At 42.7% G+C, this 72,089-nt stretch overlaps 1 protein-coding gene and 1 pseudogene across 1 annotated transcript; both read left to right on the top strand.

Moving 5' to 3' along the window:
• The first annotated feature begins 39,183 nt into the window (after window positions 1-39,183).
• LOC149454594 (cornifelin homolog) lies at window positions 39,184-53,477 on the top strand. The gene is made up of 4 exons (XM_089687377.1): window positions 39,184-39,253; window positions 46,548-46,659; window positions 49,178-49,314; window positions 50,995-53,477. Exons 2-4 carry the CDS (start codon window positions 46,554-46,556, stop codon window positions 51,082-51,084), a joined length of 333 nt encoding a protein of 110 aa, XP_089543503.1. The 5' UTR covers window positions 39,184-39,253; window positions 46,548-46,553; the 3' UTR covers window positions 51,085-53,477.
• A 13,922-nt stretch (window positions 53,478-67,399) lies between these two features.
• On the top strand, window positions 67,400-67,515 carry LOC149454593 (U2 spliceosomal RNA; annotated as a pseudogene).
• Window positions 67,516-72,089: the final 4,574 nt, after the last annotated feature.

Raw genomic sequence — 72,089 nt, 5'->3', positions numbered from 1 at the left:
TACTAAAACTAGAAGAGAAAGAGAGAAAACCTAAATAGAAAAAGTGAGAAATGGAAAGAGGAAAGGGTATCATCAAGTACTGTAAGTTACATCAGGGCATATTCCCCAACATCCACTCAGATCTGACCTTCATTAGTGAGGTAGGAGAACATTGTCCAATAAAACCAAGTCTTTCACTGCTGCTCCTCCCTTCGCTTCAAGGCCAAAGTAAGTTCCTCCATCAATTGGGTCTCCCCAATTACAGCAAACCATTGACCTAGCGAAGGGGGATCAGTACACTTCCTTTTAACCATAACCGCATTAATCAGGTGGACCAACAATGACCTTTTGTAAGAATGTTTAGACATTAAGGTCAGATGTAATAAGAATGCCTGTAAGCTTAAAAATCACGTTCTGGGCTTTCTCTCAAAAAGGGAAATATTTTATTCAGCACAGAAGGTACTCTGTACCATCTGGTCAACAATTTGTACCCAGCCTCCTGGAACTTGTTTGAGATTGTCAATTTGTGGGCAAAGAACAGGGCATGGTCCCTCTGTTCCTCCGTAAGTGTGAGTCCCAAATCTGACTCCCAATTACTCACAAAGGGCAGGATGTATCCTTCCTCAGCCTAGTTAGGATAGTATAAAAGAAGATAAGGTGTGTTACAGAGGTGCAGTATCAGAGCAATGATGCTCAAAAGAAGAAGGTTGTCTGGAACTGACCATGTTAGGTTTATGGAAGAAAGTTGCAATGCCTGCAAATAGCGCAGGGGGGGTTAACCATCCATTGAATCTCTAAGATCGATTTCGATCCACTCCCAGAGAGATGAAAAAGTCAATATTTCTTTGTAGACAAGAAAGACAAGAAGTGGCAATCTGTGATATTTGCTAGGAAAGAAGTAGTTCCGATAACAGGAGATATCATTGAGGGTCCAGCTGATGGGGACGGAACACACCCCAATTTTGACAACACTTGCAAGGTGGTGCCTATCAAGGGGTGAGAAGGAATCGCAGGAGGAAGAGTAGAATATTACTACAGAAATGTCAACAATGGAATTAAGGCCGTTCCAGGCACACCCATCATTTCACATCCCCATGCTTAATCCAGTCCAATACTCTGCTTATATGTACTGCCAGATGGTATTTAAAGGGACCAGGAAACCCCATGAGTCACCGAAGTTTAGACAGGGACAGTAACTAATAAGCATTTACTGTATCTGTGTGGAAATCCAATTCTGTTAAGTAGTTGCGGGCCATGTTCCTTTACATCATTCACAATCCTGTTATGTAGTTGTAGATCAGGTTCTTTTACTTCATTCCTAAACCTGTTAAGTAATTGTAGACCAGGTTCTTTATAACATTCCTCTTCAACATCAACCTCATCCAAGAGTATCATTAAATGCACTTTTGTTATATATTTATATGGATCAGATCACCTCCGTAGAATATGACTTCATCACAAACTTGTTCCTGGCAGCATCATTATCAAATACCATCCAAGCATTATGCATAATAGTCAAATATCCAAGACCAGACGTTCATTTGTTCTAAGACGGAAACTGATGAATGTGTGGTTAGCATTGGCAATTGCATGTACATAATACCTCCTCCTAATGCTCCAAAATATCTCCAGTGTCCTTCAAATAGTATAAATCAGTGGTCTCCAAACTATGACCTGAAGGCCGGATGTGGCCCTTTGCTTGCCTTTATCTGGCTCTTGGTGCGTTATTCCTCCAACTGACACCAATGATGGGGTACCATTCCTCCCACTGACACCCATGATGGGGCACCATTCCTCCCACTGACACCATCAATGGGGCTGTATTCCTCCAGCTAACAGCAATGATGAGGCACCATTCTTCCTACTGACATTATCAATGAGGCACTAATTCTCCAACTAATGGGGCACCATTCCTCACACTGACACCAATTATGGGGCACCATTCCTCCCACTGACACCATCAATGGGGCTGTATTTCTCCAACTGACACCAATGATGGGGCACCATTCTTTTCACTGACACAATCAATGGAGCTCTATTCCTCCAGCTAACAACAGTGATGGGACACCATTCTTCCTACTGACATTATAAATGAGACACTATTTCTCCAACTAATGGGGCACCATTCCTCACACTGACACCAATTATGGGGCACCATTACCCCCACTGACACCATAAATGGTTCTCTATTCCTCCAACTGACACCAATGATGAGGCGTTATTTCTCCAACTGACACCCTATGATGGGGTACTCTTCCTTGAACTCACACCATCAATGGGGCACAATATCTCCAATGAACACCAATCATAGGGTACCATTCCTCCCTCTAAAATCAGTGATGGGATATAATTTACTGATACTAACAGCAGGGATGTTTGTACTCCCACTGGCCACAGTCCAGCCCCCTAAAGCCTGAAGGACAGTAAACTGATCCTTTGTTTAGAAACCTCTGGTATAAAATCATTGTCTTCGCACATGGCAGTGGATCCACCCACATGAATCTGCCCACATTGTGTTCTCTGACCATACCCATAGTATGTTCTGGTGGACATCCTATAGATCAGTGGTTCTCAACCTTCCTAATGTCGCGATCCTTTAATACAGTTCCTCATGTTGTGGTGACCCCCCCAATCATAAAATTATTTACCCAGTAATTATAATTCCTGAAGTGTCGTTTTACCTCCAATACTGCTGCTTTCTACACAGTAGCTGCTTTCTACACAGTAGCTGCCTTCTACACAGTAGCTGTTTTTAACACAGCAGCTGCCTTCAACACAGTAGCTGCTTTCTTCACAGTAGCTCCTTTCTGCACAGTAGCTGCTTTCTTCACAGTAGCTGCTTTCTACACAGTAGCTGCTTTCAACACAGCAGCTGCTTTCTACACAGTAGCTGCTCTTTACACATCGGAAATATGTGTTTTCCCCCCCCCCCCATGGTCTTAGGCGACCCCTCTGAAAGGGTCGTTCGACCCCCAAAGGAGTCGTGACCCACAGGTTGAGAACCACTGCTATAGATAAAGTTTAGTGGATCTGTCTCCTAATCTATCCACCTTTAGACAATCCTTGAAAAACTCCCGCTTTAAAGAAGCCTATCCTGCTTCTACCTAGTAAGCAGCCATTTATTTCCTCCATCAGCTCATCACCCCACAGCTATTACCTTTTGTATCACTCAACCCTTCCTCCTAGATTGTAAGCTCTAACAAGCAGGGCCCTCTGTTTCCTCTTGTACCAAATTGTATTGTAACTGTAATGTCTACCTTCATTTTGTAAAGCGCTATACAGGGGTGGACTGACAACTCATGGGGCCCCCGGGCAATAGGGAATCATGGGGCCTCTGTGCCCTTGCCCAAACTCAAAAAAGCCTATGAAAAAGGTACCAGGGGCATCTCATGGGGCCCCCTACTGACCACGGGCCCTCGGGCAGTGCCAAGTTTCCAAATGGTCAGTCCGCCCCTGGCGCTATATAAATCCTGTATAATAATAATAATAATAATAATTTGACTGGAAACCACTGGTAACATCCCAAAAGGTCTGTTGACTGGATAGAAGCTACTATAAGGGATCACTGGTCATGGTTTTGTTGGCCATGTTGGCTGCCTCGAGGGGAGGAATCTATGTTCCTGTACTGACCGCCTATAAAGGAACCCATGTGTAGGTTTGTGGCAGATAAATGCTTGAGGTAATTGTAGCCGTATTAGTGCACTTGCGACAGGAACAATTCAGTACTGTCCATGATACTTTTTTATTTGCACTAACAATTTTCAGGACAATTTTTCAGGGTATGTCCCCTTCTTCAAGGTCCAAGCAGTACTACTTTACAAAGTTTTAGTAGAATGTTAAAAGAAACAATCTTTGAGGGGGAAAAAAACAGAAAAAAGCACACACAAACAAACGTACACAGCAATCCTAGTTTTATACTTTTGTTGTGTACATTTGTTTGTGTGTGCTTTTTTGTTTTTATTTCCCCCTCAAAGATTGTTTCTTTTAACATTCTGCTAAAACTTTGCGAAGTAGTACTGCTTGGACCTTGAAGAAGGGAACATATCCTGAAAACTGTATGTTAGTACAAAAAAGTAAAAAAGTATTACGGACAGTACTCAATTGTTTCTGTGGCAGATAAATAAAATCTCCATCAGGGTGAGAACTAATGTAAATAGTTGTGTCTATTCTGCAGAGCTTGGTATAATATGCACAGTCTATGATAAAGATATACTTTTAGGTTGTGTACAGTAATGTGATGCAGAACATTTTATATCGCCTACTATCACCTCTTCCATTCACTTTCTATTCTTGGATGGGTGTAGGATGATGAACTACAGGGCGCTCTTAAGAGGAACAAAAAGCTATAAAAAGATAATCGACTATTTCGTTTGAGATAATTCGACAACACTCCCGGTATGTGTGGAAATTATCCACTCATATCAGTCAGTAATAAAAGAAAATAGAGGGAAGTAGAGGGAACCGAAGCAGACTACTAGAAGATAAAGAACAAAGTGTATTTAGAGGAGAATGACATTGTCAATGCACTGTGCAAAGGTTGGCTATAGACTTTAGAGCTTGGTACGCTTTCTTGATATACAGCAGGAGGCCTCAAGTGTGATCCCTGACATCACCCAAAGCCTACATCCATGCAACAGGAAATGGTCAGAAACTAAAAGTGTGCTGCAAAAAAGGATCATAGACTGTGAACATGACAGACGATAGAGTGAACTAGGAACATGCTACAGTAGATGGTCAGAGACTGTGAACAAGCTACAGGAGATTGTCAGAGACTATGGGCGTGCTACAGGAGATGGTCTGTGACTATGGCCATGCTACAGGAGATGGCCAGAGATTATGGGCATGCTACAGGAGATGGTCAGAGACTGTGAGCATGCTACAGGTAATGATCAGAGACTACAAGCATGCTACAAAAGACGGTCAGAGACAATGAGCTTGCAAAATAAGTTGGTTAGAGACCACACGCATGATAAAAAAATGGCCAAAAACTGTGAACATGCCACAGGAGATGGTGAGACTTGGAACATGCTACAAGAGATGGTCAGAGACAGTGAGCTTGCTGAATAAGTTGGTTAGAGACCACACGCATGATAAAAAAATGGCCAAAAACTGTGAACATGCCACAGGAGATGGTGAGACTTGGAACATGCTACAAGAGATGGTCAGAGACAGTGAACACTCTACAGGAGATGGTCAGGGACTGTGGGCATGCTATAGGAGTTGTTGAAGACTGGGGACATGGTTCAAGAGGCATTAATAGACTAGAGACAAATGAGACAATGGCTCATGCATACAATAAGAAAATCAAACCTAAATTTCTGTACTACGAATGATTGGTTGATTATCTGATCGTTAGTATAGTGCTTTCAACAGCCGATTCTGTCTGTTCAGACAAAAAATTAAGAAGGTACATGCTATAAAATTTTTATCAAATGTGAACACAACATCCAATTTTTTTCAATGTGTACAGTAATTGTACAGAAATAATCGAATAGAAAAAAATATACATGATCAGAAGCAAAGAGCAACCCTACATTTTCTCTTCTACTATGCTAGTACATAACTACATTTGCCTTTGTCAGTCGGGAAATTTTGTACAAGTAAATAATATTTAGGGGCAGACTGACAACTTGAACACTCGGGCACTGCCCAAGGGCCCAGGGTCAGTAGGGGGCCCCATGAGATGCCCCTGGTAACTTTCATAGGCTTTTTTGGGAGTGGTGTGAGTGTGGGCGAGGACACAGGGGCCCCATGATCCCCTATTGTCCGGGGGCCCCATGAGTTGTCACTCCGCCCCGATACTATTCTTGTTTACATCATGTTAGTCCTATTTTTACTTTATGTGACGCCTTCCATGTTCACTGTTTAAAAAGCCAGTTATAGACCTGGGTAGGTGACCTGTTTTTTCTTTGTATGTTAATTTTGGAGGTTCAGTGGGTGCATTGGACACCCTAGCTGCCATTGTGCTACATGCTCGGTGTCAGGTGCGCTCCCATGACCTTAATGAGGGGTGGGCTCCCTCAGGTTCACCTGCGCTTGTTTTTATACATTCAAATGCATGTGCCTCCATTGTGAGGACTCTCAAGATTTATAGAGTTAGGAACCACAGATACTCAGGGTGCCGTGATGTGGCTCTGTGGCTTACGTATGTATTTGCAAATGTGTGCTAACTAAACCCCTGTTTTTAAACGCATACTGTTAGACAGGTTAATTTGGGTTTTGATAGTTGTCTAACTGGCTGGCAGTTTGAACTGCCTTTCTTATCCCCCTCTTTGATAAGTTATACTTATCCATGTTCCTTGCCGACAATAGCCATTATTAGACTGGGGTAGGCTGGCAAGTTGAACTGGATAGTCCTATTTTTACTTCATGGGTTTACTATTATCTCTTTGGATAGAGTTATAGAGGGTTTATTATTATCTCCTTGGATAGAGTTATGGAGGGTTTACTATTATCTCCTTTGATAGAGTTATAGAGGGTTTATTATTATCTCCTTGGATAGAGTTATGGAGGGTTTACTATTATCTCCTTTGATAAGAGTTATGGAGGGTTTATTATTATCTCCTTGGATAGAGTTATGGAGGGTGTACTATTATCTCCTTGGATAGAGTAATTTGTTTGTCATATATCCTATTGGGGAGGTTTCCCTTCACTACCTGTCTGATAGTCACAACAGGAAGTGAGAGGAATTCCCTCCAAAGTGAAGGTAATCCTTGAAAGTTACCAGCTCTAGTGTCCCCATTGGAAGATTTCCCTTTTATTCCTGTCCTTACGACCACTCAAAATTGAGGATTTTCTTTCACTTTCTGTGATAATGGTCACCAGGACAAAAAGAGAAGGTGAATCTCCCTGACGAGGACACAGACAGCAATAAAAACCTGGAAATTCAAATGAAATGTTTGCGTTTACCCAAGTATTTGAAGCAGCAGTATTCAGATGATCAGAAAGATACTATGATGCCGCACTCATAATGTGATAATCACTGTGACTGATCTAAATAAATAAGTGAAACGCCAAATGTGGGCTATACACTGTTCGATCCAATAAAGCAATAAAACTCAATATGTGTTCTAACCCTTCTCCGTCTATCTAAAACTAAAAAAATAACAATAAAAAAAGTTTTGCCTTGAGTTATACTTTGCATTTTCCATAGGGTGCTACTTGACACACCCAACCCACCGTCATTCATTTCGTTGAGGCTCATGGACATCTATGAGTTCCCAGGTATAACAATAAATTCCTTCCTAGCCCTTCACACAAGGAAGTATCCATGTTATTTTACTCTTACAAAGGAAGGTATATCATTAAAAGACATGTTGTAGTTTATTGCAGGTCACCTCTACACACCCACACCTATACTCCTACATAAACATGACATCCTGTCATCCTGAGGAAGGTCCACTTTGTTTTTTCTACCTCCTTCCTGGATGAATGATTGAATTTCTCCCAGTTTTATTGTCATGTCATAAAGTGGTTACAGCTTAGAGGATGCCGTAGTTGGCGGAGCTTTTGTCCTGTGTTAAGTTGAAAAGGTGGCTCCAAATTATTTGGTTCAAGTAGTCTGTGATGGACATAAACCAGGTCAGCCTCCTAAGCAAAACAGGACTTGGAGCCCATCTGTCATGCCATTGATATCTGACATAGGTGTCTTCTAGCTATTATCTGTCTCAGTTAAGAAGTCAAAGGGAATATGTTGAAACTTGCTGTGCTTGGCTGTTGTTAGCCACATTCCATTAATCACTTCTCTATTCATGGAGTATACTCCAATGGCCATACCCTAAAAGTCATAACTTTTAGAAGTCAGTGATCCTTAGATCCAGTAAACTGGACGGTTTATTAGTCGCACACAAAGTGCGTATCTATTTCCATGGGAATGTGTGCTGAGAGCGTATCTAACCCCAAATGCAAACATTTAATATATTTCAGATTACCAATTCTTAAGACTAGTAAACACTATGAGAAAATTGGACGATTGATCATCTGATTTTCCAAGTGCGTATCATGATGTAATCAGAATGGTACTGACAAGTAAGAAAATTGTCAGGCGGACAAAGGCAAACATAGCTACATACTAGCGTAGTAGAAGAGGATTATTTACATATCAGTAATGTACACATTAAACAATAATTGGAAGTTGTGTTCACATATAATAAACATTTTCTAGCTTGCACCTTTGGTTGTTTGGCTGTTGAAAGCACTATGACCCAATGGCATAACTAGAACCTTCAGGGCCCCATGAAGGGCCCCCCTGACTCTTGGCTGGGGCCCTTCTATCCGAGCCCATTGGCAGAACACCAGGGCCCGGTTGCAAATGCGTCCCTTGTGACCCTGGTAGTTCTGCCACTGTTGTCAGTAGTTTTTTTTTTTATTTTTGTTATTTTATTTTTTTACTTTTGCCTTTTTTTTTTTTTTTTTTTTTAATAATTTCTTACAATTTTTTTGAAGCCCCGTAATGGGCTGTGGTGAGATATCAGGAGTCTAAACAGAGCTCTAATGTTCCACCTTTGAGACAGAGAAAGGAGATTGAGGACACAGCCCTCAATCTCCATCTCTGCAGCCTCAGCTGCACTGAATGAATGGATAGGAATCGCTCTGTACAGAGCTTCCCCTCCATTCACAAACGGAAACATAGTAGAAACTTAGTAGACAAGTTAAAAGAGAAGTTTGAGGGTTTTTTTCCCCAAATTATACTTGCCTAGGTGGATGCAGGATCGGTCCAGGATAAGAAAAAGCATGGGGGCTGAAGAGCACATGGGGGATAGCAGAAAAAAAAGATGAATAGGAGGAACGGCAGGGGCAGCGGAGGAACAGATCTTCCCACGTTCCTCTTGCAGCCACTGAATACCAGCTTCCCCTCCTCCTCTCCCTCCTGTATACATTCAGTGGCTGCAGGAGGAACATGGAGAGATTGGTTCCTCTGAATGCAGCCATCTCCACCGCTCCTCCTATCCAAAGTACAGGGGGTCGCACGGGCCCCCTGCAGCATGGGGCCGGATCAGGGGCGGACTGACAACTCATGGGGCCCCCGGGCAATAGGGGATCATGGGGCCCCTGTGTCCTTGCCCAAACTCAAAAAAGCCTATGAAAAAGGTACCAGGGGCATCTCATGGGGCCCCCTACTGACCCCGGGCCCTCGGGCAGTGCCCGAGTTTCGAAATGGTCAGTCCGCTCCTGGGCCGGATGGCAGTTGTGACCCTTGTAGTTACGCCCCATAAAGATCAAATATTCATCTTATCGTTGCTCCTTTTGAAAATTTTCATACAATTTTCCTATTGTGTGTATGGGACATTAGCTGTGGTGGCTGCAATAGTTTCTTTTTTGTTTGTTTTTTTGCTTTTCTTTCTATATTTTTACCTGGTGACCCGGCCAGCAAGTTATTTTTCAACTTCCTTTAACAGACCAAGCTGTCCAGGAAAAGTTACATTTAGAGGGTTGCGACAAACTACCAACGAGAGGGGTGCTTACAATGGTCAGATTTTATTTTTTATTTAAAATCTTTATCCCAAAGGAAAAAAAAACTGTTGCTGAAACTGGATTTTGGCTTTTCTTTGCTATGCAAGCCCATCTGACACCAACATTCCCTCCAAACTGCCAGTGCTGCTGTCCAAAGGTGTCTCTATTGCTTCTCCAGTGGAGTAGAGACACCCACAAACAGGAAGTGTGTAACTGGCTGGTTCACAAGGTGAAATAAAGAAAAAAAATTCCTAAAAAGAAAACTAATGCAGCCATCACATCTAAGGATTGGTAGGCTACAATATATTACATTTTTGTTTTTGGGTTTGGATATGCTTGAAGTGAGCGCTGTATGCTGTATGTGTACTGTGACTCGTAGTCACGGTCAAACTAAAAGTGCTAGGAGTCATACCTGTTGAGTCCCATATGGTGATTACTGTCATTTGCAGGGGTCTTATCTAAGCAGTGTTACAAAAAACACTGATCTATCATGAAAATTAATTCCTGTATGTCAAGGAGCAAATCCAGGGCTTTATTTCAGCAGGAACGTGGGGGAACGCAATTCTGCCACCTCCAGCGCTGAATATATGTATTGGCAAGTGGTTCTGGGGTGTACTGGAGGATCTGTTGTTGCTGGCCTCTGGAAGATCTATTGCCACTGAAGGAGATCTATTTTTGTGTTAACTATTGTTGCTGGGGAGGTCTATTGTTGCTGGTGGGGGATCTACTGTTGATGGGGGTCAATTGTTGCTGGAAGGGATCTACTGATCAGGTAGGGGTCTTTGTCTATTGTTGCCGAAGCATCTATTGATGCTGGCTGCTGGGAGATCTGTTGTAGCTGCTGAGGGTCTATTGTTGCTGGTGGGGGATACACTGTTGATGGGGGTAAATTGTTGCGGGAAGGGATCTACTGTTCACGTTTGGGTCTATTGTCTGTTGTTGCCGGAGCATCTATTGATGCTGGCTGCTGGGAAATCTGGAAATGTAGCTGCTGAGGGTCTATTGTTGCTGGAATGGTATTTTGTTTTGGGGGTCCATTGTTGCTGGAGAAATCTATTGATGCTGGGGAGGGATCCATTGCTGCTGGCTGCGGGGGATCTTTTGTTCTGCTTTTCTTCTTATCGCTAACAAATTCCAAACAAATTATTTAGCACCATAAATTTATACTTAACTCTGTATTCTCTAAAAGGGGAGGTACTGGGAGGTGGGTAGGGGGTGGAGCCAAGTGACGGTGCTCGGAGGTGGGTAGGGGGCGGAAACAAGAAGTGACTGAAATGAAAAAGGTACCAGGGGCATCTCATGGGGCCCCCTACTGACCCCGGGCCCTCGGGCAGTGCCCGAGTTTCTAAATGGTCAGTCCGCCCCTGTACAGTTGTGTTCAATGAATAATCAGGTCACTTGTGGCCAATACAGTGCTTCCACATCCTCCAAAGTCAGCAAGGCCCTTACCAGAAATCTAAGACCTCATATTATAGAGGTCAAAAGAGTGTGGACATAGTTACATAGTTAGTCTGGCTGAAAAAAGAAGAATGTCCATCCAGTTCAACCATTAAAAAAAAAAAGTTATAATCCTCTACCCACAGTTGATCCAGAGGAAGGCAAAAAAAACCCAGCAAAGCATGATCCAATTTGCTCCTGCAGGGGACAAAATTCCTTCCTGATCCCCTGAGAGGCAATCGGATATTCCCTGGATCAACTTTACCTATAAATGTTAGTATCCAGTTATATTCTGTGTATCCAAGAAAGAATCCAGGACTTTCTTAAAGCAATCCACTGAGCTGGCCAGAACCAACTCTTGAGGGCGTCTATTCCACATTTTCACAGCTCTCACTGTGAAGAAACCTTTCCGTGTTTGGAGATTACATTCTTTTCCTCCAGACATAAAGAGTGCCCCCTTGTCCTCTGTGATGACCTCAGGGTGAATAGCTCTATATGAACCACTGATGTATTTATACATGTTGACATCCTGAGAATCCTATCTCAGCCACATAAAAGATGAAAACTAATTCAAGTCTACAGTTACAGTTTTATTCAGCATCCCCATAAGCCCTGGGCGGCCAGTCATTCTGCCCTTATAGATTACCGCGGATGTTTCGTCCTTTTCAGTTTATTTTCAGCCAACTCTGAATGAGTGTGCATTGACTTCAAATGCTTGTGGTTGGGAATTAATCCTTGAATAATACTAGCAAGACCTGAATGTATTTATCTATGAAAAGCAATGCAAACACACCTGCAGTGTTTTGAGCAAACCTTGGCATACAGTAAATGCAGAAACCTCATCTAACACAAAACTCTGGAAGTCACATTCTCCATGTCATGAACCAGGAGCCCACTATTGACAGAGAGCATTCGTATTGCTCTCTATAGACAGGAATTCACCATATTGCCTGCTGTAGACAGGGAGCCTCCAAATTGCCTGCTGTAGACAGGGAGCCTCCGTATTGCCTGCTGTAGACAGGGAGCCTCCATATTGCCTGCTGTAGACAGGGAGCCTCCATATTGCCTGCTGTAGACAGGGAGCCTCCATATTGCCTGCTGTAGACAGGGAGCCTCTGTATAGCCTGCTGTAGAAAGGGAGCCTCCATATTGCCTGCTGTAGACAGGGAGCCTCCATATTGCCTGCTGTAGACAGGGAGCCTCTATATTGCCTGCTGTAGACAGGGAGCCTCCATATTGCCTGCTGTAGACAGGGAGCCTCCATATTGCCTGCTGTAGACAGGGAGCCTCCATATTGCCTGCTGTAGACAGGGAGCCTCCATATAGCCTGCTGTAGACAGGGAGCCTCCATATAGCCTGCTGTAGAAAGGGAGCTTCCATATTGCCTGCTGTAGACAGGAAGCCTCCATATTGCCTGCTGTAGACGGGGAGCCTCCATATTGCCTGCTGTAGACAGGGAGCCTCCGTATAAACTGCTGTAGACAGGGAGCCTCCATATTTCCTGCTGTAGACAGGGAGCCTCTGTATAGCCTGCTGTAGACAGGGAGCCTCCATATTGCCTGCTGTAGACAGGGAGCCTCCATATAGCCTGCTGTAGACAGGGAGCCTCCATATTGCCTGCTGTAGACAGGGAGCCTCCATATACCCTGCTGTAGACAGGGAGCCTCCATATAGCCTGCTGTAGAAAGGGAGCTTCCATATTGCCTGCTGTAGACAGGGAGCCTCCATATTGCCTGCTGTAGACAGGGAGCCTCCATATTGCCTGCTGTAGACAGGGAGCCTCCATATTGCCTGCTGTAGACAAGGAGCCTCCATATTGCCTGCTGTAGACAGGGAGCCTCCATATAGCCTGCTGTAGAAAGGGAGCTTCCATATTGCCTGCTGTAGACAGGAAGCCTCCATATTGCCTGCTGTAGACGGGGAGCCTCTATATTGCCTACTGTAGACAGGGAGCCTCCGTATAGCCTGCTGTAGAAAGGGAGCCTCCGTATAAACTGCTGTAGACAGGGAGCCTTCATATTGCCTGCTGTAGACAGGGAGCCTCTGTATAGCCTGCTGTAGACAGGGAGCCTCCATATTGCCTGCTGTAGACAGGGAGCCTCCATATAGCCTGCTGTAGACAGGGAGCCTCCATATAGCCTGCTGTAGAAAGGGAGCTTCCATATTGCCTGCTGTAGACAGGAAGCCTCCATATTGCCTGCTGTAGACAGGGAGCCTCCGTATAGCCTGCTGTAGAAAGGGAGCCTCCATATAAACTGCTGTAGACAGGGAGCCTCCATATTGCCTGCTGTAGACAGGGAGCCTCTGTATAGCCTGCTGTAGACAGGGAGCCTCCATATTGCCTGCTGTAGACAGGGAGCCTCCATATAGCCTGCTGTAGGCAGGGAGCCTCCATATAGCCTGCTGTAGAAAGGGAGCTTCCATATTGCCTGCTGTAGACAGGAAGCCTCCATATTGCCTGCTGTAGACGGGGAGCCTCTATATTGCCTGCTGTAGACAGGGAGCCTCCGTATAGCCTGCTGTAGAAAGGGAGCTTCCATATTGCCTGCTGTAGACAGGAAGCCTCCATATTGCCTGCTGTAGACGGGGAGCCTCTATATTGCCTACTGTAGACAGGGAGCCTCCGTATAGCCTGCTGTAGAAAGGGAGCCTCCGTATAAACTGCTGTAGACAGGGAGCCTCCATATTGCCTGCTGTAGACAGGGAGCCTCTGTATAGCCTGCTGTAGACAGGGAGCCTCCATATTGCCTGCTGTAGACAGGGAGCCTCCATATAGCCTGCTGTAGACAGGGAGCCTCCATATAGCCTGCTGTAGAAAGGGAGCCTCCATATTGCCTGCTGTAGACAGGAAGCCTCCATATTGCCTGCTGTAGACGGGGAGCCTCTATATTGCCTGCTGTAGACAGGGAGCCTCCGTATAGCCTGCTGTAGAAAGGGAGCCTCCGTATAAACTGCTGTAGACAGGGAGCCTCCATATTGCCTGCTGTAGACAGGGAGCCTCTGTATAGCCTGCTGTAGACAGGGAGCCTCCATATTGCCTGCTGTAGACAGGGAGCTTCCATATTGCTAGCTGTAGACAGGGAGCCTCTGTATAGCCTGCTGTAGACAGGGAGCCTCCATATTGCCTGCTGTAGACAGGGAGCCTCCATATTGCCTGATGTAGACAGGGAGCCTCCATATTGCCTGCTGTAGACAGGGAGCCTCCATATTGCCTGCTGTAGACAAGGAGCCTCCATATTTCCTGCTGTAGACAGGGAGCCTCTATATTGCCTGCTGTAGACAGGGAGCCTCCATATTGCCTGCTGTAGACAGGGAGCCTCCATATTGCCTGCTGTAGACAGGGAGCCTCCATATTGCCTGCTGTAGACAGGGAGCCTCCATATAGCCTGCTGTAGAAAGGGAGCTTCCATATTGCCTGCTGTAGACAGGAAGCCTCCATATTGCCTGCTGTAGACGGGGAGCCTCTATATTGCCTGCTGTAGACAGGGAGCCTCCATATAGCCTGCTGTAGAAAGGGAGGCTCCGTATAAACTGCTGTAGACAGGGAGCCTCCATATTGCCTGCTGTAGACAGGGAGCCTCTGTATAGCCTGCTGTAGACAGGGAGCCTCCATATTGCCTGCTGTAGACAGGGAGCCTCCATATTGCCTGCTGTAGACAAGGAGCCTCCATATTTCCTGCTGTAGACTGGGAGCTTCCATATTGCCTGCTGTAGACAGGGAGCCTCCATATTGCCTGCTGTAGACAGGGAGCCTCTATATTGCCTGCTGTAGACAGGGAGCCTCCATATTGCCTGCTGTAGACAGGGAGCCTCCATATTGCCTGCTGTAGACAGGGAGCCTCTATATTGCCTGCTGTTGACAGGAAGCCTCCATATTGCTAGCTGTAGACAGGAAGCCTCTGTATAGCCTGCTGTAGACAGGGAGCCTCCATATAGCCTGCTGTAGAAAGGGAGCCTCCATATTGCTAGCTGCAGACAGGGAGCTTCCATTTTACCTGCTGTAGGCAGGAAGCCCCTATATTGGCTCCTATAAACAAGGAGATGCCATGTTGGCTGCCGTAAACATGGAGCCTCTATGTTGCCCGCTGTACAGATGGAGCCTCTATGTTGCCCCCTGTACAGATGGAGCCTCTATGTTGCCCGCTGTACAGATGGAGCCCCTATGTTGCCAGCTGTACAGATGGAGCCTCTATGTTGCCCCCTGTACAGATGGAGCCTCTATGTTGCCCGCTGTACAGATGGAGCCCCTATGTTGCCAGCTGTACAGATGGAGCCTCTATGTTGCCCCCTGTACAGATGGAGCCTCTATGTTGCCCCCTGTACAGATGGAGCCCCTATGTTGCCAGCTGTACAGATGGAGCCTCTATGTTGCCCCCTGTACAGATGGAGCCTCTATGTTGCCCGCTGTACAGATGGAGCCCCTATGTTGCCAGCTGTACAGATGGAGCCTCTGTGTTGCCCCCTGTACAGATGGAGCCTCTATGTTGCCCCCTGTACAGATGGAGCCTCTATGTTGCCCGCTGTACAGATGGAGCCCCTATGTTGCCCGCTGTACAGATGGAGCCCCTATGTTGCCCGCTGTACAGATGGAGCCTCTATGTTGCCCGCTGTACAGATGGAGCCCCTATGTTGCCCGCTGTACAGATGGAGCCCCTATGTTGCCCGCTGTACAGATGGAGCCCCTATGTTGCCCGCTGTACAGATGGAGCCCCTATGTTGCCCGCTGTACAGATGGAGCCCCTATGTTGCCCGCTGTACAGATGGAGCCCCTATGTTGCCCGCTGTACAGATGGAGCCCCTATGTTGCCCCCTGTACAGTAGAAGTCCCGTATTGCACACTGTATAGCTTATAGATGCGTTTGGAATTTATAAGAAATGTAATATACACATGGGGGTTATGTTGTTGCCTTTGGGATATTTTTTTTTTTTTTACTTATTGGTTGGCTGCCATGATTTTACAATCTATTGTTTGATCAGACATTAGTATGCAGTCAGGGATGCAAGACATCCCTACCGGAATGTTTGTTCTGGTTGGTGACTTGCAAAGCGATAAATCAGACAAGAATGAACCTTCAATAGATCATCAAAAGCATCTCCTGTATTGCTATGCAAATGGATCCCTTCGAGGGCAACCTATAGTAGATGGTATGGAGGCTATTGAGCCATCCTTCCAAAAATACTTGTTTCCTGGTTGACTTGCTGTCCCAGCGGCTTCAGTGATTGGATGAAGTATGCAGATCTGAAGCCTGACTCTTAATTCCACAGCATAGTCAAATCAAAGTGGTTCTAAAGGCTGAACTTTTTTTACTTTTGTATTCTATGCATTCTGTGCATGCATATAAAAAAACTTCAGCGTGCAGCTCCCTCCCCCAGTACCTACCTGAGCCCCATCTCGATTCACTCATGTGCGCAAGAGCACGAGAGATCCTGGGTCTCTTTCTTCTCATTGGCTGAGACACAGTAGCACTTTTTTCAATAACACCAGTGAGGAGGGGGTGGGGTCGAGTCACGCTATATGTGTCTCATAGACACACAGAGGCTGCTCGGGAGCAAGCATGCACAAGTTCCCCCGGAGCAATCAGCTTGCTCTAGGGTCACTCAGCAGGGGGGAGAGGCCAGGAGCACCAGCTGGGGACCCCAGAAGAGGAGGATCGAGGCTGCTCTGTGCAAAACCATTGCATGGAAAACGTAAGTACTGCATGACATGTTTTGTTTTTTTTTTTAAGTAAATCTTTAGTATCACTTTAATTCCTAAGTATGTGGTGTCAGCCCTGTCTACCTTATTGCTGATGTTTTACATCACACAAGGACACCTCCTTATCTCCCTAACCCCATTCCTTATCTCTATCCCCCTCCTCATCTCCATAACCCCACCTTGTGCACAAACAGGGAGCAGAGGGATTCATCAGCTCACAAGATGTCTAGTAAAATCAACAGGTATTTTTGCACCTATTGAGCAGATATAATAAAACACTTCAAAGCAGCGGCGGACTGACCATTTGGGAATTTCGGCACTGCCCGAGGGCCCGGGGTCAGTAGGGGGCCCCATGAGATGCTCCTTGTACCTTTCATAGGCTTTTTTGATTGTGGTTTGAGTGTAGGCAAGGACACAGTGGCCCCATGATTTCTTACTGCCCGGGGGCCCCATGAGTTGTCAGTCTGCCCCTGCTTCAAAGGTATATTTAGTATACCAAAAGGGATCCAGTAAGAGAAGTTTATTTTGGGTTCTACACGCATTTGTAAGGCTAACTCTATCTTTGCACCATGTTACATATGGATTTACGGTGTAAAATGGTGCAAGAAGGATCACTCCATCCCCTCCCCTGTGACAACATGCTAGGGTTCTTCTCCCCTGCAGCAGCTGTCACTTCTGAAATTGGAATGGCTGTGCAGAATCCATAGTCCATTGACACTTCCTCCAGCTTTCCAAATGAAAGTCTGTACCTTAGTACAAACATAGAGCTGGAGGAAGAGTTTGCAGAATCCTCGTGCTGCACCTGTGGTCCACGGATTGATCCAGCCTATACCCTATGATGTATAATACGAGGGTAACTTGTAATTAATTCTCTGTCATTGTTGAGCATTGTGCAGGCATCAGAGCTCATTCTTTTACAACTGCCTGTTTAGCAGCAATAATGTTCATTGCGCAGGTGTTGGTAGTATTGTATCCTCTAATATGCATTTGCATCCTCTAATCTCCACTGATCCTGAGCTGGATAGTTTTAAGATTCCACAAGTGCTTTTTTTTTTTTTTTTACACTGAATATGAGCTGCATGTAATGCACTACAATTATTATTCTAATAAATTGATATCAAGCATCTGGTTAAAAAAAAAAAAAGTTGAGCTCCCCTACTCTCTCCCCACCTTTTCCCCCTCCCTTATTTGCTGGGCGACCACTGGAAGCTTTTTTGGCCGAGTCAGGGCCCGGGAGAATCCCCCCCCCCCCCCCACCAGGGGCAGACTGACCATTTGGAAACTCGGGCACCTCCCGAGGGCCCGGGGTCAGTAGGGGGCCCCATGAGATGCCTCTTGAAGGTGTAGGCGGCTCGCCGATGCATGACGTCATCCCGCATGCCTGTCCGGCGTATCAGGGGGTGGAGTCCGATGCACGAAGGTAAAGGAGTGGTTACACTCTGGCGTTTGTGCCATCTTCAAATGAGGGGTGGTGACCCTATTTAGATGCACATTGGTGTTATAAATAGACCCCTTTCCCAGATTTCACTCTTTTTTCCCGATATCTGGATGATAAGTCTGATCAGGGGCGGATTGACAACTCATGGGGCCCCGGGCAATAGGGGATCATGGGGCCCCTGTGTCCTTGCCCAAACTCAAAAAGGCCTATGAAAAAGGTACCAGGGGCATCTCATGGGGCCCCCTACTGACCCCCGGTCCTCGGGCTGTGCCCGAGTTTCCAAATGGTCAGTCTGCCCCTGAGCCTGATTTGACTTGTTGCGGTCTTGCTGCTGGCTCTCCAGTTAGGTAAACTGATGCTGCTTCTTTGTTTGTTTTGCTTACGGCTCCACAGGGGGCTTAATGTGTAACTATATGGTTATATCAGGGGCGGAATGACCATTTGGAAACTCAAGCACTGCCCGAGGGCCCGGGGACAGTGGGGGGCCCCATGAGGTACCCCTGGTACCTTTTTCATAGGCTTTTTTGAGTTTGGGCAAGGTCACAGGGGCCCCATGATCCCCTATTGCCCGGGGGCCCCATGAGTTGTCAGTCCACCCCTGCCCCCCCCCCACCTTTTTTCTCTCTCTCTCTCTCCCCCCCACCCATACAACTTCTCACCTGAACTGGCTATGCTCAGTAAGAATAACCTCTTACTGGGAGGACCAAATTGGCCATGGATTATATTTACTCCCAGGAGGTGAATCTCCCACCCCCCCCCCCCCCCCAACCCTTTTTATGTAATTTCCCTCTTCCAGGAGTGAGAAGCCGGACGCCTTTATTCAAACCCCTTTTGTTTTATCACTCTTTCCCCCACCAGGTATTTTCGATTTGTCTGATGTTCTCTATGACTACAATAAATGCGGGGGGTGAAGACCTGTATTATATAAAATTTGATATTCGATCTTTGATGTCCTTTCGACTTCACTGTGATGTTAGCCTATAAATGTTTGTTTCCTTGTAAATGCTTGACCTTTGTAATACTTGATTTTATGCCTTTGATTTTGCACTATGACTTTATATTATCTTGTTGACATGTATCTGTACTATTATATAGTAGAAAACAACCTCACTAAATGGGACTTTAAAGGCATCACCAAAATAAGTAAAAGTTACATCGATCGATGAAGCCATGGGCAGCACAGTGGCTCAGCACTTCTTCCTGGCAGTACTAGGATTGTCGGTTCAAATCCCAGCCACGGCACCACCTGCCTGGAGTTTGCATGTTCTACTTGTGCCTGTGTGGGTTTCCTCCGGGTACTCCAGTTTCCTCCTACACTCCAAAGACATGCTGGTAGGTTAATTGGCTCCTGTCTAAATTGGCCCTAGTATGTGTATGTATGAATGTGAGTTAGGGACCTTAGATTGTACACCCCTTGAGGGTTAGGGACTGATGTGAATGTACAATGTATATGTAAAGTCCTGCATAAAATGATGGTGCTATATAAGTACCTGAAATAAATAGTAATAAATAAGCCTTTAAAGTGCCATTTGGGGGGGTTGTTTTCTCCTATATAATTCTGCACTTTGGGGATGTTGGCATCTATTAGATATACCTCAGGATCACTTTTCTTATATGTATCTGTACTATGTGCAATAACTACGTTTAATAAAAATACTTTTGGATTAACAAAAAAAAAATAAAGTGTATTTTGATTTTTTGGCTTTTTTGGCTATCTGTACTGTAAAAACAAATGAAAACCAATGACGTGTGTGCAATGTGCGGCCACTGCTGTGTAATGTAATGCTCACTTGTATTCCTTCAGCAAAATACAGTCAGCGTAGGACATCACAGATTACAGCATGTCACTGGCACTGCAGCTCATCCATTCCAAAATTCTTTTCAATGAATGCAAGACACTGAGTGATTCAGAAAGGGGGGGGGGGATTGTGACACTCATCTGCACCTTCTATTTATTTATTTCAGGTACTTATAAAGCGCCATCAATGTACACAGCACTTTACATATATATTGTACATCCACATCAGTCCCTAACCCTCAAGGGGTGTACAATCTAAAGTCCCTAACTCGCATTCATACATACACATACTAGGGCCAATTTAGACAGGGGCCAATTCACCTACCAGCATGTCTTTGGAGAGTGGGAGGAAACCCATGCAGGCACAGGGAGAACATGCAAATTCCAGGCAGGTGGTGCCGTGGTTGGGATTCAAACTGGCAACCCCAGTACTGCCAGGCAGAAGTGCTAACCATTTAGCCATCATGCTGCCCACCTTCTGCTACTTTTTATATATATCATCCCCAGCTCAGCAGCACAATGCTCCTGTCATGATATCCAACACTTTATACATATAATCACTGCTCAGTAACAGTGTCCCTGTAACCACTGACAATAATTCAGAAAAAAAAAATTCCCAGACACAGAGTTCTGTTAAGATGATCAATTCCTCCAGGGACGCTTTAGCTAGTCTATTTGAATTCATATCAAAGAAGGCAAACAGAAAAAATAGAATTTAGGTAGTCGGAGAACTAAAAACACTGTAAATGTAAATCAGTAGCTTTACTTTCTTTCATTCCTTTGCAGAAAGAGTCATTTCTACAAGCTTCATGCTCTAGCGTACAGTCGTTTTCCTTTTTTTTTTTTTACATATATCCCAATATTTGGAGCATTTCTTATCAGTATAGTGTGTTGTCATCAGGGGCGTTGCCCGAGGGCCCGGAGTCAGTAGGGGGCCCCATGAGATGCCCCTGGTACCTTTTTCATAGGCTTTTTTCAGTTTGGGCAAGGACACAGGGGCCCCATGATCCCCTATTGCCCGGGAGCCCCATGAGTTGCCAGTCCACCCCTGGTTGTCATAAACATGTATCTACACAATAGGCTAGCTCTGCTTAGTAGAAATTTAACCTACAATTACATCTTCAGATATTCAGTCTCAATTCAGTGCTGTGTTTTATTATTGTATTTTATTACTTGCGCATAACCTTTATACCAATAAACCAGACAAGGAAAAGTGACTTGACCATGCACACTTTTCTGACTCAGCGCAATCTGTTCTGGAAGTCCAGCGTCCATGGCATTGCCCTCAGTAGGTGTCCTTGCCAGCTTGCCTTTGTCTTCTATAGGCGTTGTAGCCATTGTTCCTTCAGTTTGAGGTTCTCTCCTAGCAGATACTTACCTTCACATTGTTGTCTGGGGCCTTGTTATCTACTATTTAATGAAAAAAATGTGGTGATCTATCCAGGGGCGGACTGACAACTCATGGGGCCCCACGGGCAATAGGGGATCATGGGGTCACTGTGTCCTTGCCCAAACTCAAAAAAGCCTATGAAAAAGGTACTAGGGGCATCTCATGGGGCCCCCTACTGACCTCGGGCCCTCAGGCAGTGCCCGAGTTTCCAAATGGTCAGTCCGCCCCTGGATCTATCTCATCATAAATAGAACCATAAGCTTTGAAAGCATAAAGTGACAGTTCAAAATAATGTAAGAGATAATAAACATCCAATCCAGGATATGTTGCATTAACATCCATCCATATTCAACACCATGCTTGACTTGTGGCCCCACTCCCTGCTCACCTTGTCCATTGACCTACACCATTTGCATTTTCTTATCTATTTAATGTGTCCCCTCTATGGGATTTCATGTTTGTACCACTATCTAATGGTTTGTTCAGGTTTTAAAAAGGACATGAGGAGAAACCTATTCAGTTCAACCTCCTAAATAGGCCAGCATATCCTTGCGAAAGTGTCTGGCTGTTGGCACGACATCAACCTAACAAGGCATCCTAAGATCTACTGTATTCCTGTTCCCTGGACAAAGATGGTTGCAGTGATTTCTTTGTACTGGAATTCTCAACTCAACCCACTTACAGCAGCCAAAAGAAGGGATCTTGTTCTCCCTGTTTTCTTTTATGAGCCAGAAGCCAAAGGTTAGTTTAGCCAACCAGTTTCCAGTGATAACCAAAACAGCTTTGGATGGGCTTGGCCTTTTACGCACGTTTGACCCTTTATTCTAGTGTCTGTACTAATTGGGATGTTTAATCCCAAAAGCCAAAGTTGTAATTTATTGCAGTCTACCAGTCTTTAGAAATGCTGGCTTTTCTTTTCTTTGTAGCTTTTTCCTTTTACCTGGTGATTCTGCCATTAAAACTTTTTGTTCTAAAATGGCTATACTCACTTGCTCATCCGCATGAGGACAACAGAAATAATCTAAATCTACAAAACCCAATGTTCTTTTATGTGCTGCACAGGGGCAGACTAACCATTCAGGCACTCGGCCACTGCCCGAGGGCCCAGGGTCAGTGGGGGGCCCCATGAGATGCCCCTGGTACCTTTCATAGGCTTTTTTGGGTGTGGTTTGAGTGTGGGCAAGGACACAGGGGCCCCATGATCCCCAATTGCCCGGGGACCCCATGAGTTGTCAGTCTGCCCCTGGTGCTGCATTACTATACAGCCTGTTGGTGATTATGTGTTCCCCCTGTGGATTTTAAGCAACCATGGGAATTTTGAAGAGCATTTTGATTAAACATTTTAGCTCCCATTCAAACATATACACCGAGTGGTGTGTGGTGGTGGTCTGCTCACTCCTTTAACTCCAAGTTATTGAAATGTTCTTGCTACTACAACCCTGGTATATAGGAGTTCAAACTTTTTTGAGTTTGGGCAAGGAAACAGGGGCCCCATGATCTCCTATTGCCCGAGGGCCCCATGAGTTGTCAGTCCGCCCCGGCCAGGAACAACAGACCTTCAGCTACAACAAATTTCCCAGCAGCCAGCATCAATAGACTCTCCTACAGCCAGCAACAATAGACAATAGACCTCTCCCTTAAGAATTGACCCCTTCCAGCCACAATTGACTTCCATTAATAATAGATCCACTTCAGTGACAATAGATTGCTCAGCACATCCCTAGAACCCCTTGCCATTATATACATTCAGTACTAGAGGTACCCCTGAGTCCCCTCTGTAAAAAAGCCCTGGGTTTTACATACACACTGTAGGAAGTCAGAGATGTCTAGGAATAATTCTTGGCATTTTCCTCGTGTGCTCCACCTTTCCTTCTTTGAAATTATGATTTCTGTGCTGGTTTTACCAGTTTGTGCTCTTCACAATGAATGCTGCCGTCATGTTGTCAAGTTTTACAGCTGACAGATCTTAAGGCGGAGTGCCAACCACAAGGGGAAGTTCTGCTTTAAGGACTGCTCCCCCCACTCCCCATTAAGGATTGGCACCTTTGGGGGAGGGGGGGAGCAGATACCCGAAATTTACAGGTACCCACTCCCACTTCCTCTACAATTGGAAGCGGAAACTGTCCTCCCCCCTCCCTCCCTGTAATCTTCTGGGACACATGACAGCTCCCAGAAGACTACGGGGCCATTCACAAAGTGCAGCGCTACTCACCCATACGCAGTGATCACCTGGCTGTGAAGCCGCAAGCTGTCACTGTTTTGTAGCTGCTGACTTCTATTTTTTTATTTTCACTGGAACTCCACTTTAATGAATGGAAAGCACAAAAAATTATACTACCAAACTAAAAGACAAAGTTATCACAAAGTAATGCTTTTCTACTGCAAGAAAGACTCAGAAGGCACAAAGGAACATTTCTGCCACCAGGGAACTTTTTGGTTCCTTTGGTTTCTCTCTCTTTGCTTCTAACTCTCCAGCTTTGCCCAGCTGTATATGGATACAGAGCACAAACAGACTCCATGAACTGGAGTCAAGCACTGGGTGACTTTATTCAAACAATGCAAAAAAAAGCAATTACTAAGCAAGATTTATTTGCTGCTGTAAGGTATTTATTTGGATAACGTCTACCAGTAATCTGCATGGAATCATGGGGTCTAATGAATGCTTGTAACAAAGTTCAAGGGGCTATAATCTTGATTTTGCTGATCTGAATTGATGTGTATCTGCAGCACAATACATTGAAATTTTTGAAAGAAAAAGGTTTTTGGGTGTGGTTTGAGTGTGGGCAAGGACACAGGGGCCCCATGATCCCCAATTGCCCGGGGACCCCATGAGTTGTCAGTCTGCCCCTGGTGCTGCATTACTATACAGCCTGTTGGTGATTATGTGTTCCCCCCGTGGATTTTAAGCAACCATGGGAATTTTGAAGAGCATTTTGATTAAACATTTTAGCTCCCATTCAAACATATACACCGAGTGGTGTGTGGTGGTGGTCTGCTCACTCCTTTAACTCCAAGTTATTGAAATGTTCTTGCTACTACAACCCTGGTATATAGGAGTTCAAAACTAGTGAGCATCTCCTGGTGCTGGAACTGAAAAGTACTACAATCATCTCCATTTCAGTACCCTGTGATGTTGCGGCTGTGAGGCTTTTCCAGTATACCTGTTAACATCAGATTTACTACCTTTGGGTTATTGGTTACCAGTGGTTGTGCCGTGAAGGAATTTGTTACTGAGTTTTTATACACCTTTTTTGGTGTCATACATAATCGCAACACCACCACAGGTTTATCAACTGGACATCCAGACATTGAAGGGGTTGTTGGTAGTTTTAATGTTTTTCAGGATAAAAGGGTGCTGTGTGTTGCGTTTTAAAATATTGCTTGGTATATCCGTAAACTATTAATAAAGAATTTGATATTTTTGGAAATAGATTGTCTTTAATTATGATCACCATTAAGCCCCAACAGCCACTATATGTAACCACTTTTAGAACATTGGAACTGTCCAGTGTTTATGTATGTTGTCGAGATAAGGTTACAGCCACCACTCAATCAAGGTAAGTTGGCATGAGCAGGGGCGGACTGACCATTTGGAAACTCGGGCACTGCCCGAGGGCCCGGGGTCATTAGGGGGCCCCATGAGATGCCCCTGGTACCTCTTTCATAGGCTTTTTTGAGTTTGGGCAAGGAAACAGGGGCCCCATGATCCCCAATTGCCCGGGGGCCCCATGAGTTGTCAGTCCGCCCCTGCCAGGAACAACAGACCTCCAGCAGCTACAACAAATTTCCCAGCAGCCAGCATCAATAGACTCTCCTACAGCCAGCAACAATAGACAATAGACCTCTCCCTTAAGAGTAGACCCCTTCCAGCCACAATTGACTTCCATTAATAATAGATCCCCTTCAGTGACAGGGGCCCCATGAGTTGTCAGTCCGCCCACAGGCATGAGAATAAAATACTGAAAGTCCAGTTTTCTAAACTAAATTAGCTATCCTATTGTCCACAAGAGGGTGGGGTTCTGTAGTCTTTAGGGAACAATGTCATTGATAACAGTCAATATAGGTAGAAAGCACAGGAAGTTGTCAGCTCACAAGATTTCCAGAAAGATCTTCCGTTTTTTTTTTTTCAATAAGCTATAACAATCTTATTACTTTATTAACATTATTGCATTGGTATTTTTAACGGACTAAAAAAGAGATGTCTATTGTTAAGTTTTACCATGGCTTTTTTTCTCAAAAATTAGGTGCAGGAACTCCCCCCTTCTGAGTCACTTCTTGTCTCTGCCTCTCCACCCACCTCCAAGCACCATCACTTGTTTCCACCCCCTTCCCACCTCCCAGTACTCCTCCTTATAGAGAATACAGAACCAAGTATAATTTTGTGGTGCTAAATAATTTGTATGAAATCTGTTAATGATAACAAGAAAAGCAGAAAAATAGATCACCGCAGCCAGCAGCAATGGGCCCCCCCCCAGCAACAATAGATCCATCCAGCAACAATGTACTCCAAAAACAAAATACCACCCCAGGAACCAGGGGCGGACTGACCATTTGAAAAGTCCGGCACTGCCCGAGGGCCCGGGGTCAGTAGGGGGCCCCATGAGATGCCCCTGGTACCTTTTTCATAGGCTTTTTTGAGTTTGGGCAAGGACACAGGGGCCCCATGATCTCCTATTGCCCGAGGGCCCCATGAGTTGTCAGTCCGCCCCTGCCAGGAACAACAGACCTCCAGCAGCTACAACAAATTTCCCAGCAGCCAGCATCAATAGACTCTCCTACAGTCTGCAACAATAGACAATAGACCCCTCCCTTAAGAGTAGACCCCTTCCAGCCACAATTGACTTCCATTAATAATAGATCTCCTTCAGTGACAATAGATTGCTCAGCACATCCCTAGAACCCCTTGCCATTACATACATTCAGTGCTAGAGGTACCCCTGAGTCCCCTCTGAAAAAAAGCCCTGGGTGTTACATACACACTGTAGGAAGTCAGAGATGTCTAGGAATAATTCTTGGCATTTTCCTCGTGTGCTCCACCTTTCCTTCTTTGAAATTATGATTTCTGTGCTGGTTTTACCAGTTTGTGCTCTTCACAATGAATGCTGCCGTCATGTTGTCAAGTTTTACAGCTGACAGATCTTAAGGCAGAGCGCCAACCACAAGGGGAAGTTCTGCTTTAAGGACCGCTCCCCATTAAGGATTGGCACCTTTGGGGGAGGGGGGAGCAGATACCCGAAATTTACAGGTACCCACTCCCACTTCCTCTATGATTGGAAGCTGAAGCTGTCCTCCCCCCTCCCTCCCCATAATCTTCTGAGACACGTGACAGCTCCCAGAAGACTACGAGGCCATTCACAAAGTGCAGCGCTTCTCACGCATACGCAGTGATCACCTGGCTGTGAAGCCGCAAGCTGTCACTGTTTTTTTTTTTTTGTTTTTTTTCACTGGAACTCCACTTTAATGAATGGAAAGCACAAAAAATTATACTACCAAACTAAAAGACAAAGTTATCACAAATTAATGCTTTTCTACTGCAAGAAAGACTCAGAAGGCACAAAGGAACATTTCTGCCACCAGGGAACTTTTTGGTTCCTTTGGTTTCTCTCTCTTTGCTTCTAACTCTCCAGCTTTGCCCAGCTGTATATGGATACAGAGCACAAACAGACTCCATGAACTGGAGTCAAGCACTGGGTGACTTTATTCAAACAATGCACAAAAAGCAATTACTAAGCAAGATTTATTTGCTGCTCTAAGGTATTTATTTGGATAATGTCTACCAGTAATCTACATGGAATCATGGGGTCTAATGAATGCTTGTAACAAAGTTCAAGGGCTATAATCTTGATTTTGCTGATCTGAATTGATGTGTATCTGCAGCAAAATACATTGAAATTTTTGAAAGAAAAAAGTCTTTGGGTGCAAGACAATAACCCAATAGCAGGGGCGGACTGACAACTCATGGGGCCTCCGGGCATTAGGGGATTATGGGGCCCTTGTGTCTTTGCCGTGTGGCAAATCACACCCAAAAAAGCCTATAAAAGGTACCAGGGGCATTTCATGGGGCCCCCTACTGACCCCGGGCCCTTGGGCAGTGCCCGAGTGCTCAAATGGTCAGTCTGCCCTTGCTCAATAGTGTAGGAAATGACATTAGAATCTAGAACAATTAAGCCTTCTGGTTTGTGTGGCTGGATGCTTTCAATGTTAATTACAACAGTATGGCCCTTACTTTGTCCTGGTAAGAAGCTGTAATTAAGGGGGACCAGGAAATGTCTCTCCCCTATAGTGAAAAAAGCCCCTTATATGGAATATTATAACTCCCTGCATGTCCGCCCTTCTATCTCCCCCCATATGGCTCCCCCCATGGAGCCAGCTTTGGCATGCATCTCATTGGACTGCCAACACACCTTGCTTTGATAGGACAGCATCCCAGAGGATCCAGACCATCCTTCCAACTGCAAAATCTGGTGCCTCTTCATGGTAGCCAATCAGCTTCTAACTTCAGCTTGTTAATGAACCTTTGACAAAAAAAACCCTTGGAAGCTGATTTCTATGCAGAGCTGCACCAAATTTTGCACTCTCCAGGTTTAGTAAATCAACACCTCTGTCTGTCTGTCCCCAACAATAAAAATCAGAAATGCACTATAGATTGCATTGCTTTTTGGTATGAAGGCATGCAAACATCCTGGCAAAGATAAAACCCTGGCAAACCTCTTAAATAGAGTTATGATATTAACTTTAAAGCAGAACTAAAGTCTAAAGTCAAAAAGAACTGGGAGCAAGCAGGCTCTTTATTGCAGAAGAGACATAAACCTATCAGAAATAACATAAACCTATAACAAATACCCAATATTGTGGCGCCTACTTATACCAAATATAGTGACCGTGATGACTAAGATCTCCAAAAAACCAAATGATTCCAATTTCGATCACGGCAGCTGCCCCTAATAAGTGTGTACACACTAAATAAATCCAGAAAGTGGTATGTAGAAAGGCGCTTGCTCAACATATGATTATAAACAAAGTATCAAAAGAAGTCCTATAAAGAGAGGCCTGTAATTGGCATCATAGGTAGACCTCAACTATGAGAGACAAAATGAGAAAAAAAATCCAGACAATCACATTGGCTGATTTGGAAAGAATTTATTTGCAAATTATGGTGGAAAATAAGTATTTGGTCACCTACAAACAAGCAAGATTTCTGGCTCTCACAGACCTGTACCTTCTTCTTTAAAAGGCTCCTCTGTCCTGCACTCATTACCTGTATCAATGGCACCTGTTTGAACTTGTTATCAGTATAAAAGACACCTGTCCACAACCTCAAACAGTCACACTTCAAACTCCACTATGGTGAAGACTAAAGAGCTGTCGAAGGACACCAGAAACAAAATTGTAGACCTGCACCAGGCTGGGAAGACTGAATCTGCAATAGGCAAGCAGCTTGGTGTGAACAAATCAACTGTGGGAGCAATAATTAGAAAATGGAAGACATACAAGACCACTGATAATCTCCCTTGATCTTGGGCTCCACGCAAGATCTCACCCCGTGGGGTCAAAATGATCACAAGAACGGTGAGCAAAAATCCCAGGACCACATGGGGGGACCTAGTGAATGACCTGCAGAGAGCTGGGACCAACGTAACAAAGGCTACAATCAGTAACACACTACGCTGCCAGGGACTCAGATCCTGCAGTGCCAGACGTGTCCCCCTGCTTAAGCCAGTACATGTCCGGGCCCGTCTGAGGTTTGCTAGAGAGCATTTGGATGATCCAGAAGAGGATTGCGAGAATGTCATATGGTCAGATGAAACCAAAATAGAACTGTTTGGTAGAAACACAACTCACCATGTTTGGAGGAGAGAGAATGCTCAGTTGCATCCAAAGAACACCATACCTACTGTGAAGCATGGGGGTGGCAACATCATGCTTTGGGGCTGTTTCTCTGCAAAGGGAGAAAGACGACTGATCCATGTACAGGACAGAATGAATGGGGCCATGTATCGTGAGATTTTTAGTGCAAACCTCCTTCCATCAGCAAGGGCATTGAAGATGAAACGTGGCTGGGTCTTCCAACATGACAATGATCCCAAACATACCTCCCGGGCAATGAAGGAGTGGCTTCGTAAGAAGCATTTCAAGGTCCTGGAGTGGCCTAGCCAGTCTCCAGATCTGAACCCCAAAGAAAACCTTTGGAGGGAGTTGAAAGTCAGTGTTGCCCAGCGACAGCCCCAAAACATCACTGCTCTAGAGGAGATCTGCATGGAGGATGGGCCAACATACCAGCAACAGTGTGTGCCAACCTTGTGAAGACTTACAGGAAATGTTTGACCTCTGTCATTGCCAACAAAGGATATATAACAAAGTATTGAGATGAACTTTTGATATTGACCACATACTTATTTTCCACCATAATTTGCAAATAAATTCTTTCCAAATCAGCCAATGTGATTGTCTGGATTTTTTTTCTCATTTTGTCTCTCATAGTTGAGGTCTACCTATTATGCCAATTACAGGCCTCTCTCATCTTTTTAAGTGGGAGAACTTGCACAATTTGTGGCTGACTAAATACTTTTATGCCCCACTGTATGTAGGGTTACCCTACATATGCTCCCAGCTGAAGTCGACGCCGGACACTGCCTTCGCTTGCCATGGTGATACCACCCGGGATGCCGGGACGCTGACACCACGTGATTTGAAGTCAACAGGAGCATTCTCTGATCTCAGCTCCCCTCAGAGCAGACAGGCTGTCTATTGGAGTCACTTTGTCCACTTCAGGCTGGTCAATTTTATTATATTTGCTACTTTGTCTCACCCAATAAAGACGCACCTTCACTAAGGTGCTGTTTGAGAGCATTTTCCACAGCGCCTATTTTTTCCAGTTCTCTTCATCATGCAAATGATTAACAAGGCAGCAGTGGTGAGCTCATGATTAACTGTTCACGTTTCCACCTGGAGTGGCCTCTCTGCGCTCATTTGTATGATTTTCCCATATTTCATATTTATATCTCATCAAGGTTAATTTTCTTCAGTATTAGTGGGTGGCCGGGTGCTATGGTTAACTGTATGGATGAAGGTGCCTTCATTCTGTTACAAGGCTGACAGGAGCAGCAGTGATTTTGACATGTTAGTGACCGCTGGGCACAGGATCCCCTAAGCTTGCATAGGGGGCACAGTTTGGCATCTTTGCCCTGGGCAGTGGATGACCTTGCTCCGCCACTAGTGGGTGGTGATGAAGGTGGTGCCACCATTTAAAGCAGAGCTTCGGGCTCCCCCCAAAAAATGAAGAGTAAGCCTTTGAAAAAGCCTTGATGGCCCAACGCATGAAGCTAGAGGTGAGGTCATCATGGTGAGTGGAGTCTGGACCCATATATTAGAATATAGATGTGACATACCTTGTTTTATCTGCTGAAATGTGTTTTTTTTACTATTTTCAATAAAAATTATTAGAAAGATTTTCACTATCAGTGTCTTTTGTTATTTTGCCATTGGGAGACAGTCTGTGAGGAAGACTGGAGAGGAGTTACGTTTGTAGACATGTAAATAAAGTACAGTTGGCCTCCTTTTATCAGTGTGGTTCAACAATTTATGTGAGCTGAAATCCGTAAGGTTGAGTGAGGGGCACTCTGGTGTGCATAGTGTGGAAACTGGAGCTTCCTTGCACTGTCCGAAGATCAACTTAAAGTGAATCTAAAGGCACAGAGTAGCCCAGGTGCTCTTCTTCTCGATTCCCCCGACGGCACTCCTGCCCCCTCCCTCCTGTTGGGTGTCCCCACAGCAAGCAGTTTAAAAATAATTATAAAAAAAAATAATAAAAAAATAAATAAAAATACCTAGATCAAGGTTTGATCTAGGTCAGTGCCAGGGTTAGTGTTTGGGTCAAGGTCAGGATCAAGGGTCAGGGTCAGTATTTTTTTTAGAACAAACAGTACAAACAACAACTAACATAGACATATGTGGTATCACTGTGATAGTCAGGAGCAGGATAAATTATTTTGGGTTGTTCTTTAGGGGGTTGGTTATGGTAATAGCAAGAAATATACAACTAAATTTAAAAAAAATGTTTTCTTTTACTATTGTGGGTCAGTTTTCCCTTGATAAAAAATAAAAAAACAGGAAATATCCATTACCATTTACCACCAAATGAAAGCCCAATTTGTCATGAAAAAAACAAGGTATAATCAACCTGGCTGCACAAAATAGTTGTGATGATATGTACAGTTTTGCTAGCACAGGTCAAAGTTGCAAAATTGTGCTTAGGCATTAAGATTTATTTTACTCTTAGGCGTGAAGAGGTTAATAAGGAAAACAATAATTTAAACAACTGTAGTATCAGGCTGCAATATAACAAAATTGAAAAAAGTAAAGGGGGTCTGAATACTTTATGAATGCACTTTATCTCCAACAGTCCTCTGCAGTATGTCCACTAGTGATGGGCCAAACACCCCGTTTGGTACACGGTCAGGGGCGGACTGACCATTTGCAAACTCAGGCATTGCCCAAGGGCCCGGGGTCAGTAGGGGGCCCCATGAGATGCCCCTGGTACCTTTTTCATAGGCTTTTTTGAGTTTGGGCAAGGACACAGGGGCCCCATGATCAGTCCGCCCATGTTCATGGTTGAACATTCAAACTTAAAAAAAGTTCAACCGAGAACTTCGAACAGAGGGGTTCCCCAATGACAGCTGAAAGTAAAAAGAATTGCTGTCATTGCCTGGCAATTGCATTTTTTTTAAAAAACCACATGGGGTCCCCCCGCCCATCCATACCAAGCCCTTCGGAAACCCTCACGCCAAAATTTTTTGCATGTTTGAAATCTTTGACCATCTCTTGTAGCATGTCTGCATTCTGACAGCCTTTCAGTGCATTACATGCACTGAACTGTATGTACTGTACAACCCTTTGATACCAGAAGGGGGTCTGAATACTTTTCAGTACAGGACTGTTCAGAGAACCTTGCTTGTGAGAACTTACAATCTAAATGGAGAGGTAAATGATACAAATGGCGATAAGTGTGTGGAGGGTGATCTGATGGAGAAATTAAAATTCCAGCCCTTAGGCAGAGGTGGGATAGGCTTTCCTAAATGGTTGGATTTTCCATAATTGCTGGACAGACTAGGAGATAGCCTTAGGGTAGGGAATTCCAGGAGAAGGTAGAGGCTCTGTAGACCTCTTGGAGAGATACAAGGAACTGGGGGAAGGCATTCGAAAATGAAAAGAATGGGAAAGCAAAAAATAAAGAGACAAACAAATGCAGAAAGGCTGATGTTACGTGAATATCAATAACTGGCATTACATTTGGCCTTACAGTATCTATACAAGTTAACTGAACACCCAAGCACTGTAATAATTATGAGATCTTTTGATGAAAAGGTTGCAATTCTCTCTCGTTCTTTGCTTGTGTTTTCATGGCACTTTTTGTTTTCCATGTTACAACCCCCCTTGTCATTTAATTTTATTTTTCCTATTTTTCTCTCCTTATTGCTTATTTATCTTGATAATAAAGTTAAATTGAAAAAAGGAATGAAAAAAAACAAAAGCAGAAGGATGGGGGCAAGACTTAATTTCCATTGAAAACAAGTGCTCTTCATTCCATTAAACTGCTAGGGAATCCCAGGGTTCCTGTTTGGCTTGTAAAGCAGGAAGTCAAGTTTTCCTGGTCCAGTTCCAGGTAGCAGTATGTGTTCCAAGAAGAGAGGATGGGAATGCCGCGCTGCAGGTGATACTATTTTAACAAATAACGTCACTAACATGGAAGGAAAGTCTCACTTTGAAAACTGCTGGGAGCAACAGTTTTTTGGCGAAAGAAATGCCAAGTGCCATTAATCGGCAGAATGTTTCCCATGCTCCTAGCAGTTATAGTGCTAAAAACTCCACATTTTCTACGCTAATGAGTCTGTAAAATAATCTTCAGTAAATATCTTCATTCCTCTGCATGCAAATATACTTAATTATGTTTTTTCCAGAAGGCCTGGCTTGCAGTCTTCACTCTAATTCAACCCAAAGGTGTTTTATCAGGTTGAGGCAGGCCAATCAGGTTTATCCACCCCAAACTTGCTCATCCATGTCTTTGTGGACCTTGCTTTGTGCACTGGTGTGCAGTTATGTTCGAACAGGAAGGGACCATCCCCAAAATGTCCCACAAAGTTGGGAGCATGAAATTGTCCAAAATGTTTTGGCATGCTGACACCTTAAGAGTTCCCTTCACTGGAAGTAAGGTTCCAAGCCCAACCTCTGAAAAACAACCCCCCACTATAATCCCCCTCCACCAAACTTTATACTTGTCACAATGCAGTCAGGCAAGTACCGTTCTCCTGGCAACCACCAATCCCAGACATGTTCATGGTATTGCCAGACAGAGAACACGTCTCCAATGCTCTAGAGTCTAGTGGTGGCGTGTTTTACAACACCGCATCCAACAGTTTGCATTGCACTTGGTGATGTAAGGCTTGGATGACGTTGCTCGGCCATGGAAACCCATTCCATGAAGCTCTCTACGCACTGTTGTTATGCTAATCTGAAGGCCACACGAAGGTTGGAGGTCTTTAGCTATTGACTCTGCAGACAGTTGGCAACTTCTGCGCACTGTGCGCTTCAGCATTCGCTGACCCCGCTCTGTCATTTTACATGGCCTACTACTTGGTGGCCGAGTTGCTGTTGTTCCCAGTTGCTTCCACTTTGTTATAATCCCACTAACAGTTGAGCGTGGAATATTTAGTAGCCAGGAAATGTCACAGATGGACTTATTGCACAGGTGACAACCTATCACGGGACCACGCTTGAATTCACTAAGCTCCTGAGAGCGACCCATTCTTTCACAAATTTTTATAGAAGCAGTCTGCTTGATTTTATACACCTATGGCCATGGAGGTGATTGGAATACCTGAATCCAGTGATTTGGAGGGATATCCCAATACTTTTGGCAATATAGTGCACTTGCAATGCAGCCTGCTTATCACAGTAACTCACTGCAGTGCTTCTGAAGATGCCAGTAGCTTCAGGGCTTTCATTACCATGAGTGGCTCAGTGAAACCTTGTGGGGGCAGCACTGTAGAGGAGAATGCAGCTCAGCATGAGCCCCCACACATATTATTTTTATTATTATTGTACAGGATTTATATAGCACTGACAGTTTGCTCAGTGCTTTACATTATGGTGGGAGACAATACAGTAACAATACAGTTCCATACAAGAGGGATTTGAGGGCCCTGCTCCTTGGAGTTTACAATCTAGGAGACATGAAAACACTGCATCCTGGGCCCCTATCCATCCTGTGCCCCCCTCATCCAGGCCCAGCTTTTAAGCATATGTAACCCTCCATGATGGAACTTACTGGACATTTGCTACCTTTTTGATTGATATATACTACTGATAGCATTTAGTTATATCTCTGCAATATGTACCAAACAATACCTGTTGATCAGAAATCCAGAGCTGCCCTGTGCATAGTCCTGTGTTATCTTAGGCAGGCCATAGACGGTTCGTTTATCGGCCGAATTTTCAGCCGATAAATGAAAAAATCGGTCGCTGCTGGCAGCGATACTGCCACCAATGTCCACGAAAAATGGCGTTTTTCGTGGATTTTCCAACATGACCGATAAAAATAATAGAGATCCGCGAAAAACAGCCGACGGGCTGGCCCCACTAACTGCGTGATTATCGGCCAATTTTTCGCGCGGACGAAAATTTGCCCGATAAACGACTTGTCTATGGCCTGCATTAGTCTAATTAGCCCTCTTAGCTCTTATCCTGGGTGTACAGAACGATTGGTGTCTGTTAAAAGTATCTGACAGAGGGAGTGGTTGAGTAGTTTATCAAAGACAACTGGGCAGGGCTGATACCACTCAGTAAGCAAAAATGCTATATGTTGTCAGCCCACAACAGGACTAAGGAGCTGACTGCATTTGTGGCAGGTCAACAAGTATTTTTCTGTACTTGCTTGGTCTTTACAGACATAATACATGGGGAAATCTACATGAATTGCAAATTTGTTCTAAATGTGTGCTTTTTTTCCCCTGACATATAAATTATAAATGGTCTGGGTGAGTACAGGTAAACCAGATTAGAGGAATTTGCAATAAGTATTATCACTGATATATAGTTTTGCAGCTGCAGATAAAGAATGACCTTTAGTACTCAATTTATAATCTTTGCTTCTATACAACCAATATCTCAATGGTGTGTGTGACAAGGCATTTAGAGGGGTCAGTAGTAGAATGCTGTTTAATCTTCAGCCCTGGGCCTTCAACTTTCCAAGTCAAATTTGTACAGAACGACAAATATTCATTTTTCTTTTTTTGAACTAAAGACCAAGCAATTCTACATATGCAGTGCCTTGATTTGGCTTCATTGAACTTCTTCTCACTTTTGCTTTAAATATACTGTAGTCTTCCTTTTTGAGCTATTTGACAAATTATGCAAAAAATGGTAAATATTCTTTTTTTTCTTTTCTTTCATTGTGTCTATTTTTTTGAGTTATTTAAAAAAAAATCTGGTAAAGAAAAATTGCATTACATTTTGAGCATTGAGGTGCCCAGAGCATTATATAGACCCAATGATAAATACACAAGGCTGTTTGTTTGTGTGAGGTGCATGTTAGGTGCAGCGAGGTGTGGCAGGAGGACAGACATGTGAAATGGGTAGTCTTAGATGGACTTTAATAGACAAGCAAATGAATTAAAGCCCAACTCTAGCTAACACTTTTTACTTATTAAAACAACAGTTTTTCTTTTTGGAAAAAGGTTCAAATGATATGAAAAAAGCTGATTATTGTAATCACCAATATCAATGTTATTTGGCTTACCCAACCTCTGTAACAGGCAATTAATTGGATTGCTTGGTCTATTAAAGGAACTGGAAAAAATATCTTCAGTCTATCATGAATGCTGCTGCCAGACTCATCCACCTTACTAACCGTTCCGTATCTGCCACCCCTCTCTGCCAATCACTCCACTGGCCTCCACCCCTCTCTGCCAATCCCTCCACTGGCCTCCATCTCTCTCTGCCAATCCTTCCACTGGCCTCCACCCCTCTCTGCCAATCCCTCCACTGGCCTCCACCCTTCTCTGCCAATCCCTCCACTGGCCTCCACCCCTCTCTGCCAATCCCTCCACTGGCTTCCCATTGCTCAACGGATAAAATTCAAAACATTAACAATAACATATAAAGCCATTTATAACTCTGCCCCAAATTACATCACCAATCTTGTCTCTAAATATCATCCAACGCACTCTCCGCTCCTCACACGACCTCCTGCTCTCTAGCCCCCTCATCTCCTCCTCCCATGCTCGTCTCCAGGACTTCTCCAGAGCTTCCACCATCCTCTGGAACTCACAAAACAAGGAGTGCAGCGCTATATGAAAATAAACCTTAATCACAAAAATATAAACAATAGAAAATGAGTCCACTGTGATATCAAAATACAGATTCCTCAGTCCACAATGAGATTTCTAACACTGTAGGTAGAATCCGGTTTTCCGTTGTGGTGATATGAATAGATTGCCTACTCACCAGAAACACAGTGCAAAAACGCATATCTGGATCACATGCATCCTGGGATCCCGGATGAAGACAGCCCGGTGTTAGGATCCTCTGGTGGTCCCTCAATTGTGTAAGAGAAGGATACCGATCTGGTCTCAAAGTGCTCGCTCCTCAGGTCTGCAGCAATGCCTGAAATACTGGGGCTGAGGTGTGGAGGCTCAGTGCCAGATATGGAGAATGAAGGTGCTCATAGTATAGTATTGTAAACAATAAATTTATTGTGTTTAAAATCTGAGCAATGTTATACATACATAAATGACTGCATATGATAAAAGGCTGTGAGCAATAGTAAAAGCACCCAAAAAGCACTGACCAGTATACATCTAATGTGGGCCGCCGGACCTCCTGATCCGGCGGCGTGGCGTCAAAGCGTGCAGGGGCTCCTCCTAGACGTGTTTCGTGTAAACACACATCTGCAGTAGGGGTGATGCCAGCCACACCTCAGCCCCAGTATTTCAGGCATTGCTGAAGACCTGAGGAGCGAGCACTTTGAGACCAGATCGGTATCCTTCTCATACACCATTGAGGGACCACCAGAGGATCCTAACACCGGGCTGTCTTCATCCGGGATCCCAGGATGCATGTGATCCAGATATGCGTTTTTGCACTGTGTTTCTGGTGAGTAGGCAATCTATTCATATCACCACAACGGAAAACCGGATTCTACCTACAGTGTTAGAAATCTCATTGTGGACTGAGGAATCCGTATTTTGATATCATAGTGGACTCATTTTCTATTGTTTATATTTTTGTGATTAAGGTTTATTTTCATGTAGCGCTCCACTCCTTGTTTTTGTGATTCTATTAGAAAGGTTTTGTGCATCCTTTTAGTGCATTGGTCGCTTTTCAGATTGCGCTCACTAACTTACATTTACTCATCCTCTGGAACTCTCTACCCTAATTTATCAGACTATCACCTACTCTGCTCACTTTTAGGAGATCTCTAAAAACCTATCTCTTCGGGGAAGCCTATCCTGCCCTCAGGTAATAATGGAATTTTCTACTCCTCCTACCAGTCCATCCCCCACAGTTATTACCTTTTGTACCAGCAGCCCCTCCCTCCTAGATTGTAAGCTCCCTGGATCAGGGCCCTTCTAACCCTCTTGTATTGAACTGTATTGTCTCCCGTTATATTGTAAAGCGCTGAGCTAACTGTTGGTGCTATATAAATCCTGTATAATAATAATAATAATAATATCTTCTGTCTGAATCAACAGGCATAAAAACTATTATGGGGAAACTGCTATTAATGGAGTTGAATGTTCTTTTTTGCCCTTAGTTTGATTTTGGGCTTTATGGAAAAATATTTAAATATAAAGTAATGAATTTTTGGCATAGTATACACGTGAAACGCCAATCTGGACACAGTCAGAATGTTTTCAGGATATACAGTATAGGAAGGAATCTCTCCAACTGGGTGATACTCCAATGAATGTATTTAGTATATTAAGTTTAGATTGCAAAGCATTGTGGTATTTACAGCATTATTTGTTAATCTCAGACCACAAAATGACAATGGGCAAGCACAGGGACTAAATGGTGGGCAAGCACAGGGGCTAAATGGTGAGCACGCACAGGGGCTAAATGGTGAGCACGCACAGGGGCTAAATGGTTAGCACTTCCACCTGGCAGTACTAGGGTTGTTGGTTCAAATCCCAGCCACAGCACCTCCTGCCTGGAGTTTTCATGTTCTCCCTGTGCCTGTGTGGGTTTCCTCCAGGTACTCCAGTTTCCTCCCACACTCCAAAGACATGCTGGTAGGTGAATTGGCTCCTGTCTACATTGGCCCCTGTATCTGTATGTATGAATGTGAGTTAGGGACCTTAGATTGTACACCCCTTGAGGGTCAGGGACTGCTGTGAATGTACAAATATATATGTAAATTGACAGCACCTGTAATAAAATATTAAATGGTGGAAGAGATGGGGATGATGTTTAAATACATTTTTAAAAAATAGTAATAAAACATTGATTTAAAAAAAATACTACGAGAAAATGGAAAGAAAGATATAAAAATTTTAAATAGTGAAAAAAGGACATGTAAGAAAAATGACAGAGAAACAAATATGAAAAAGCAAAACACAGTGAGAATGAAAAAAAAAAGATGAGCAACGACAAAAACATATAAGAAAGAAGAGAGACTGGAAGGAGAGGGCTAATCCTAGATTCTAATGGAATCGTGTCTATTTCCAGAGGCTAAAATGTAAACTCCTTAAGTTTCTGTTCAGGTTGTAAAGCAGAAAGTCAGGCTTTGTGTCTCCATGCATTCTCAACTAACAGCAGGGGTTGGGGTAGGCAGGCAGGCACAGAGAAGGTAGCAGCCAGGATGGGAGTAGCACCTTGCAGGTGATGCAGAGATAAGGTGGAAAGGAACATGGGAGCGGCTTTGACAAGGAAGGGAGGTGGTGGAAACCTGAGGTCACATTACCTGCTGTATCCTCCCAGATTTGGCTCAGTGGTACTGTATAAATACCTAACTCTAGGAAGTGCTGTCATTCAGCATCTTTGTTTCAAGACGTCGTTGCATCACAAGTAAGTTTCAGGTTTCATGACTTTTCTTGTCATTTCTTTCTGTATGAGGCTGCTTTCTGCATGTGTTTGTGTGTGTATATATATATATTTTTATTTTTTTTATTTTATTTGAATTTTTTTTTTTTTCCAACTGCTTTTTGGACAACTGCTGTGAAACTGAATATTTGTGGTATGTACGTGCAAACTTACATTGGCCAAACATGTGTTCTTATGCACAAGATAGACCACTGCTATATTTCCAGCCTTTTTCTCAGAGAATTTTTTTTTGTTTTTTTTACATATATATTTTTTTTTTTTTTTTTTTTTTTTTTTTTTAAATGTGCTGGCTCAGGTGTGTCTGCAGTGGTGCCTTACTACCCATAGGCATCTGATTATTTCATGATCACAATATCAAGCACCCTATCCACCTTCTACCTATAGTTTATATATAGATGCATGTTGGTTCATGGTTTAAACCCTTCACAAGCATTGGCTGAATTTGCAGATTTTTAGAAGACTATTTATAAAATTTTTCTAAACCGTGTTTGAAAATATTTGAAAACCTTTTGGACTCAATGGGTGTGTGGTAGGGTTGTAACCTCACCCCTTTAAAACTGAACACATATTAATTGCACATGTTCTGTGGTTGATTAAGGTGGTAATTAGACTCGCCTAGTGCCTTATCTATATTAAATTAGCCTCAGAACCTGTGTAATTTAATGTCTTCCGTTGTAAAGGGATGCGTTCTCAACCCTATTGTGTAGCACTCTGTTTTTGTTTTTCTGTCTTTAGTCTTCAAATCCTTTCTACACATATGGGCTATCCTCAAAGACTAGTCCATTCCATAGTGCTTGGGGCAACCACACCTGTTTGGGAAGCAGCAACATCCATTTAATCATTGACTGTCTATTCATTAAGGTGTTGTAGCCAAAAATGTTGATGTGCAAGAGTGGCATAACTTAGGGCAATCAATCAGAAATGAGCCCATCTCTAAAAAAAAAAAAATGACTCAACCAGATGCTATGGCTTCCCAAATAAGCGTATAATGAATGCAAAGTCTATTCTGCAAAGCCCTAATAATTGTAACTCCTGGCTATTTTTAGACCTAACAAAAAATCTAATTTTAGTTTGCATCTTTTCTCTTCTCTGTGTTTTCTTTGGTATACCTAGAGGGTTTTGCTCGGGAGGGGCTTTCTTTGCGTAAAATCTTAAAATTGGCCTCACCCTCATATACTGCAGTGTTACGTGGAACATATTCCTTGCTGTCCTTCTTCAGGAGATTTCTAAGTAAACACAAGTGCAATGCTGAGTTTCTATTTGCACTTCTCAAACACTAAGCTTTTTTCAGTTTGTTATTCCTGTGACATGGCTGTCCCTTTTTCTGCTTGTTTGGGTTTATTATACAGCAATCTGGGCTATTCAGTAAAACAGATATGCAGAATTCAAAAGCATAACCCAGCTAAATAAATTCACAGTAATTTAAATTTTGATTAGTTGTCATAGACATAGAAATTTGCTTTATTCAATAGATTTATTTTTTCACCTAACGTGAATGTTCCTTGGAGGAAAGTGGGCTTGTTAGGCATACATCTTCTCAGCAGCGCTTGCTCCAAGAGCCAATCTACCTACAATATTTTAATTGGTAGGTACAATTTGGATGACGAAGTCCTCCTATTTCCTGAAGTGTAATCTCTCCCCACAGTAGTTCACACCCATCTTGAGACTGTATCACCACCTTTGGTCTTCCATCTATGTCTCATGATATCAAATAGAGAATGGTGGCCCCTCACTGGTCTTGGTAGTTGTGCAAGCCTGGGGACCCAATGTAGATATCTCTTTAATGGAAACTACAAGAGACGTTAAAAGGTGGCTTAATCTTCAAGAACAAAGCCACAAATATATTTTGGGTGGTGCAGTCCTTTATTTTAACACACCTTTTTCAGTGAAAGAAATGCTTTGTAGGTCACCAAGAGTTTCTTTTTCCATGGCAATCCTTTTGTTATCTTTTTTCTGGTTGAGTTCTTTTTAGCATTTAGAAGCAAACAGAGGTGTTTCATGGCTAGTAATAACTAGACAGGGTGTTGTGCTTATCTTTCCTCATAAGGTTCTTATGACAAATGCGTGTAATTTTTACAGTCTAAGCATATGAAGAGCATTTGAACTGGAAACTCACTATTTGCCTATAAGGCAGGGATCAGAAGATCCAGCTGGCAAACAACCATTTGGAAGATGATGGTTACTATAATTCCCATTTGCACGTTGGATATTTTTTGAATGCAGTGGACCTCTGTGCAGGAACTTTCACCAAGACCCTATTCTTTGCCACTCCATGCTATAGGCACGTACGCACTGGGCACTTAGGAGCAGCCAGAGACAATGATCCTCACCTGTGCGCCTCAGACCTTTAGACTGCATACTATAGCTTGGTTTTACCAGGTTTTTAAACACACTTTTTTTTTTTTTTTTTTTTTTTTTTTTTTTTTTTGGAATAGTGGACACTTTTATTATTTGGAATTGTCACTTGTGTACTTGATCAGCATTTTCTTAGCACTACACCTGCCCCTTCAGACGGCAGTTGCATTGTAGATCTGCATTGAGATGCAGCTGTATCTAATAGGTGTGGCTGCAGCTCAAAGGTCAGTATCGCGGTGAGTATGGACCCTCAAACTGAATCCCCAAGGTGTGCAGTGGGTGCACAGTGGGCTCCCTCCCCCTTCGAACCCATGTCCGCTGCACGTATTTCACACATTAGGGACATGCCGGTGTATCTGAGTGAGAGTGGCTATGAACTGTACAGCCACCTCTAGCTTTAGTCTCATCTCTGAGGAGCAATAGTGACTGGCTGAAAAAGTTAACGCATGGGGTACCAACTTGCCATGTCACTCGGTAACCCTCAGGTTGAATTGCCAGAGTACATTGATCTGCATTTTATAGGCATGGTTGCAGCTGGAAGGTCAGTATTGTGGTGACTATGGCTCCTCAGATTGAATCGTCATGGTGTGAAGTGAGTACACAAAGGGGACCTGCTCCCTCTTGGGAACCGTATGCACTGAATGCGCTGCATGTACTGCACACATTAAGGACAAACCACTGCAACTAGTAAGTGTGGCTATGAACTGTATAGACAGCCCTGGCTTTGGCCTCATCTCTGGAGAACAATAGTAATTGGCTGAAAAACTTTATCTATGGTGCTCGAAATTCCGCATGTCAATGGGTAACCCTGGGGCGTCTGCAGAGGTCAGCAGTAGCCTATAGAGAACTACTTCATTCTACAAGTGAAAGGTTACCAGAGGCAAGCTCAGGATTGTTAGGGATTCCAAGGTGTTTAAGTGCTGTTTTTATATAGTAAGAAAAATTTCCTATGAAGTCCATGTAGCTGCTTTTGGTGCAATTGCAACCCCTGTATCTGGAATAATGGGCAACCAATGGACACAGTTTGTAACAGTCTGAAATTGATTTAGCTTTGATGATGAAAGATTTTTCCCTCCAAGCAGATGCATAATTAAGTGGTCAGGTTCAGGTTTTATTCTGTACCAGTAATACTGTAGAGCAGCTAACAACCTATGCGGGCCAAAGATAGCAGGAGAACATAGGTTTGTTTTGGAGGTTATTGAATCTCTGGAGACTCAACATAATTACAGCTCTTCTTGGAACTTTAGATATACCTGATTGATGTTGTTCTGTGATTCTGTACACCTGTAGTCCTTGCATTGCTTACTTATAGAGTAAAGTAAGGTGCAGCGCTAAATTAATTATATATCAAATTGTTCTTGCTTAAACATCTAAAATCACCATAAACAATGAATATGTGACATAAGTGCAATAACAGATGTCACTCAATGGTGACTAATATCGTGAAAGAGTGTTGCACACAACAAAGTCCAATATATAAGTGCACACAAGATCCCAATTGATCTTCAAAATCCAGTAGCTGGATCTGTGGGTAAGGTGATAGGTGTGTAAAGATTGCGCACTCACCAGATACGCAATCCAAATGCGCATATAAAAAGTAACCACAGGACATCAAGGATCCTAATAGGCTGCGGCCAGCATCTCTTACGTGTGACTCCTCTGCGTGCAGCATCCATCTACACCGGTGCAGCCCGCCTGTCCTCCTGCTCCTTTTTGAGAGCCATTTACATCCGCAGAGCAACCTTTCCATGTGTGGGAGCATTTCTATACAGTGAGGGGATGTCTGACCTGATCTGACCAGACCTATTAGGATCCTTGATGTCCTGTGGTTGCTTGTTATATGAGCATTTGGATTGCGTATCTGGTGAGTACGCAATCTTTACACACATCACCTTACCCACGGATCCAGCCACTAGATTTTGAAGATCAATTGGGATCTTGTGGGCACTTATATATTGGACTTTGTTGTGTGCACGATAGTAGTCACCATTGAGTGACATCTGTTATTGCACTTATGTCACATTGTTTATGGTGATTTTAGATGTTTAAGCAAGAACAATTTGATATATAATTATTTAGCGCTGCACCTTACTTTACTCTATTACTTTGAAGGTTTTATATGGTACCTTGCGGTGTACAGCTGCTGATTTTACCTTTAGCGCTCACTTATTTTGCTGTTTATTATTGCTTACTTATAGTTCTTGCAGTTTCCAAGTCATTAGTCTTTGTGTGGTCTTATTTATTCATCTTGGATTATAGCATCCTCAACAAACTCATTAAAATCTAAAGGTGGAGCTTTTCCAGTTAACTCTTCATATGCACGCTAGCATTGCCAAATCACATCATTTGCAGACGACAGACCATGCCTGGTAGATTTTAGCAGATCACAATTTTTATGCTGCATTATATCTGGTGATATTTGATAGCACAAGGAAAAGTGATTGAGGTCACTTCTTGTACACATCATAAAGTACGTGCAATGAACCGATGAGAGAATAATTGCTACTATTGCCTCCAATACAACTGATTTAGAGTACTGTGATATTGTCTGAGATGTTTTAGAAGCAGGTGATTGACTGCATGTCATTTTGTTGTGTGATTGTGTGACCAGGAAAATTTCCCCGTGTAGCTCTAACCAAAGCAGGAAACACAGCCTTAATATATAACTGGTACTATATATACAGGGGCGGACTGACCATTCGGGCACTCGAGCAATGCCCGAGGGCCCGGGGTCAGTAGGGGGCCCCATGAGATGCCCCTGGTACCTTTTTCATAGGCTTTTTTGGGTGTGGTCTGAGTGTGGGTGAGGACACAGGGGCCCCATGGTCCCCTATTGCCTGGGGGCCTCATGAGTTGTCAGTCCACCCCTGTATATTTATATATGTTACAGAACTCCGGGTAACTCTTTAATATATAGTTAGTCAGCTTCTGGCCAACACTAACCTCCAGCAAACGTCTTTTGTTAAATCTCCATCATATTCCATTGTTGAGTGTATCTCCACCAAAGAGATTTCTTTTGCCCAAAGATATAACCAGAGGTTTCCCAATGGGAAAGCCATACCAAACTGGTAGATTACCATGGCAAACTTTTTTTTCTTTTAAATTTATTTGCTTGGCTGTCACAATGCTTTAGCCAATACTCTAGTGTGTGTGTGTGTGTGTGTGTTCTGGCTTTTCTATTGCGTTTGTTACATGCCAGTTCCCGGTCTGTGGCTAAGTAGTAAAAACAGCATTTTCGTAAAAAGCCCAGCAGTGGCTGTCTGCATCTTTTGCACTTAAAGACTCATTCACCCTACTACTATTTAGGGAGAGGGATTTTCTAGGATTGATATCCTAGAAAACCTTGATAGGTTGTTGACTGGGCAGTGGATAAGGGGGTACCACCAGTCCTCCTGTATGGGTGCCAGACAGCAGGGGGGCCCAGGCAGCTGAGTGAATCAGATGTGGGCAGGGAGGGTGATTGGCACGGCAGGGGGGCAGTTACTGGAACCGATCTCCCGTATGGCTCTCTCTCTGCAGCAGCTGAAAGCTGGCTTTTTCTCCTCTCCCTCCCACTTTTAGCTGCTGCAGAAAGAGCCAATCAGGGGATGGATTCCGGTAATTGCACCCCACATCCCCACCACAACCATCACCCTCCCTGAGCATGATGCAATTCCCTCTTCTGTCCAGGCCCCCCTGTGTCCCCCCACCCTGGCAGTGCTGCCAGCTTTCCTCCTCTTCTTCCCACCGACAGCTTCAAGCACACAGTAGGATCCTTCAGAATGGAGTGTGGGGGAAGCGGCCGGTAAATGTGTCCCATTTACCAGCCCCTTCCTTTCCTGAATGAACGCAATGAGTGATTTGGTAACAATCACTCACTGTGTTCATTCATACCTGAAGCATAGGACATTGGGTTTTTTGGGGGGAGAGGGGCCCTGTAACGTTGGCTGTAGGAGGCCCAGTGGTTTCTAACAGCAGCCCTAGTTGTTAATGTGAATCAGTAGTAATGAGAAACTGTAGATTTTAGAATGTTTTGATAAATGTGCAAGCAGGGACTCCCACTTCTCTCTAGAGTCCTGATATAATAGCAGCCCTTCTCAGAACAATAGATGAACTTGGAAATGTGATGTTGTGACCAGGGGAGGACTGACAACTCATGGGGTCTCCGGGCAATAGGGGATCATGGGGCCCCTGTGTCCTTGCCCAAACTCAAAAAAGCCTATGAAAAAGGTACCAGGGGCATCTCATGGGGCCCCCTACTGACCCCGGGCCCTCGGCCCGAGTTTCCAAATGGTCAGTCTGCCCCTGGTTGTGACCTTTCTCAGGAAACCTCCAACTTCCGGTATCCAAACTTTCTTAGGTATTTGCAGATGTTTACATCACAGACTAACATGGGTGGCCAATCACTAAGGTCACATGGGTAGATTGGGAGGGAGTTGCCTGCTCTTGCATACCCAGAAGTACCAGATATATAATGTCACTTGCCTGGGTATAGGGAAGATAAGCAGGGGTACACACACAATTTGTCCTGACTATGCTTTTAAATAAGGACCCACTGGGATTTAGGTGGCCCATTTAAATTAGATGTATGCAGTTCGATGCTAAACCCCTTCCCTCTGTTACATAGACCTGAACACTACTCACTTCCTTTGAACTTAATCAATGCACAGCAAGTATATTTGCATTTGAACACTGGTTGAATGTAGACACCCAAAAACTCTTCATGAGAAGGAGCCCTTTGTTGACCATTTCCACCCCTAAAGGATAATATCAGCACATGCATAGGTCAGCATTAAAGTGAACCTGTTGCTTTGTCCTGTAAGTCCAAAGAACAAGTCCTCTGAAGATTTTGTATTGATCTGTCCAATATAAACTTACCATGTGTCAGGCGTATTGCTGATGTCTTATTTGTGTTCTATTCCAGGTCACAATGTCTTACCCAATGACCTCCCAGCCCCAGGCAATGCAGGGCTACACTACCAGTAACAACCAATGGAACTCCGAAGTTATGGACTGTTGTGAAGACATGGGCATCTGTACGTATTCGAGGTTTTACAATGCACCCATAAGGCATATCATGACTGTTATTTCTTCCCTGTAGTTTACAATTTGGGACATGGGAGTGAATGGGCCTGAAATGATGTGTGGGGGAAGCATGGCGTTTACATTGACCAAATCTATAGATTATGAAATATACTAGTTCTATGATATGATTTGGCAAATGAAGAGTTCTTACCCAGAAGTGAGAGGTTCAACACAACAACCAAAATTTATTGGCAAATAGGATGGAGGTCTAAACTAACACAATCTGTCTGGTTACATAAAAGAAACAGTATTAAGAAAGCTTGAACGTATTACAAAATACAAACAGTGAGACAGAAAAGACATAAGACAAACATTTAGACACGTGGAAGGGATATATTCCATAATTACCATGGAACTGGACATAAAAGTTACATTCCTTTTTTGTCTGGTGTTCCAAAAAGAGAATCTCTCTCTTCTCCCCCCCCCCCCCCCCCTTTCTTCCTTCCTTCCATAGTTATAGTCCTCTTCCATTAATATTCATGACGTATCTCTGATTGGTTGGCCAGTCTATTCTCTGATATGATTGGCTAACTTCCAATCCCCTAAATTTAGCATACAACCCCCTTTAAGGCAAATCCTGGCACACCCTTTATGGAATTTAAGCATGTCAGTTCATGACCTTTTGCTGGGACAGACGTATTCATGAAAGGCTGGCCACCTTCATTGCATATCTAAATAAGGTATGCATTGAACTGCATATTTGGGAAGCCAACAGGTGGGTCTCATTGTTAGATAATTCTAACTCTGGCATGGACATGTCTGAAAGCAGATTCTCAGCAAAGATTTCTAATTTACAGTAAAGAAGGTGCAATTACTAGAATATTCCCTATGGTATCTATAGAAGAGTAATTTCTTGGAAGACCTATTGCACATCTGCACTGATAAAGCTCTAACTGAAATATATTCTTAATACAATTTTATTTACAGTGTTTAATGAAGATTTCACAAACTCATTATCTAACAACTGTAAAATTCAACTTGAAAACTAGCTTGCAATATTTTATACAAATTTATTCAGTTACAGTATGATTTTGGGTTTTTTTTTTTTCTGGGGATTTGGTAAAATTCCAATACTGTGCTCATGTGCGTGTATTCCCATCTAATAATATGTAATATTTGAGAGATTTCTTCCACTCCTGTAGACACAACAGATATGAGAAGGAAATCTAAGACTGTTGTCACCAGAACAAGTGTCCCTATTGATAAATTATGATTACCACACCAATTTGGAGAATGGTTCCAAATTTTGGATTTTTCCCTCGCTTTCAGTTCAGTTGTCACCAGAACAAGTGTCCCTATTGATTCAATTTTTCTTACCACTCCAATTTGGAGAATGGTTCCAAATTCTGGATTTTCTCACTTTCAGTTCAGTTGTCACCAGCACAAATGGGAGAGAGTGAATCTTTCTAGCATGGGTAAAGGTGGCAACAAAACCTAGTGGGAATCCATTACCACCCAATTGAAAATAAATTTGGACTATAAATATACTTTATTACCAGCTAAAACGTGGTAAGCACTTTTTAAAATTATTTTTTTATTTCTTCCTTTTTTGGATTATGGTTATTTTTATTTATATTTTTTTAAGCCATTTAAATGGATAAAAGCTGACCACTGTAAGCACCACAGCAGTATTATATTGTTCATCCTACTTGCTATTTGTGGACAACTTTGTCTGAATATAAATAGAAGAAAATCTAAATAAAGGAATGTGAAATTAAAAAAATATATTTTCTGAATACTAATATATTGAAGACATTGAACCCCATGTAGTACTAGAACACTGTTTTCAGTACAAGGGGCTGGGTAAGTGTAACAAATTTGTTGGGTGGTCCATGCAAAATTTGAAACTGCTGATTTATTTTCTATTTATTTTAATTTTATTTATTTGCTCTCTCAAGACAATAAAAAATACAGTATTGTGTTGGAGGCGCACACACACTTCTAAACTTCCTAGCGTCTGATCAGATAATACATTTTTACCAACTTCCACTTTACTTTTTTTTTTTTTTTTTTTTTTTTTTTATCTGACAAATGTTTGTAGTCTACAAAAAAAAAAATCCGATTTTTGAAAACTCCTCTTCACCTGATTGAGAGCTCAAACTGAAGGTAGGTTCCCTTACCTTAGGACCCCTTCACATGCACTCTAGTAAGGTGCCATTCATTTTCAAGGGCATGCCAACCCATGGTTATAGTTGCACTGTAGTTCACCACGTGCGTTTGGGGTGTAGTGTTTAAAAAAAAAACAAAAAAAAAAACAAATTGGGTAAAAAAAAAAATAAAATTCCAGTTCGGGGCTTTAAAAAAAATTGGACCCCCCAGCAGCTCCTAGTGGTATACTCACCTGATCTTGGGTGCGGTCACCCACAGACACACTGGGGCACTGCTCCTCTTCTAGGTTAAGTGGCATCCGGTATCATTAAACTTCCTTTCTTAACTTTTTCATTAACCCAAAGCTCTTCTGTCTTTCAGGCCTTTGTGGAGCATTTGTCCCTTGCATTTTGGCATGCAGAGTAGCTTCAGACTACGGGGAGTGCTGCTGCTTGCCGTTTTTAGGAGGTGCCCTGCTGGCCATGCGCACTGGCATGAGAGAGCGCTACCACATCCCGGTAAGGATTAGACTACAGCATAGTGGGCACAGTCATTTCTTTTACTATGAAAAGTTTGTTCTTTAATGGGAATTGTATAGTGTTTTTGTATACATTTTTTATAGTGGTTTTGTGTATATTTTCTGCATTGTTATACAGGATTTATATAGCGCCAACAGTTTGCTCAGCGCTTTACAATCTAAAGGGAGACAATACAGTTCAATATAGGAGGGCCCTGCTCCTTGGAGCTTAAAATCTAAGAGGGAGGGGCTAGTGGTACAAACAGTAATAACTGTGGGGGATGGACTGGTAGGAGGAATAGAAGATTCCATTATTAGCTGAGGGCAGGATAGGCTTCCCTGTAGAGAGAGGATTTCAGAGATCTCCTAAAAGTGAGCAGAGTAAGTATGTAAAATAGTGCAGCGCTAAAAAATCTATAGTAGTATGATGGTATGGGTAAATGAAATTATATAATGACACAAGTAAAATGCTAAATAAAATATATGGGTCAAATAATAAAATATTAGAATAAAAAGTCCATAAATAAAACCAAAAATCCAATGGAGGCCCAAGGTGACACAATTTTATTCCCGGTGATGTATCAATCGTCAAACAGGTATATATAACAGATTGCTATAAGCAATCAAATTGTGTTTAAAAAAAAAAAATAAAAAATACTGATCACTACCCCAAAGTAGTACTATAGTACCATGGTAACATTATACTACTTTGGTTATAGTGTAACATGAAAAAAAATCTTAAGAGAAAAAAATTAATTTTTTATTAAATTATCAAGTTCGTTTTTGTTTTTTTTGTACTGTCACTCATCAGTGTCCCTGATCACTGCCATGCCAGTTATATGATGATGCTGTACTGCACTGGTGACAGTATGTGTAAAAAAAAAAAAAAAAAAAAAAAAAATAAAGTATTTAATTTCTTCATTTTCCAAAAAATTATGACCAAAAAAACTCTCCATGCCTCTTATGAAATACGTCGGACTGTCTACTTTGCAAAAAGGGGTCATTTGGGGGATATCTGTACTGTTCTGACATTCTTGGACCTCAAGAAATTATATTGGCTGTCAGTACTTCACAAATTATGGTATAGATCTGAAAGTTAATCAATCCTGAACTCTATAACTTTCCTACAGACTAAATAATAAATACTAATTTGGGTTATTTTCACCAAAGACATGTAGCAAAAGACATCTCGGCCTAAATTTATGAAAAACAATTTATTTGCAAACGTTTATGGCAGAAACTAAGAAAAACGTGGGGCTTTTTTCAAAATTTTCGGTCTTTTTTTGTAATTTAGCAAGAAATAAAAACCCCAGCGGTGATTAAATACCACCAAAAGAAAGCTCTAGTTGTGTGAAGAAAATGATAAAATTTGAGTTTAATACAGTGTTGCATGACTGCACAATTGTTGTTGTTCAAAGTGTGAGAGTGCTGAAACATGAAAATTGCCCTGGGGGGGTAAAAGTGCCCGGTATGGAAGTGATTAATTTCACCGCTACTTTCACAAGGGTAATAGTGCACAGAAAGTAGATATTTTTCCTGTGTGGCCATTAAGGAAGATTTTTAAATGAGAGGTTTTTGTGCCCAGATTTCAGATGCAATAACTCTTCATAGGTTTATCATTTAACAAAAAATAGTCGATGGTGTGTAAGTGATGTCTAAGTTCTCTTTCTTCGTCCTACAGGGGTCTATCTGCAATGACTGCGTGTGCCTCACATTCTGCGGACAGTGCACCCTCTGTCAGATGGCGCGTGAGCTGAAGGCCAGGAACTGATGACCCATTGGCATGATGGTGTCATGACGGGCATCCACGGACTGTTTTTTACCTTTTACGAGAACCTGGAAAACACTGAAATCTCATTAAAGGGGGAGAGGTTACCATGTGTGTCACCACTGACCCCCCCTTTCCAAGAAACATCAGGCAGGACTATGGGAACAACTGTGATTCTACGTGGACATTACATTACTCTGTTAAAATTGTGAAAGCATTTAGAGCTTGTAGTTGAAAACTGGATTTTAATTTGTATATTTCTTCCCCCCCCCCCAATGTCTTCATATAAATGCCAGTTCCAATATTTCAAGCTGTGATGTGCACCTATGTGTTATATTGCCCCCTGGCTTCTTATGTCAGTCTGAGAATACTGAAATAAAGGGGGGAAAAAAACTGCTCTACACCCCAAACAATACAATGTGTGAAAAAAATATTCCAAAACAATAGTGAACACAATTAGTGAACTGCTGCTACTCTTTCCCTGAACACCAGAAAATGAGAGAGGGAGAGAGATTCTATATCTATCAATGAGTCAGCTGTTCTCTAAATAATCAACACTATTCAATCAAATAAATGCTGCTACATAAATTAATTGAAATTATATAAGTCCACATTCATATATTAAAAGTCCCAAGATCAGGTGTGAATGCCTGGTGTATTGTACTGCATTGCCGAAATTTTTATAATGTATCGAGTCTTGTTAACCTTTGAAAGTGAATGGGACACTTAAATGCAAGATGCAGTAAGGGGTCCCAAGCATAATGTTAGAACAGTATTCTCAGACTATATATATATATATATATATATATATATATATATATATATATATGTGCTCTGTTCACTAAATCATCAATCAAATAAATGCTGCTACATAAAGTGCATAAATTAATTGAATTTATATAAGTCCACATTACTATATTAAATAATTAAAAGTCCCAAGATCCAATAATACAGTGCTGTGCGCTAAAGAAATCCTCCAACAGAAAAGTGCATAGGTGTCCACAAATGCTTGACACAAAATTTTTAAAAAAATCAGCCTCTTACCAGACACATTGATCTCCATCTGCTCTGATCTCTTGACTGGAGATCAAAGTGTCTGGTAAAAGAGGCTGATTATTTTTTTTTCTTTTATGTCAAGCATTTGTGGACACCTATGCACTTTCCGTTGGAGGATTTCTTTAGCGCGCTGTATTATTGGATCTTGGGACTTTTAATTATTTAATATATGAATGTGGACTTCTATAATTTCAATTCATTTATGCACTTTTTTTTTTTTTTTTTTTTTTTTTATGTAGCAGCATTTATTTGATTATTTGGTGAACAGCGCACTCATTTTATTATATATATATATATATATATATATATCTCTGAGAATACTGTTCTAACATTACGCTTGGGACCTCTTACTGCACCTTTCATTAAAGTGTCCCATTCACTGTCACCAGTTAACAAGCCTTGATACATCACAAAAATACCTGCATTATTTTTCGGCAATGCAGTACAATACAGCAGGCATTCACACCTATGCAGCTTGCTATAGGTCAGATGCATTTTGTATATGTCCATTGAGCTACCATTAAAACAAATACCAATGCCCTAATACCATGCGTTGCGCACACTGAACGGCGTGAATGGACTTCTCCGCCTCGCAGCCCCTTTCAAAAGCTGCAATTCACGCACTCTTACAGCTGCATTTTAAAGTGATGAATCTATTTCCTAAGAATAATACATTTTGTAAGATCTTATGGCTTTGCAATGGTATTTAGGCAAAATTGGACAATCTGGTTAGCATATTTTATCAATGGGGGATATAATAAATGGGTACGTGGTTCAAGCTGTTGGCATTCACAGTATAGTTTAATATTCATTTTGGGTGGAGTTTATCTTCTAAAGGGTAATATGTAAAGGACAATAGCCAATAGTGACCAAAGATTTCATTTCACTGGTTCGTCTGCATTCAATTTATTTAAGCAAAAATAGTTCCTAGCTGCTCAATAAAACATGCCCAACAGTGCAGTGATTGTTGTGTAACAATTCAACATTTTTAGCGGGTTTTTTCTGTATATTATGACATTCTTCCTTTTTTAGATGCTTTCATGTATGTGGCTCATAGTTATTACTGAGAACTCTACACTGCTGTACATAGATGATGAAAATGGTGTTGCCCATGCAAAAAATCAGATGCACCCCCTCGGTTTTATTCTCTAGGATGAAGGAAAGCTCCGTTCTGCTTTCTGTAGGCAACACCATTGATTTACACTCCTAAATAATAGCCTTTCATAACAATTGTACAGAGATATGAAGACCAATATTCCGTTTATTCTGCATGCATGGATCTCTATTATTATTTTTTTTTTTTTTTTAAAAATGTGAAAATAAAACTATTATAAAATGTTCCTGGTGTGGAATCTATTTTTCTAGTGTCCTACCATCTAAAAGACTAGTCATGTCCACACATTGGGCAGCAAGTGAGTATGTTTTCAAGAGAACTTCAAAAGTAAATTTGAGATTTTATCATTTACAATACCTGGGACTTCTGCAGGCACTTCCTATTATAGGGTGGCAACGCTCTGTTCCTGTCTCACAGTTGTGATCCTGTATTGTCACAGACGTTTCTGTTGGAGACTACAAGTGGCCATTTTGATACATGCTATGAAGACATGGTACACTCTCATCATTTGTAAACCCAGCCTGAGAAACATATTGCATTTAAGAATAATGAGGCTGCAGGAGATGGAATAGATATACGTACATTCCAGAGATATGCAAATAATTTTACCCATTTACAAAACATTTTCAGTTTTGGTCACAAGTTCTCAGTAAAAACATTGCTGAATTAGAAAAAATTTAACAAAGGACAACAAAATTTATAATGGGGGTGGAGGACCTCAGCAGTGAGAATTAATTACATAGATTAGTCAGGGGCGGACTGACAACTCACGGGGCCCCCGGACAATAGGGGATCATGGGGCCCCTGTGTCCTTGCCCAAACTCAAAAAAGCCTATGAAAAAAGGTACCAGGGGCATCTCATGGGGCCCCCTACTGAACCCAGGCCCTCGGCAGTGCCCGAGTTTCCACAAGGTCAGTTCGCCCTTGATTACAGTTATTCACTATGGAAAAGAGGTGCTTAAGAAGGAATATGATTACAATGTACAGATACATTATGACCACCCACCGTAATCCGTTGAAGCATGGACTACACTAGAGTCTGAAGGTATGCTCTGATATCTGGCACCTGGTCTGTAGCAGATCCTTTAAGTTCTGTAAGTTGTGAGGTGGGGTCTACATGGATCAGATTGCTTTTCCAGCTCATTCCACAGATGTTTGATGGGATTAAGATCTGGAGAATCTGGAAGCAAGGTCAACACCTCAACTTGTGTTTCTCAAATCATTCTTGAATCATTAAATCATTCATTCCAGGTCACCTTCTTCCATTGCTCTATGGTCCAGTTCTGTTACTCATGTGCCCATTGTAGGTGCTCTTTGCTGTGGACACCTTGGCCAGTCTGCAGCTACACAGCTGCAATGCACTGTGTGTTTTGCTACCTTTCTATTGGTACCAGCATTCAGTTTTTCAGCAATTGTAGCTACAGTAGCTCTTGAAATACTACACAGGCCAGCCTTCACACCCCAAGTGCTTCAGAGAGCTATGGTCACCCATGACCCTGTCATTTGTTTGCTGCTTTTCTTTCCTTGGAGTACTTTTGGTAGACTCTGACCACTCTAGATCGGAAACATCCCACAAGAGCTCCAGTTTTGGAGTTTCTTTGACCCAGTTACAATTTGGCCCTGTTTAAATCAGAGAGGTGCCAGACTCTTTGCTTTGGTTTCTGGTTAGTATACACTATAGTGAGTTGTGCTTCGTTCATTTTTTCATCTCTGAGGTTTACAACCACTTTAAAGAACAGTTACAAAGATAGATGAATTGATTGAAGTAATATACACTGCTCAAAAAAATTAAAAGAACACTTTGAAAACACATCAGATCGCAATGGGGAAAAATTTCCTGTTGGATATCTATACTGATATGGGCTGGGTAATGTGTTAGGAATGTAAGGATGCCCCATCGTTTGATGGAAATTAAATTTATCAGCTACAGAGGACTGAATTCAAAGCCCCCCCTGAAAATCAAAGTGAAAAAATGGTGCAGCAGGATTGTCCATTTTGGTGAAATTTCACTGCACAACTCAAAATGGTCCTTGGTAGTTTATATGACCCCCACGTGCTTGTATGCATGCCTGACAGTGTCAGGGCATGCTCCTAATGAGACAACAGTTGGGTGTCCTGGGGTAGTTCCTCCCATATCTGGACCAGGGCATCACTGAGCTCCTGGACAGTCTAAGGTGCAACCTGGCGGCGTCGGATGAACCGAAACATGATATCCCAGAGGTGTCCTATTGGATTTAGGTCAGACATGGGGGCCGTTCAATGGTATCAATGCCTTCATCCTCCACGAACTGCCTGCCCTGAGGTGGGGCATTCTCGTGCACCAGAAGGAACCCAGGACCCACTGCACCAGTGTAGGGTCTGACAATGGGTCCAAGGATTCATCCCCATACCTAATGGCAGTCAGGGTGCCATTGTCTAGCCTTTCATTAACACCAAAGCAGCTGAAACTGATTACCAACCCCCTCTGCTACTTAACCAACCGGATCAATATCCTGGGAGTTTAATTGACTTGACGCTACACTTTAATTAAAAAGTGTTCCTTTAATTTTTTTTGAGCAATGTATGTATACAGCACACTTCTATTCAGTACTAATAGGAACTGTACCACTATGGGAACTTCAATGATTGAAAGTATTGATGCCATATGTACCACCTCGGAATACTGAAACAATGTGAATGAGACTGTGTCATGGTAATGATGATAGTCATAATAAATGTCAAATACAGATCCTCTATAATACAAGGAAAGATGAGGTTATGGTGGAAAAAGTTGAGATATATGTCAATTAATCAACCAATTCTTTTGTTTCGTTAAGTCATCTGGATATAGCTCTTTTAAAGTTAAGAACGGTATTTGCATGCTTTCAGTCTCCTGAATCCCAATTTGTCAAGTTGAGAATCTGTTTTATGGATGTAACTTTCATTTATAAAATCTTTATTGGCGGATTCAGCTATATACAGCAGAAACAATAATAAAACACTGAACAATAATAAAAGTGGTCACACCCTGCTTATGAATGTCAATATCCCTATATCTTTATGCAATTTGTTTAGTGTTACAATCAATACCAAATTAAAAAAGAAAAAAGCGCCACTTACAAAAAACACCAAAGTATCAGCAGCATATCCCACCCAAAATAAATTTTGGCAACAATAATTCTAATAATATCATCATCCAAAAAAAATTCAGTGTTTTAAATAAATAATTATAGTGTACAAACATAAATTAGTGTCCAAAGAAAATATATATATATTAGTGTCCAAAAAAATATATATATATCTTCAGTGACTTGAACCAATTGTGAAAAATCCACCACCAAAGGAGATTAAATGAACTCACCAGAGCTAATGGCTGGTCAGATTATATACCAGCAACAGCGCTTGTGCTCTGGGAGCAATGAACCCGATGTCCAAATAGATATGGCGATCTTTCAGACACTTCCGGATAATAATAATCACAGACAAACAACTTTGCAGCCCAAGCACTTAGTGTATCTACTGTCATTCTGCTAGGACATCTAACACCACCCTCCCCCCAGATTAACAATGCTGCTGTCCAAAGGAATCTCTGTGCTCCTTCATCCAGAGTGTAGGCACTGTAATACAAGGGGTGTGTTACTGACCAAATCACCAGGTGAACACAGAAGGGAAAAGCCTAAAAAAGCAAATTAATGCACCTGCCACATCTAATGATTGGTAAGCTGCAACATATTCCATTTTTGTTTTTTTGGGTTTAATACCACTTTAACCACTTGCCTTTTCACATTTTTGCAAACATGTTAAAATCTGCATTAATTGCTAGAAAATGTTGTAACCCTCCAAAAAATATATTTTCTGAAAGCAGAAACCTTAGAGAAAAAATAGTGATAGTTGCCAACGTTTTATGTTGGATAATATTTACACAGTTATATATCAAATGCAAATTAAAATAAAAAAAATACATTGCATTTTAGTGCAAAAAACACAATATTTGGATTTAATATGGTTGGGTTGAATAAGTAGATACAAACATGTCTTAAAATTGCACATGCCTGTGGATTCGCAAAAAAAAACGACACTACGCACAATTCTACAAGGGCGACACTTTAAAAGCCTTTGCAGGTCATCAGTGTAGAGGTAATCATGTACTATGGCCCTCTGAATTATTGCCTTCACTCCAGTGTTCACAGCAATACCTCCCATGTGTGGCGCAATTTATGTTTCATACATAAATACATAGTTAGGCTACCATTTTTATTGGGTGTGTGTAGGGGTTACTGGGGTGCTTTAATTTTTTTTTTATTTTGTACAATATTTTTTACACATTTTAATTTCTTTTTTACTTTATTACATCACATGGGGGGCTTGCTATCCCCCTATGTGACAGACAGGTCCTGTTTATAGAGACCCACTCAATGTCCCCCCTGCCCTTCATGTAACTATTCCAGCACAAATTGTGCCTCCTGCTTTAACCAGGAAAGCAGTTTCCCATGGTACCAAGCTCCCCAGTGTTGCCTACAGGGGAGAAGGGAGGGACGTCCCTTGGGGAGCTCCAAAAAAGTGACCGGTGGCTCTAGATTTGATCACTTTTATCGGAAAGCCCTTTAATTTATGGCAAATGTAATTACTCTGTAATCACTATTTCCTAATTTATCCTATACTTCTGTATCTGGAATAAGCTTTGTGTTTTTTTGTAATTAGAAGGTCCAGCTGAGCATTTTTTTCTAGTTGTGTCTCATTGTCCTGCATCACATTCAAAACACAACCAGCCTTAGCTGAGTGCGTAGTTCCGTTCCCCATAATTGTAACTGTTAATGATTATGTATAGAGCCTTACAGAACAGACAGTGTACAGTCCGCATTTGTTTATCTGCTGCTTCTCTGTATACAGGAAACAGAAACTTTATTATAGAAAAAAGACAGAGCTTAACCATGTAGCTACAAACTTATAAACAATGCCATCTACTGGTTGAAGAATATATGTCTACTGAACACTGACATCAAGGTACTTGTTGCACAAAAATACATGAACATTGTATTCCAACAATAACATTGTCCTGCCTCCTCTCCATCTCTAATTATGATAATAGGTGGGTCTCTTCCTCATCCTTAAAGTGGTAATAAACCCAAAACCCAAGTTGTTTTTGGGTCTAATACTGCTTTAACATTATGGGCCTTTAGCATACATCCATATTTAATTTATAATGTCAGGAATGGACTCGCCAATGGTGGTGGAACTCACCTGCCTTGTGGGCTGCAGTACCTGGGCTAGCCAGCGGGTGCTCTCAGCAACCAGAAGCTCACTCCTGCAATCAGCCATCACCTGAGGCTGATTGCAGGAGGTGTATTTAAGGAATGGCCAGACCTGCAGTCAGTGCCTTGTTGTACTGTTTCGCTTGGCCCCGGTATCCTGATCCTGCTTGCTTCTATCCTGATTCTGCACAAACTCTGCCTGTACTGACCTCGGCTAGTTCTGACTACTCTCCCGCCTTCTCCTGGTACCTTGTTTGCCCGTTTGCTACCGACCCGGTCTGCCCTACTACGTTTAGTGTTGTATGTATGGTTGTTTGTTGGAGGTTTGGTTTGTTGCACTGTGTTATGTTTTGCACTGTGTTTATGTATTGTTAGTCTTTAATAAACTGTATTGTTTATACTATACCGGAAGCCTGCGTTTCCCTGTGTCAGTCCTCACATTTCTGGTCATACCCAGATTCCTGACAGTATGGATGTAGTATGTGCTGTTTGATTTCTCTCAGGTAGTTTCTCTTCAACAGTCTGTCCCTCTATTATTTATAAAGCCCCCCCCCCCCCCAGGGGAACTTGGTGAATCACTATCACCATCTGCCTATCTTTAGGTGAATTCAACACCTCATTATTCAAGCTTAAGACTTCAAGGGCAAGGTTCCCCCTTTGCCTGTCATGGCACACACTACCAGATTCGTCTTGGTTTTTTAATCATAGAGAATCTGTTTCTCATATTTACAAGGTTGCTACCTTGGTAGTTATATTTTTGTTACATTTTTACCAAGTGGACGTTCAGACCTCAGCTGATGCTGGCTTTGGATGTAAGGTTCTTCAGGTAGCTCTGTTGAGCCCCTTCATTATCCTCTTCTTTTTTTGTGGGCCTGTTAGCCTTTCATTTGCTCTGTTGCCCTCCGCTCAGTTCGACTGCTTTTGGATGTCCCATTGTACTTGACTACTCATCCTATGGCTTGTAATGTACAAGAAAATGACATGGGTCCCTTCTCTTTAATCACATGATCTACTACTACTATTGCTTACTAATGATACTGAGACATGCTAGGAGTGGGAGAGGTTATAGTGGGCAGCCCTTCAGCTTTGATTTGCCAGTGTCTAATCTCTAATCAGCCAGGAGAGTTCACAGGGGCCCAGGGGCAGCTAGACCTAGATAGATGGGGTGGTAAGGGCAGCATATAGGGGAACCAATCCCCTCCATTTTCCTGAATGCCTGCAAAAGGGAGAGGAGGAAAAGCAGGCTTTCAACTGCTTCAGGAGGAAAATGGAGGAGATTGGTTCCTCTATAGCCGCACGGGCCCCCTGGAACATGGGAGTGGGTCACAATTACAATCCCTGTAGTTATGCCCCGTTCCAAAGTCCATGCATGCAAAGTCAACCAAACTTTTGAGGTTCAACATAAACATGAGGACTTGATCTCAAACTCATAGTTGAAGTGAATCCCAATCTCATCACTACTCAAAACAGAAAGGAAAAAATGTGCATGTTAATATGGCTGATTATTTTACAACCCTGCATTGCCTGCCTTGTGGTATACAAAATGTGATAGGGTGCAGTCCCTGCTGTAGCAGTTTTATTACCTGTTGATTTGTTAACCAGGTGAAAATGCTGTTCATTTTGAAATGAAACCGCACAGCAGAATTGTCACCTTGTGGACTTGGTAGACTTTGATGGACTTTAAGAGAAAAACAAATTAAAGCACAACTCCAGCTAACACTTGTTTGTACCATTACAGCATCATTTTTTGTTTGTACCATTACAGCATCATGGGGCCCCTGTGTCCTTGCCCAAACTCAAAAAGCCTATGAAAAAGGTACCAGGGGCATTTCATGGGGCCCCCTACTAACCCTGGGCCCTCGGGCAGTGCCCGAGTTTCCAAATGGTCAGTCCGCCCTTGAGTATATGTGAGGGTTATATATGTAAGAAGATTAAAGTGTTACACATCAGTGAAATCAGTCTGTATATGCAGTAAAGCTTGTTTATACACACTGTGGAACCTAAGGGGTAATCATCTACATTGTGTAAAAGAGAGTTTGATCCTGTCTTCTCTGATCCTCCCTTTCTTCCACAGTCCCCAGTCCATCAGCTAATAGGGCAGAGCTCTAGGAGGCACTCTGCATATGCTCAGCTTACTGTGTATTGCTAGAATGTTTTCTTTTTCTTTGGGAGGGTGCATGTCATCAGCACAGAGCCAATCATTGCTGTCCAGACAGAGGGTCAGGGGTTATGGTGCCTCATAGGACAATCAGGGGAGAATGAAAAATCATCCTACAAGCTTTAACCAGTGCTCAACTGGAGACTGATAGAAGTCAGAAGACTGCTATATACTCCTGATGAGAAATGGTATTTAGCAGTTTATATTTACTAAAATACCTGCATTTCTATGTTGTGTGTACTGTGGGAGACCAGATATAGTGAATGCAGGGTCCGGAGACACCAGATATTGTGAATGCAGGGTCCGGGGAGACCAGATATATTGAATGCAGGGTCCGGGGACACCAGATATAGTGAAGGCAGGGTCCGGGGAGACCAGATATAGTGAATGCAGGGTCCAGGGAGACCAGATATAGTGAATGCAGGGTCCTGGGAGACCAGATATAGTGAATGCAGGGTCTGGAGAGACCAGATATAGTGAATGCAGGGTCCGGGGACACCAGATATAGTGAATGCAGGGTCCGGGGACACCAGATATAGTGAATACAGGGCCCGGGGAGACAGGATATAGTGAATGCAGGGTCCGGGGAGACCAGATATAGTGAATGCAGGGTCCTGGAAGACTAGATATAGTGAATGCAGGGTCCGGGGACACCAGATATAGTGAATGCAGGGTCCTGGGAGACCAGATATAGTGAATGCAGGGTCTGGGGAGACCAGATATAGTGAATGCAGGGTCCTTCGAGACCGGATATAGTGAATGCAGGGTCCGGGGGGACCGGTTATAGAGAATGCAGGGTCCGGGGAGACCAGATATAGTGAATGCAGGGTCCTGGGAGACCAGATATAGTGAATGCAGAGTCCGGGGACACCAGATATAGTGAATGCAGGGTCCGGGGAGACCAGATATAGTGAATGCAGGGTCTGGGGAGAGTGGATATAGTGAATGCAGGGTCCAGGGAGACCAGATATAGTGAATGCAGGGTCCGGGGAGACCAGATATAGAGAATGCAGGGTCCGGGGAGACCAAATATAGTGAATGCAGGGTCCGTGGAGACCGGATATAGTGAATGCAGGGTCCGGGGAGACCGGATATAGTGAATGCAGGGTCTGGGGAGACCAGATATAGTGAATGCAGGGTCCGGGGACACCAGATATAGTGAATGCAGGGTCCGGGGAGACCAGATATAGTGAATGCAGGGTCTGGGGAGAGTGGATATAGTGAATGCAGGGTCCAGGGAGACCAGATATAGTGAATGCAGGGTCCGGGGACACCAGATATTGTGAATGCAGGGTCCGGGGAGACCAGATATAGTGAATGCAGGGTCCGGGGACACCAGATATAGTGAATACAGGGTCTGGGGAGACCAGATATAGTGAATGCAGGGTCCTTCGAGACCGGATATAGTGAATGCAGGGTCCGGGGGGACCGGATATAGAGAATGCAGGGTCCGGGGAGACCAGATATAGTGAATGCAGGGTCCTGGGAGACCAGATATAGTGAATGCAGGGTCCGGGGACACCAGATATAGTGAATGCAGGGTCGGGGTAGACCAGATATAGTGAATGCAGGGTCTGGGGAGAGTGGATATAGTGAATGCAGGGTCCAGGGAGACCAGATATAGTGAATGCAGGGTCCGGGGAGACCAGATATAGAGAATGCAGGGTCCGGGGAGACCAGATATAGAGAATGCAGGGTCCTGGGAGACCAAATATAGTGAATGTAGGGTCCGTGGAGACCGGATATAGTGAATGCAGGGTCCGGGGAGACCGGATATAGTGAATGCAGGGTCTGGGGAGACCAGATATAGTGAATGCAGGGTCCGGGGACACCAGATATAGTGAATGCAGGGTCCGGGGAGACCAGATATAGTGAATGCAGGGTCTGGGGAGAGTGGATATAGTGAATGCAGGGTCCGGGGAGAGCGGATATAGTGAATGCAGGGTCTGGGGAGACCAGATATAGTGAATGCAGGGTCCGGGGACACCAGATATAGTGAATGCAGGGTCCGGGGAGACCAGATATAGTGAATGCAGGGTCTGGGGAGAGTGGATATAGTGAATGCAGGGTCCGGGGAGAGTGGATATAGTGAATGCAGGGTCCAGGGAGACCAGATATAGTGAATGCAGGGTCCAGGGAGACCAGATATAGAGAATGCAGGGTCCGGGGAGACCAAAAATAGTGATTGCAGGGTCCGTGGAGACCGGATATAGTGAATGCAGGGTCCGGGGAGACCGGATATAGTGAATGCAGGGTCTGGGGAGACCAGATATAGTGAATGCAGGGTCCGGGGACACCAGATATAGTGAATGCAGGGTTCGGGGACACCAGATATAGTGAATGCAGGGTTCGGGGACACCAGATATAGTGAATGCAGGGTCCGGGATTTAGTAAACTAAGTACAGAAGGTAAAGTTGATGGACATTACAATGACTACCAGTGAGCACCCAGCCTCAGATGGTGCAGCTAATCAGCACGTCATCAACAACCAGCAGCTGGAATTCTGATGTCTTTGATTGCTGTGATGACTGCGGAGTCTGTAAGTATGAATTTATTGTTAAACAGATTTGGGTAAGGTTATTTTACTGTTTTTACAATTTTTAAACTGATGTTTTAAATCTGTTTTTTACTATATACATATATAAAACGCACACACTTACCGGCCACTTTTTAATTAGGTGCACCTATTCATTTGCTTGGAAACACAAATTATTGTTCTGCCAATCACATGGCAGCAACTCAATGCATTTAGGCATCTAGACGTGGTGAAGACAACTTGCTGAACTTCAAACCGACCATCAGAATGGGGAGGAAAGGGGATTTAAGTGACTTTGAACGTAGCATGGTTGTTGGTGCTGGAAGGGCTGGTCTGAGTATTTAAAAAACTGCTGATCTACTGGGACACACAACCACCTCTAGGGTTTACAAAGAATGGTCTGAAAAAGAAAATATCCAGTGAGCGGCAGTTGTGTGGAAGAAAATGCCTTGTTGATGTCAGAGGTTAGAGGAGAATGGGCAGACTGGTTGCAGGTTGCAGATGGTAGGGTCAGAATTCGGTGTAAACAACATGAAAGCGTGGATCCATCCTGCCTTGTATCAATGGTTCAGGCTGGTGGTGGTGTAACGGTGTGGGGGAGATTTTCCTGGCACTAGCAAGGTGTGTATTATATAATATAATATATTATATATATAGTTAGAGATGCAGAAAAAACGAGAGAGAGATTTTTTTATTTTAACTCAATGTATATATTTTTCTCTGAGACGTGCTGGCTCAGTTGTATCGACTCTATATATGCTTTGGCTGCATTTGTAGATTTTTCAAAAGTCTATTTTACTGTAAATTTAGGGGATTTTTTTAACCTTTTGGAAAACACCTTCTACTTTTTTTTTTCCGTGTTGAGTCTAAAGTATTCAAGCCCTTTATGCACATATGAACTGCCCTTTCAATGCAAATGCAGAATCGTGGATCTATTCCACAGAACTCAAAAGGACCACACCTGTTTAGGGAACCTGCGTCTTCCACTTAGTCAATAGTCATTATTAGACAGTCAAAATGTCATCAAAAATGTTGCCGTACAAAAGTGACATAACCTATGAAAACTATTCAGAAACTACCCCAACTTTCTATTATTTTCACCTAGTGATCTGGCCAGTAAGTCTGTTGGATCTTGACAGAACAAGATCTCCTGCAGATGTAGCAGTTAGAGCAGGGGTCTTCAAACTATGGCCCTCCAGCTGTTGAAGTACTACAAGTCCCATCATGCCTCTGCCTCTGGGAGTCTTGCTGGGACTGTCAAAGTCTTGCAAGGCCTCATGGGACTTGCAGTTCCTCCACACCTGGAGGGCCATTGTTTGGAGACCCCTGAGTTAGAGGGTTGATACAAATCATTTAACACTGACAGGGGTGCTTACAATGATCAGCTTTTATTTATTTATGTATAACCTTTATCCCAAAAGGAAAAAAAAACTATTGCTGAAACTACTTAAAAAGTGTTAGCTGGGGTTCAGCTTCAATTTGTTAGTGTATCTAAATCTGCTAGTGCATCTAACACTTTTTTCACCCCCAGACTGACAGTGCTCCTGTCCAAAGGTGTCTCCTGTGGTCCTTCATCCAGAGTGGGGGCACTCTAATACAGGAGATGTGTTACTGGTTAGATCACCAGGAGAAAACAAAGTGAAAAGTAATGCAGTCATCACATCTAAGGATTGGTTACCCGCAACGTTACATTTTTGGGTTTAATATCCCTTTTTGTAGCTGGTTACCTCTGTTTACTGCCATTTTTCTGCTTTGGTGTTGCTCTCTGGGTTATTCAGATAAACAGTACAGAAAGAAATGTAGAATTCTAAAATGCTGCAACCCATAGTGTGATCAATTGTTGAACTTTGATTAGCTGCCATGGGTAATTCCACAAATTTAAATTTGCTTTATTCAATAAGTTTATTTTTAACTTAATGTGAATGTTCCCTGGGAGGGATGTTACATAGTTAGTCTGGCTGAAAAAAGACAAGTCCATCCAGTTCAACCATAAAAAAAAAAAAAAAAAAAGTTATAATCCTATACCCACAGTTGATCCAGAGGAAGGCAAAAAAAAACAGCAAAGCACGATCCAATTTGCTCCTGCAGGGGAAAATATTCCTTCCTGATCCCCCGAGAGGCAATATCACCCCTTATGTATTATACATGGAGATCATATCCCCCCTTATGTATTATACATGGAGATCATATCCCCCCCTTATGTATTATACATGGAGATCATATCCCCCTTATGTATTATACATGGAGATCATATCCCCCCTTATGTATTATACATGAAGATCATATCCCCCTTTATGTATTATACATGGTGATCATACCCCCCCCTTATGTATTATACATGGAGATCATATCCCCCCTTATGTATTATGCATGGAGATCATATCCCCCCTTATGTATTATACATGGAGATCATATCCCCCTTATGTATTATACATGGAGTTCATATCCCCCCTTATGTATTATACATGGAGATCATATCCCCCCTTATGTATTATACATGGAGATCATATCCCCCCTTATGTATTATACATGGAGATAATATCCCCCCTTATGTATTATACATGGAGATCATATCCCCCTTATGTATTATACATGGTGATCATATCCCCCCTTATGTATTATACATGGAGATCATATCCCTCTTATGTATTATACATGGTGATCATATCCCCCCCTTATGTATTATACATGGAGATCATATCCCCCTTATGTATTATACATGGAGATCATATCCCCCCCTTATGTATTATACATGGAGATCATATCCCCCCTTATGTATTATACATGGAGATCATATCCCCCCTTATGTACTATACATGGAGATCATATCCCCCCATATGTATTATACATGGTGATCATATCCCCCCTTATGTATTATATATGGAGATCATATCCCCCCTTATGTATTATACATGGAGATCATATCCCCCTTATGTATTATACATAGAGATCATATCCCCCCTTATGTATTATACATGGTGATCATATCCCCCCTTATGTATTATACATGGAGATCATATCCCCCCTTATGTATTATATATGGAGATCATATCCCCCTTATGTATTATACATGGAGATCATATCCCCCCTTATGTATTATATATGGAGATCATATCCCCCCTTATGTATTATACATAGAGATCATATCCCCCCTTATGTATTATACATGGTGATCATATCCCCCCTTATGTATTATACATGGAGATCATATCCCCCCTTATGTATTATATATGGAGATCATATCCCCCCTTATGTATTATACATGGAGATCATATCCCCCCATATGTATTATACATGGAGATCATGTATTATACATATGTCTGGAATGTCAGCAAATCTCTGTTATTTTAAGGCATTTTTTAATTTTGGAAACAGCCAAAAGTCAAAAGGTGCTAAGTCAAGGGAATAGGGTGGTTGGTCAAGTTTGAGAATGGATTTCTGGGCCAGGAACTGGCAAACACTTAACGCATCATCTGCAGGAGCATGGTCCTGGTAGAGAATCCACTTGTCAAGCCAGACTTTTGGTCTTCTCTTCTGCAACCTTTTCAGAATTTCCAAGTAACAATGTTGGTTGATTGTTGTACCATGTTCTATCAACACGTAGTGAACTATCCCCTTGGGATGAAAAAAAAAAACAAAAAAACACACCAGCATGGTTTTGCACTGAGAACGAGACATAAATACTTTCCTTGGGCGATGTGAATTCTTTGTTTTGCATGCTCTGACGTTTTGTTTCCAGATAATACTGGAAACACCATGTCTCATTATCGGTAACAACCCTATTAAACACCTCCACATTCCTCAAAAGATCACATGAAATTTGAAAATGATGTTCTTTCTGGTTTTCTGTCAAGATCAGGGGCGGACTGACCATTTGGAAACTCGGGCACTGCCCAAGGACTCAGGGTCAGTAGGGGGCCCCATGAGATGCCCCTGGTACCTTTTTCATAGGCTTTTTTGAGTTTGGGCAAGGACACAGGGGCCCCATGATCCCCTATTGCCCGGGGGCCCCATGAGTTATCAGTCCTCCCCTGATCAAGATCTGAGTACCATCTTTCCAACAATTCCACTGTGATAGCTTGCGTAGTGTGTGCTACACTTCTTACACGCCCTAAAGGGATCAGTGGGGGAAGCATGGCACTTACATTCTAATGAACTATATAATTCAACTTGACAACCAACATGCATACAGTATATCCGCACTAAAGCATTCGTAAAGTGTATTCGCTTCTCGGCCTTTTGGCTAAGATCAAGTGTAGTATCTGTTCTTATCAGTGTCCAGTGGGGGTGCTCCCGACCATTCTAGCTTTGCGGGGATGGTTGTTGTATAGTACCCTCACTGGTATGATGGGGGTCCGGAAGGCTAGTACCAGAGGGACAGAAACCAGGGAGCGCCATGATTCGTTCTGGGGCCTTGGGAGTAATTCCTCTGGGAAGACTGGAAAGACCCAGTACCTCCTGATTTGGACGGATCTACCTTGGTCTGGCCAGGGGCTGGGGACGCAAAAAGTCCGCAAACTCAGTGCCCCCTGGGGAAGACGCTCTCAGGGGTGTCACTAGTAACACTTGGGTGTGGGACCCCACGGTGTGAAGATGACACATGGCCACTGTTTTTCACCTCTTTTTGCACAGCGCCCTAAGGACCAGGTCTTTTGGCTAAGTCCAGGGCAATTTTTGCTACGGGCCTCAGGGCCTGGTCTGTGCACAATTCGGCACGGTACCACTTTTTTATTTTTTCTTTACTTTACCTTTACCTTATTTATTATGCACTCCCACGTTTTGTCACTTTTTACTTTGCTTATGTGTGTGTTTTTTTCCACGGATGGAGGGTGTGGGTCCTCGGGCCTACCCTGAAGTCTAGGGGGAGGATGTGTGGCCTTTTGGTTCCTTCCTCCCCTGATCCCTAGGGGGCTTTCTCTTCGGGAGAGCCCCCTTGCCTAGTACTGGATGTCCGGCTTCGGCTGGGCATAAGGAACGGTGGTCCACCAGGCCTTTTGGCCAGGAGGACCAAATGGGAACCTTGTCCCTGTCAGGAGCTTCGTGCCCCGGGGGATCAGGGTAACGGTCCAACCCTTCCGGGGGTAGGACAAACACACCCCTAAGTGCACTTTTTCGTGTGGTGTTCGCACTTGCACATTTTTTGTGATCACTTACGGGTTTTTCGTTGTAGTTTGCACGTTTGCGGACTTAAAAAAAAAAAAATTCGTAAAGTGTATTTTATTTTAAAAATTACAGACATTGTCGAAAGCCCCAATATGTTTTTTTTTCTTCCATATTTGTCCTATTCGTAAGATTTCCCTTCACTTCCTGTCTTGTAGACTCAACAGATAGTAAAAGGAAATCCTCTCTTTGCCAGTTGTCACCAGAACAAGTGTCCCCGTTGATAGATTCTTCCTACTTCTCCTATTCTGAGAATGGTTACAAGTATTGGACTTTCCCTCCATTTCAGTCCACTTGTCACCAGCACAAGTGGGAGAGAGTGGATCTTCCCAGTGTGGGCACAGATAGCAATTAAAAAACTAATATTAAAAATAAAATAAATGACAGAATAAATAAAAAAAAGTAAAAATGGGAATTCACTATAAAGCTATCTAAAACAGAACATTTGGACAAGAGATACATTTTAATTTCAGCTAAACGTTTTAAGGAACAAGTACTTTTTTTGATGGTGGGGGGGAGATAGAAGTGTTAAGCCATACGAATAAAAGCTGACCATTGTAAGCACTTCTAACAATATAATACAGTTTGTCCCAACTCTGGTCAAAGCTGGACAGCTTTGTCTGACTATAATTAGAGTTAGAGGTGTAACTCAAACCTTCAGAGCCCTGGGGCAAGAAATTATAAAGGGCCCACCCCTGGCCAGGGCCCTTCCTACTGATCCCGGGGCCCTTTACTCCCATTGCGTGACTTTTTATTATGGACCCTTTCATATGTTCTGCAGTGGGCCCACTTCCTGCCCCCAGTGGTGGAATGCCAGTACCTGTCACACGTGCGACCTATGCAACCCTGATAGTTTCGCCACTGGTGTTTGTAGTTGTTTATTTTTTATAATTTTTTTCCCCCTTTTTTTTTTACAATTTTATTTTTTATTATATTTTACAATTATTGTAGGAGCTCCATTGGGGGACTTTGGTAAGATATCAAGGGTCTAAACAAACCTCTGATGTTCCACCTTTAAAACAGAGAAATGAGATTGAGTACACAGCTCTCATTCTCCATCTCCGCAGCCGCAGTTGCACAGAATGAATGCACAGGAATTGCTCTGTACAGATCTTTCTGTTTATTTACAAACTGAAGCATAGTAAACAGTTTAATATGCTTCAGTTATGAATGAACAGAGTCAGTGATCAGTAGGTGTCACTGACTCTGTCCATTCAGACAAGGAAGGGGCTGGTAATTTACATTTACTGTCCCCTTCCCCGCTATCCATCCTGGCATATTCCAAAAAGTACACAGTCAATCAATTCTTTTACTGTTGCAAAAATGTGTTCTTTAACCAAAATATAAACCAAATTAGTGTATAACCAAAAATTATAATTGTTTTAAAATGTTTTACAATTTTATTTTATTTTTTTTATATTATTATTTATGGTTTGTTTTTTGTTTTTTTATAACATACTGTCACCCTAGCAGTACAGTGTCATTTTAGTGACACTACTATTTGTGGGGGGTGATGAAGATTTTTTTTTTTTTTTACACTGATTGCATTTACACCCATACAGGCTGTAAAAGCAATAATTTCTCCTTCTCTCTGGCTGCATTCTTGCAGCCATTGAGAAATACTGTGCGAGCTGTGATTGGTCACAGCTTGTCACATGGTACAAGGCTGTTGTGAATAGCCTTGTACCATGTGACCTCTGTGATCATTCACAGTTTTCACACGTAGAAAGCAATGATGTCAGAAGTGACATCTTGCTTACTACTATTCATGTGATCACTGATCGGCCAATCAGTGATCACATGATCGGGACCTCACACAGAGGTCCCGTACAGCGACTGGTGTTCCGCTGTGTCCGGAGGACACAGTAGGCACCGGATCGCAGTGTTGCACGCTCCCAGGGAGCGCACACAGGCAGGGAAGCGGGAGGACATTTATAAAGTGGTTAAAGGGAATGCATAGTGTTTTATCATTTTTCTATATAGTGGTTTGTATAGAGTTTCTGTCTTATAGACAGGTTAACAAAATGCAATTCTTAAAGTGGAACTAAAATCTACAATATTCACCTTCCTTCTAATGGTCTGATGTCCATGAGGTCCCTCTCTGGCATCCAATTCCTGACTTCTTCCAGTTGTCCAGGTTTTGGCTGTCTTGATTGGACAGAGCAGCATGACATTAATTCCTGCACATGCACATGAGTTCATTCATCCCGGCACCATGCTGAGAATGTACCCTGAGCTCTCGGTTTCTCTTTTAACCAAAAAGGATGTTTTTATTAAAACATAAACATCAACCAGAATGGCATGTTCACAAAATAGACAATAAGGATACACTAGAATACAGAACTACAAAAGTTACATAAGCCAAGTTGAACAGTTTCTTTGGGCAGCCCCACACACAGAAAAATCATGAAGGAATATGAGGCAATGAGAAATGTAACCCCAAGAAACTAAGAACAAAAATCAACAAAACAAAAAGGTAAAAAGAAAAAAGGAGAGTACAGGGTAGGAGGAAGTCAAGAGAGAAAACAAAGGACAGGAAAGGCATTCAAGTAGCAGTTCTTCTAAGCCTTCTTGGGTTGCCAGGCCTTGTAGAATATCTTAGGACAATTCCTTTTGACATATGTCCGTTTATATAAAAGAAAGACAGCATTAACCAGACTTCCAAGATGAGAGTAGAAGAGTTCCATATACAGAGAAAGCAGGAGTAGAAGAATTCCATTTACAGAGATAGCAGGAATAGAAGAGTTCCATTTACAGAGAAAGCAGGAGTAGAAGAGTTCCATTTACAGAGATAGCAGGAGTAGAAGATTCCATTTACAGAGATAGCAGGAGTAGAAGATTCCATTTACAGAGAAAGCAAGAGTAGGAGAGTTCCATTTACAGAGAAAGCAGTAGTAGAAGAGTTCCATTTACAGAGATAGCGGGAGTAGAAGAGTTCCATTTACAGAGATAGCAGGCATAGGAGAGTTCCATTTACAGAGATAGCGGGAGTAGAAGAGTTCCATTTACAGAGATAGCAGGAGTAGAAGAGTTCCATTTACAGAGATAGCAGGAGTAGAAGAGTTCCATTTACAGAGAAAGCAGGAGTAGAAGATTCCATTTACAGAGAAAGCAGGAGTAGAAGATTCCATTTACAGAGAAAGCAAGAGTAGAAGAGTTCCATTTACAGAGATAGCAGGCGTAGGAGAGTTCCATTTACAGAGATAGCAGGAGTAGAAGTGTTCCATTTACAGAGAAAGCAGTAGTAGAAGAGTTCCATTTACAGAGATAGCGGGAGTAGAAGAGTTCCATTTACAGAGATAGCAGGCGTAGGAGAGTTCCATTTACAGAGATAGCGGGAGTAGAAGAGTTCCATTTACAGAGAAAGCAGTAGTATAAGAGTTCCATTTACAGAGATAGCAGGAGTAGAAGAGTTCCATTTACAGAGATAGCAGGAGTAGAAGAGTTCCATTTACAGAGAAAGCAGGTATAGAAGAGTTCCATTTACAGAGAAAGCAGGAGTAGGAGAGTTCCATTTACAGTGATAGCAGGAGTAGAAGAGTTCCATTTTCAGAGATAACAGGAGTAGAAGAGTTCCATTTCCAGAGAAAGCAGGTATAGAAGGGTTCCATTTACAGAGAAAGCAGGAGTAGAAGAGTTCCATTTACAGAGATAGCGGGAGTAGGAGAGTTCCATTTACAGAGAAAGCAGGAGTAGAAGGGTTCCATTTACAGAGATAGCAGGAGCAGAAGAGTTCCATTTACAGTGATAGCA

The sequence above is a fragment of the Staurois parvus genome, unplaced genomic scaffold, assembly GCF_062004578.1.
Source record: "Staurois parvus isolate SC_StPar_1 unplaced genomic scaffold, SC_StPar_1.0 ptg000423l, whole genome shotgun sequence".
Lineage (NCBI taxonomy): Eukaryota > Metazoa > Chordata > Amphibia > Anura > Ranidae > Staurois > Staurois parvus.
This window is presented reverse-complemented; position numbering and strand designations above follow the sequence as displayed.

Bases quoted from the DNA above. Each gene is read 5' to 3' on its own strand.
- LOC149454594 (XM_089687377.1), top strand. From the start codon at position 46,554: ATGTCTTACCCAATGACCTCCCAGCCCCAGGCAATGCAGGGCTACACT. The intron at 46,660-49,177 runs GTACGTATTCGA...TCTGTCTTTCAG, and splicing joins TTGTGAAGACATGGGCATCT to GCCTTTGTGGAGCATTTGTC. The intron at 49,315-50,994 runs GTAAGGATTAGA...TTCGTCCTACAG, and splicing joins GAGAGCGCTACCACATCCCG to GGGTCTATCTGCAATGACTG.